This window comes from Psittacula echo (assembly GCF_963264785.1).
Source record: "Psittacula echo genome assembly, chromosome: 23".
Classification (NCBI taxonomy): Eukaryota; Metazoa; Chordata; class Aves; order Psittaciformes; family Psittacidae; genus Psittacula; species Psittacula echo.
In genome coordinates this window covers 5,630,978-5,700,282 of record NC_137748.1, presented here as the reverse complement: position 1 = coordinate 5,700,282, position 69,305 = coordinate 5,630,978, and the positions used below count along the sequence as shown (strand labels likewise).

Here is a 69,305-nt window from a genome sequence, read left to right as displayed (position 1 = left end):
GCTTCATTTCCCATGTCCTACCTTTACCATAAATCAATCCAATTGCCTGGGCACGATGCCACCCACCCCACCCTCTCCCTAAAGATGTGCAGATGCTATTTTGCCATCCCCTTTCGAGGTATATAATGAATAGAACACCTTATGGATGCTCCTCCTGCACATCACCCAGAGCTGCCTCTCCTGTGCATCTCCCGTGGGTCCGGCTGCCTCCTCCGCTTGCTGGTGGGCGACGGCACACGGGGGTAACCTGCCACCAGCCCCGGCTTGCTCCTGGCATTTGATCTAGCCACCTATCGCCGAATAAAACGTAGGGGCCTTTAAGAGGGAGCGGAGAGGGGGAGCCGTCTCCCCGCACATTAATCTCTCATGAGCTAATGTGTTTTTCCCATTTGTTCCTTTGTACATCCCGAGCTGCGCGCTCCCACGCGCATCCCTCCGCGCTCGCTCCCGCTCGCTCGCGCTCCTGCCTCCGTCTCCCATGCTCGCCCGGGCCTGAGCCCCTCTCGGAGAGAAAGGAAAGGAAAAAGCAGGCGAGCAAGCAGAGCAGGAATGGGGAATACACCCTCTCAAGGCATGTCACTCTCACTATGTGCATCCATTCTTAAGTAGCAGGTATTTTTTTTATTCGTGTTGGTTTTTTTGCCTCCTCCCTCCATCTCAACCGGGGCAGCATCGCTGATGCCCAGGGTGGGGGAAAGAATTAGCACTGGAGTTTGCTGGTGGTGAATTGATACCCTGGTGGAAGGGGGTGTGTGAAGGTGGTGATGCTCCGGAGGGGTGTGTGTCGGCATCGGCTGCATTAGGGATGCGGTGCCTTGCCTGGAGGCTCCCCCTGCGCCGCGGACCGATGGGCTGGGGGGATGCTGAGCTGGTGCTGGTGGTGATGCTGCTGCTCGGGGTTGGTTCGTTGTTGGGGCTGCCTGGCTCTGGAGGGATAAAGTAGCTGGAGAGCCACTGTCCTAGAAGCACCGGTGCAGGGAGCTGGAGCGATGGGGTGCTTGGCGGCGGGGGCTCACCGGGGATGCTCGAAGAAACCCATTATTGTGCCGATGGCTGCTCCGGCTCCGTTGTTGCAGCGCTGTGCATTAAACACGATGTTTTGCTGACCGAGCCGGGCTGGATGCTGCCAGGCTCTGTATTTCCTTTCTCTGTGAGCTTGTGGAGACAGATGGGTGAGGAGGAGGGAGGCTGCAGGCGCTCTCCTACCTGCTCTCTCCCTTTTTTTGCTCCTCTCCAGCTGCTGCTGAGACACAAAGGGCAGGGCGAGCCATAGGGCTGCAGGTTGCCCCTTTTTCAGCATCCTTGCAGGAGGAGGGAAAATACCTGGGTTTGGGTGTGGGGGGAGGCACTGGGGAGGGAAACTTAACTCCAAGGCTCCCTGCCCTGTGCCACAGGCGGCTGCTCCCTGCATGGTTGGGGGTAACAGGTCCGCTCCCCCCTGCCTGTGTCACACAGGAGCTGCCCAGCCCCGGTGGGTGACAGGGATGCTGTTGGGGGTCCCTTTGTGTGCTCTCACTGTCAGGAGCGCCCCGCAGCCTCTCCCCTCTTTGTTCTCTCTGTGTTCTTCGCCCTGGCTGTGGTGAGCCAGGCTGGGGAGTGGTGATGCTTCAGCCTCCGCGCCCACCCACCCGCTGCTGCGTGGGTACCAGCACCCAACTCCCAGGGAAGTTGGGTTTGTCTGTGCTTAGCCTTGGGAATGCGCCTGGGGAGTGGAGCCCTTGGGAGCTGCACCCCTTTGTGGGCATCTCGGGGCGGGAAGGGGGTCACAACCAGACACCTCTTGCTTAAGGATGGAAGGGGTCCCTCAGCTTGGCTGGTCCAGGGTGGGTGGGTGTCCCCTACCCCGACACCAGGCAGGGAATTCAGCCCTTTCCCTGTTGCTAAATAGGGAGCCCAAACTTGCTCACGCTCTGCCTGGATCCAGCTGTTGGTGTGGGGGCTGCTGGTTAGGATCCCCCCCTCCTCAGCAAACCCGGCCCGGGGTGCAGGAATGCCCCCCCCAAGCTGCCCGAAGCCCCATGGTAGCTCTTCCCTCATTTTAATGAGGAATACATCACCAATGTGCTAATTACCCCCCACCAGAAGCTGCCAGTGTGGAAATGGTTCCCCCAGGGAGCTGCTGGTGGGCTGTGACCAGCCAGAGGTGGAGGGACCGGGTGGGTGTTTGGGGGGGGTGAGTGAGCACCCACAGGTCCTGGCAGCTCCAGGGCTGGTGCATTTGTATGAAGGGAGCTTTAGTCTTTGTCAGGAGCTGTCCCTCCCCTCCCAGCAGGATGGGCAGGGAGTGGTGCTCACGGTCCAGGCGATGCTCTGGGAGATGCTCATCCTGCTCCTGGGGAGCTGGGCTGGAATGAGGTGGGGGGGAACAAAGGGGGCTGATGCTGAGGACTGGCATGGTGATTGCACTGGACTAGGAGGGAAGCATCAGTGCCAGGCTCAGTCCTGCCTCCCCATGCAGGAAAGCTGCCCAGTTCCCCCAAAATGTGGGTTTTCCCTTCTGGGGAAGGGGGATAAAGGCACCTCTCTGCATGTGTTTTGCCCGGGGTATGGCCCTGCTCCATCCAGGGGGGGGCACCTCCATCACCCCACATCCTCCTCCTCCTCTCTCCTTCCCTTCCCCTGGTGCCCACAGCATCAGCCTCGCAGCAAAGGCCCAGCCTGGTGGGAAACACCCACCCTGCCTGCCTCTGCTTCCTTTTTCCACCAAGAAATTCCCCATACCAAAGTCTCGCTGTGGGATCGGGAGGCCCTGGGTGCCCTTCGCCGCTGCAGGGATCCAAGTGGGTGCTCCCTTGGCCCTGGCTGAGAGCATCGTTTTGCATGGACCACTGCTGTGGGGAGCAGAGCAGGAGGGACACAGCCCAGCAGTGCAGGGTTTAATTATAGGCATTGATTCCTCTGGTTGCCACACATCGATCTCAGCCGGGTGCACAGTGGCTGCCTCTGCATCCCAGGGCCATGCCTGGCACGCATGGATGCATGTGAGCGATGTCCCACAGCGTGGAGCGTGGCCCAGGGCTGCAGGGAGCATCCCCACACCGCCAGGGCTGGGTACCTGGTGGGGGGGTGAGCTGGATGTGGTGGGTTAAAAGAGGAGGTGAAGGGGTATGGGTATCCCCAGGGTGCTGTGTGTGTGGAGAAGTGGTGCTGAGGCTCCTGCTGTTAACATTCTGGGGAGGAAAGAGGGAGGCTGCAGGCATGGAGAGGTGTTTGGGAGAGGCTGGAGGGTGCAGTGGAGTGGGGTTTGAACTGGGCACTGGGAAGCTGCAGTGTGCAAACAGGCAGGAGGAAGGATGCTGTGCCGCAGTCCCCACTCCTGGGGGAAATCACTTCCCCATGATGTTGCTGTGCTCCCAGTGCTGGGACAGCATCCCAGCCTTGCTGCTACTTGTGATTTATGAGGCACAAACTGCTGCTTGCTCCAGCGCTGCAGCTCTTGGCTTGGAGGTGCTGGAGCTCCAGCAAAGCAGTGTGATGGGGACCAGCACCCACAGCCCTGGGGCACCGCTGCCATGGGGCTGGGTGAGGAGCTATGAGAAGGACACGGAACTCCCTTTAGTGCCAGCTCTGTGGTTGTGAAGTTCTTCCATCACCAGTGCTTTGCTCAGTGGGCTCTTTCCCAGCCGTGTCTGGTGACCATAATTATTACTGTTAAAACACCTCTAGGTGGGTGAGGTGAGGGATGCCAGGTCTGAGGTCCCAGCGATGGGGTGTAGAAGCTGCTTGGCCAAGCTCTGCAGAATTACCAGCTTCAAAAAGCAGCCAGCAACCCCGTTAGCATCACCATGGGCAGGTTTGGAGCCTACCATGGGTCCATGCGAGTGGGTCCGGAGCCCATAATGGGTCCATGCAAGTGGGTCTTGCCCATAGGCCAGGCTCCATCTCCAGCAGCCGCAGCAAGGCACGAGGATGCGGGCTGGTCCCAGCTCATCCCCGTGAGCATCTTCAGCTCGAGCTGGGTGCTATTCCCCATCAGCTGTGCTTGCTCCCCATCAAAGGTCCTTGTTAACCCCCCTCCTGGCTGTGCCAAGCTGCAGGTGCACCAAGGCTCAAAGAGGCACCCGGAGCTTCAATGCTTGGTAAAAAACCACTGATTTGCTCCTCGCCGCCCAATGGGGATAATAAAAGTTGGCTGTCAGCTGTTTTTATTTTCTCCCTCCCCCTGCCTGGTTTCCACTTTCAGAATGAATGCAAATGAAGATTTTTTAGGGCTTTTTTTTCCCCTTTTCTTAAATTCAGCTCCAACAGAAGGGCTGATGGAGAGGGCTGGTGGGGGCGGGAGGAAGAGGAAAGGAGGGGGGGATGAGCACTTCTGGTTTGTTTGTTTTCCCCTCACCCCCATGCTGAAATGTTCTGATTGCAAAGGGAGGAGGGCGAAGGCAGATGATGCATTTGGGTTTCTAGCATAACTAATAGCTTTGGGTGGGGGAAACGTAGCGCCTGCGCTCCTGTTCCAACTGGGAACCAGTTTTCCAGCATCTCTGGGAAAGGAGAACCAGGAAACAGCTTCTTTTCCAGTCCCACCCCATAGCCCCTTGCTCAGGTCACCCCATAGTGTCTCAGCCCTTGGAACAGGGCGCCTGAAGGAGGATGGGCCATGGCTGTGGATGGAGGTGAAGGCTTCATCCTCCTCACCCATGGGTGCTCTCTGCCCTCAGCTCCAGCCAAGCCTGTGCGCAGCCTCTTTGGCTGGCATTGTTGGATCTCCTCCACCTCAAGTTTATATATTTCAATTACAGCCTGTTAAAAGCCTCCATGTTTCAAGAGCTGCTCGGATTTATGGCTCCTGTCCTGCAGCCAGCCTGGGCATCTCCTGCCTTTCCCTTGCTCTGGAGCTGCAGCCTCACAGAGCATCATGGCTCAGCCCCCAGCCCGGGTCTTGCTGCCCCACAAGCTCTGCAGCCACTATGATGGGAAACAGCATTAGGCTGCTGATGTCCCTGTTCCCTGGCCTTTTCCCTGTGAGCACCCTGGGGTTATGGGCATCAAAATCTTATGGTCAGTGGCTGCCATTAACGACCTTAATTTCCCATGGGATGCAGGGATACTCAAGGTGGGGAAGGGATGCTGCAGCTCCCAGCCCAGGAGCTTGACACCCAGAGAGATGGATGTGAAAAGTGATTGTAGCATCTGCTCTGGGTTTTGTGGTTTTCTTTTGTAATGGGATATTTGGAGCTGAACTGGGACCCAGTGCGGAAGGACAGGGACAGAGGCTCCGATCTTGTTCCCAGCTGAGCTCAGAGGAAGCTGTTGTGGGAGTGGGAGAGGGATGGAGGGGTGGAGTGGGATTTCTGCCGGATGCATTTCCCAGTGTAGGATCCCCCTGGTCCTCCCTAAGCCCCATGGTGCAATCAGGGAAGGAAGGAGCAAAAGAGATGAAAATGCAGAGAAGAATCCAGTGATGTGCAGGGAGCAAGCGGCTGCACTGGGTTTCCCCTCCAGTTGGATCCAGGCTCAGTGCCACAGCCAAATTCTCATGGAACTGATGTGCATGGAACATGCCTCTTGCAAGCCTATAGTCAGCCTTATGGCACTGCCTTGCCCGCCTCCAGCTTTGCCTGGAAGCTCCTTAGGGATCATGAGTGCAGCGGGATCCTGATGGTTTTGGGTACCTGGTGACAGGGATGCTGTAGAGAGAAATCCCTCCTCCAGCTGCCCAACATCTGGGCCTGGCAACTCCTCTCCCAGCATTACCAAGGGCTTTTGAGGGGTTCTGCCCTTCCCAAGCATTCCCTCAATCCCATCCATCTGTCAGTGGCTCGGAGGCGGCTCGGCCGAGCTGAGTGCTCAGTAATAGGGTGTGAAACAACCACCTGCCAGTTGACTTTCCTCCTTGCTGTAGTGCTTGGCAAGGGCAGAGCTGGAGATGAAGAACCTCTCCTCTCCCCTGTTATTTGGAGGGATGCTGTCACGCCGCTCAGGGGTTTATTTGGCTCGGTGGTTTTATGGTAATGAACCAGCTCTCGCGCTCCGAAAAGAGAGAAGGGAAGAAAGTGTCACTTTGGATCTTCGTGCATGGAAAAATACAGCACCTCCCTCCCGCGATTCCAGTGGGAGCGCTGGGAAAATGAACTGGGAGACAGGCAGGAACGGAGACAGGGGTGTCTGCCTCTATGAGGCAGCATCAGTGGCCATCTCCCGCCCTGCTTTGGCCAACACGTGCCTTTTCTTGGCTTCACCATCCTGTTTGCAGTGCCCTGCTAGAGGCACCCTGGTGGGAAGGCCCAAAAAATCCCATATTTGCTCCTTTTCCAGAATCATGGAATCTCAGACTGGTTTGGGTTAAAGGGACCTCAAAGCTCCTCCAGCTCCAACCCCTGCCACGGGCAGGGACCCCTTCCACTGGAGCAGCTTGCTCCAAGCCCCTGTGTCCAACCTGGCCTCGAACACTGCCAGGGACGAGCCCATCCCATGGATCCATTCACATAGATGAGCCCATCCCAAGCTGTGCTGTCTGTGAGGAGGGCTGGCGGGGCAACACTGGATCCTGGCAGCTCCCAACCATGGAACACTGGGATACTTTAGGAGTGAGGAGGGCAGAGAGGTTTGGGATGAGAGGACCTGCTCCCAGTTGCTATGGGGTTGGCTTTGATCAGTTTTGCTTCCCAGATCTCTTCTTGCTTCCCTGATCATTTTTGCCCCTGTGGAGCATCTCTAGCAGGGAGGAACCTCCAGTGCCTGGCAGCCGTGGGGACCAACAGCCCTGGGGACCAGCAGCCCAGGTCTACAAGGGGCAGTAGGTGCATGGTGGGGCAAGGAGAAGCATGAGCTTGGTGTTGGCCAGATCCAGCTCAAATCAGTGGGTGTCATCAAGGAACATGAAGCAGAGGGGATGCAGTGGGGGAACATGAAGCAGAGGGGATGCAGTGAGGGAACGTGAAGCAGAGGGGATGCAGTGAGGGAACGTGAAGCAGAGGGGATGCAGTGAAGGAACGTGAAACAGAGGGGATGCAGTGAGGGAACGTGAAGCAGAGGGGATGCAGTGAGGGAACGTGAAGCAGAGGGGATGCAGTGAGGGAACGTGAAGCAGAGGGGATGCAGTGAGGGAACGTGAAGCAGAGGGGATGCAGTGAAGGAACGTGAAACAGAGGGGATGCAGTGAGGGAACGTGAAGCAGAGGGGATGCAGTGAAGGAACGTGAAGCAGAGGGGATGCAGTGAGGGAACATGAAGCAGAGGGGATGCAGTGAGGGAACATGAAGCAGAGGGGATGCAGTGAGGGAACGTGAAGCAGAGGGGATGCAGTGAAGGAACGTGAAACAGAGGGGATGCAGTGAGGGAACGTGAAGCAGAGATGCAATGGGAGCTGCAGAGCCGGGGTCCCCCTCCTGCTGACTGTGCCTGCTGCAGATGAGCACTTGTGGCCCAGGGCTCTAGCCAGCCCCACGTTGGGTCCCCTGTAGAAGTGGGGGACAGGGCTATGGGAGTCCCATCTCAATGGCCCTGCTGAAAGCAGCACAGCGGAGGCAGCTCCTGCCTGCTTGCCTGTGCAACAGGCAGCCGCGGCGCTGCCCGCGGGCGGCAGGATCTGTCTCATTTCAGGAGGATTAATGATTCCAGCGTCATTTGAAAAACATTATATGGCTCATTAAAAACACATTGCCCAGACTAAACACAGAGCAGTTGCGTGTTTCCAGCCCTGCCAGCTCACCTCCCCGTGCCAGCCTGTGGCATTGCCCTCTGCCCGCAGGGCTGCAGGGGATGACGGGGAGGATGAAGCCTGTGCTGTATGCTTGTGGACCGTGGGCATCCACCTTCCCTTCCTCCTCCAGCTTCTTCCAGGAGCACCCAGGGGCAGGCAGCCAGCTCGGGAATGCTGTTCCCTTGGGGTTATTTGGTGATGGGTGTGCTTTGGGGAAAGGACACCAGTGCGCGGCTGCTGGGAGCATCCTTTGCCCTCGCCTCCCCTGTGTGCCAAGAGTGGGAGGCTCATAGAGAGCCCGAGTGCCCCCTAAAGGGACCTGATTCCCAGGGAAGGGGACGAGCAGTGCCTCCTTTCCCCCCCCCCCCCCATACCTGCTCTGTTTCTCCCTCCTCCTTTCCCACACTCCTCCTCCTTTCTCTCGCCTTCGCTGCTTCCTTTCAACTCTCTCTGTGGTGGGAATCAAAGAGGAGAGCAGTTTGGGATTGTCAGTCCTTCCTCATCCGCTGCACTGCGTGAAAAGCAAAGCTGCTAAAGGACACTCAAGGACACGGAGATGGCGCCTTCCCCTCTCCTCTCCCTGCCCTCCTCCTCTTCCTCGCCTGCAGAAAGCCCCTGCCCTTCTCAGCCTGCCCCATGGCACAGCCAGGGCTTGGCCAGGCTCCTGGCTCTGTCTGTGCCTCTGGTTTGTTCACTCCATGCGAGCTGCCCGGGCTCTGTGGTTGAAGCAGCATCTTCTCCATGCATGAGGTCCCTCACTAGAGGATGGGGACCTGTGTGGCTCCCTTGAGGCTTGCACAAGAGTGGAGAAGGGCCCTCGGTAATGCTGAGCCCTGTGGAACCAGCACATGTGGTAGCTTGGGGTAGGATCCCTTTGGTCTGGGAGCTTCCAGGGCCAGCTCCATCCCCAGGGTGCAGCAGGACCTTGAGCCAAGGGTTGGCTGTGATTGGCATCTCAACCAGAGGAACTCCAGGGAGGTTGTGCTGCTCCGCAGATAATAATGAGCTCTTCTGAGCTGTCAGCCCCAGCTCTTCACAAAGCGTGTCTGTTATCTCCCTTGTACACGTGGGGAAGCCAAGGGGCAAGTCCTTGGCCCAAGGTAACATAGAGTGAAGCAGAGACCGAAACCGGGAGCTGGGATCTGCTGCTGGGCCTCAGCATGGGATGCTCAGCAGCGCTGAAGACACCCCCAGCCTTTTCCTCCCCCCAACACCAAGAACATCCCGAGGATGAGATTGGAGAGCTCAGTCTTAGTCTATGGAAAAGGTATGAGAGGAATCACATTTGTCCTCCTCCTTTTCCTGATTTCATAGAATCCCAGCCTGGTTTGGGTTGAAGGGACCTTAAAGCTGATCCAGCTCCAACCCCTGCCACGGGCAGGGACCCCTTCCACTAGAGCAGCTTGCTCCAAGCCCCTGTGTCCAACCTGGCCTTGAACACTGCAGGGATGGGGCAGCCACAGCTTCTCTGGGTAACCAGCACCTCATCACCCTGAGCAGGCTGGCGCCTATGGCCCAGCACCCTGCCCTCAGTGAGGTACTGCAGCCGCGACCAGCAGCAGCTTCAATCCGGAATGTTTCCTGGCATATTCCAAAGCATGGCATGGATAATTAAACCTGAACCGCAATTATCAAACAAACGAATAAAGCACATCTAGGAAGGATTTCCCACTTTTCTGCCTTTGTTTCTCTCCTGTTGTGCCTTGAAGGTTATTTACTCTCTCTGGGCGTGAAATCCATTCCTGAGCCACAAGCGTTTGAATCCACACCCTGATCCACAGGGATGCCCCAACAGAAGGGAGGGGGGGAGCGGCACATTCTGAATTCCCCCTGCTTGGATCTGAGGGTGAGATCCCACCGCAAAGCCAGGGATAGCAGGGAGCATCCCAGGAATGGCAGAGCAGAGCTTCAGCAGCGCTGGGAGGGAGGGTTGATGACTCCGTCAGTGCCTTTTATTGTGGGATATTGAGTTAGAAACAGCATTCATCCCCTGCTACCCTCCTCCTTCTCCTCCTCCTTGCTGGGCAAGGGGGGCCCCACAGAGTCCCCTCAAGCTGCCTCATCTCACCCCATGGCTGAGCCCAGAGGGCAGCGATGGAAGAACTGACACCAGAGCAAGAACACGTGGAGCAGAGACAGGCTTGGGACAAGGGGACAAATGTCCCATGGTTGGGATGGATGAGCTGAGCTGCCTCTTGGCCACGGGAGCTGCTCTGCCCGCTTGCCAGCAAAGAAAGAGATCCTTGTGGGTGCTGAGGTCTTGCTGGCTTGGCTGTCCCCTGCCTGCCCCTGCCCTTGTCACCCCGCTCCTCCAGGCACAGGGGCTTGCAAGGGGGGAGCACAAAACCACCCCATGGCCCTAAAAACAAAGGCTCAAAGCAGCTCAGGGCTGTTTTGCTGGGAGCCAGGATGTTCAGGGGGGTCTGAATATGGGGGCCCCTTTGCAGAGCCTCTTCCCCCCTGTATTCACCCATCTCAGTTCTCAGTGTTGTGCTCATGCCTCTCCCCGTGAGTAGGTTGAAGCCCCACGGAGCTGGGGTGAGGAAGGTGCTTTGTGGTGCTGGTGTTGCCCCGGCTGTGCTGCTGCTCGCATCACCTCGAGGTTGTGCAGCTTCACATATGACAGACAGGTCCAACCTGAGTATGTGACAGAAAACACCTCGATAAGCCCATCTTCGCTGATTCCCCCTTGCTCTTCCATGCCCACAACAAGCAGCCTGTGCCTGGGCTTGGCAAGACCCCACAGCAGCAGCAGATCAGGGCATCCTGGGGTTCGTTTGCAGCCTGTGTGCGTGGATGTTTGCCCCCCTCTGCATGGGAGCAACCTCCCTGTGTGCAGACAAGGGGGTGTCTGGCACCATGGCCATGGGGTAGAAGGGGGCTGCTGCTCCTGTTGCCCGCACAGTGAGGCGCATCCCAGCTCCCCATCGCTCCCCGCACCGTGTTTCATTGTCAGATGCTTCCTCCTGCTGCTCTTTTGTTTCACAATTATGATGTGTTTGCTTGCTCTGATTTATTTGTTTATTCCCCTCCATCCCTGGCAAACTTTCCCGCCTGGATCGCGTTCATTCATGAATCTCCTCCTTTCCTGTCCCTAACCAGGGCTCGATCGAATTGCAGGAGGGAAGAAGCCAGGACTCTGTTCCCTTTGTTTAAAGTCTCCAGGTCAGTACCGGGCTGGGGGCCAGCAGCGTGCTCCTCCCCATACCTGCTTGTTTCATGTTTGATGTTTGCTCTTTCCCCACCCTTCTTCCAGCTGCAGGGAATGTGGTGGTGAGAGCAGCACCTTGAGCTCATTTTTGGGTGTTTATAGGAGGTTTCTTGGTTGCATTGATGATTAAGGCATTAGCCCCCATCCCTTTTTGCAGGGGAGGGTTTCTGCAGTTGGAGGCATCAGTGATGCTCCAGGAGGGACCATTTCTCCACCAGATGCTGGAGCTCACAAGGTTTGGGTTTTTCCTGGTTGGGAATATGAAGGGAAAGCTCTCGAAGGGGAATGAGAGGAGGATGCTGGCTCTCTGGGGGTTAGGAGGAGAGGCAGGTGCCTTATTTAGGAGCTGGCTGTGGAAGTGTGACTGGTTCAGAAGAGCTGTGAGAGGGGAAATGTGGTGGAATCTGTTCAGCAGCAACCCCTGCTGGGTCTGTCATAATAATAGATTTGATTTCTGTGGCATCTGCTGGCCTCTAACAGGCTGTTTGCGTTGCCAGAGTGTCTCTGCAGTGATTTCAGCTCTTCTTTTTTGGGAGGCTGAGAAGCGCACCAGAGCCCTGTCAATCAGGGCAGCAGCCCCAGGCTAAATAACCCCAAAAGCAGCAGCAGCAGCACTGGTCAATGCAGGTGATCAGGGAAACATCTCCCTTCACCCAAACCTCCTTGTTCATCAGCAGCATCATTCAGTTGGATGCCCTGGGGAATGGCAATGGGATGGGCTCTTTAGGAGCTGTCCTGAAGACTTTGGTGGCTTCGTGCCCTGGAGCAGGTAGATTTTCTGTGCTGGTTCTAGCTTGAAGGTATGGGGAGAAGCACCAGCCTGCCTTATGGCATGAGTTCCTTAGATACAAACAAGTTCTTTACTGTGAGGGTGGTGAGGCACTGGAACAGGCTGCCCAAAGAAGAAGTAAATGCCCGTTTACCAAACAGGTAAATGATCCATCCCTGGTAGTGCTCCAGGCCAGGTTGGACAGGGTTTGGAGCAACCTGCTCTAGTGAAAGGGAATTGGAACTGACTGATCTTAAGGTCCTTTCCAAGCCTAAACATTCCGTGATTCTCTGTGGCTGTCAGGCAGGGCTGTGCTGGGGAACCCAGGCTGGAGATGGAGGAAATCGAGCTTGTAATAGGTGGGGTGTGCCAGGCCTCCCCAACCCAGAGCCTTCGTGGTGTAAAACCAAGGCAACGGAACAGTGCACTGTGATTTAATTGCCTTGTTGGAATGAACACATTATCCCATGGGATAATGGGAGTGGGGAAGCAGCATGAAGACAGCAGGCCACAGCCAGGTCCTGCATCCATATAGCGGTGTGCCCTGGGGTGCTAAACGCTGTTCTAGCTCATTTGCTGCTCTGGAATTACACATGGAATTGCATTGCTGGCTCCAAATGGTGTGCATGCTTTGCCCCTCAGCTGGAGAGCAGATTGCATGGCTGCTTCCTTGGGAGAAGGCTGGAAGGCTGCTCCTGGCCATGGCTTCTATTGCTCCTCATAGGAGTTTGGAGTTGGCTCTCCAGACTGGAAGCACAGCCAGCCCTGGTAGGTTCGTCACTGGTGCTCATGGGGAGGGCTGCAGGTCCTGCTGGTGTTGAGCCTCAGTGTACTGGGGGAAGAAGTATCCTAATGGTGATGCTTTGCTGGGATTCTGGTTCTTGAATGGAGGTGTTAAAACCAGCGCAACAAGGAGGGCTGAGGGGTGGGGGTGAAGCGTTCGTGGGATTTTCTGCATTCAAGGGATCTTTTTAAGACCCTGTTTCAAGAGAAAAACCCTTCTCATCACCCAGTTTGACCCCAGCTGTGTGACAGAGGCTGTAGAGTCTCCGCTCTAACTCCTGCATGGAGGCGGCAACTTCTGGCTGAGCGGATGTTATCTTTCACCCTGCCTCGGTTCAAAGTGGGAAGTGATGGAGAAGCCGCCCTGCTCCGTGCAGGCTCTCCCTGGTCCTGTTGAACGCATTTCCCTTCTCTGTCTGTGCGTCCGACGCTCCAGCTTCCAGCTATTGGATCCTGTTCCGCCTTTGTCTGAACAAGATTAAAGAGCCCCCGCTCTCAGAAGCTGCATCCTTGCGGAGGTGAATGTATAGACAGTTATAAGGTCATCCTGCAGCCGGGTAATGATGCCACTTAATGAGCTTGTCTCCCATGGAAAGGAGGTGGCTTTGACCCCTTCTGAAAGGCTGCTGGTACCTGCCTAGGTGAACAGGCCCACGGCTTGGTGATGGGAATCAGCTCTGCTCTTTCATCCTGTCTCGTGTTCTGGCAGTGATGTGGTTCAGGGTAAGCCTCGAGGCAGGTAGGGAGGTGTATTAGGTGTCTCTTGTTTCCCCAGTTCTCTTGCAAGCAGACAAGATGCAACAGGGACTCATCAGATGGAGCCAAGCCCCAGGACCGAGTGGGGAGAAACAAGGGATCATCTATGATGGGGCCGAGCTGGGAAGGTCCATGCAGCCTGGATGTTGAGGATGCTCTTATTGTGGCTTTCCCAGGGGAAGGACAGTAGCCCCAGGCAGGAATGATGCTGGCTCATATAGACCAGAGGGCAAGGGGCTCCTGCCTGCCATGGGACAGGGAATGGGGATGTCCCCATCTGTTGCCCAGTGGTTCCCCATCACTTCCCCCCTTGCTGGGGTTCCCCATGTCAGGATGCTAAACCAGCCCATGCTGTCTGAACACTTTTCCCTGTCAAGCAACCCGGGGAGAAATAATTCAGAGTCAATGGCTTTTTAATATCTCTGTGCTTCAAGTCAACTTCCAGTGCAGTCATTTGCCTTTTAATTAAAATCATTGCTTCTCCTCTCACATGCATCTTCCACCCCAGCACGGTCCAGGGCCGTGCAACCCCGTGGGTGATGGAGCTCCCTTTCCAACCAGCACCCAGAGATGGATGGGGCTGGTGATGGTGGGGTGAGCCCCTGGTAACAGGGGGGTCTCAGGAGTGCAGAGAGATCCCCAAAATAGAGCCAGGAGCGGGTGGGAGGGACATGGCCCCCCTGTGCTCCCTGTGGGGTGTCTGCAGTGCTGTGCTGACAGGGAATGACGAGCTCCAGACTTGTCAGTGCCGGTGATGTACCTATAATTACTGTCTGATGTGCCAGAATTAGCCTGGGAGCTGAGGAGTTTGATGCAGACGTGAGTGTCCTTGGCTGCCAGCGAGAGGTTTCACAAGTGCGAGGCTGCAGGCAGAGCAGATCCCAGCCCTCCCCAGGCACAGCTCTTCTCTTCTCTGCTGGGAATGAACTTCTGGGAGGGATGGATGAGGAGCAGGGCACAGCCCCGGACCTGGGGTCTGCACTGAAGGTTGCAGCTGGGGCTGTTGCATTCAACTACTGGTTTCATGGGGTGCTGTGTGAAACCCCAGCTCCCCACTGTCACCCAACCATGGGGCTGACCTTCCTCATCCTCCAAACTGCATCTAAGCACCAACCTCGTCCCAGTGTTCCATCGGTGCAAACCCCTCAGCCCCTTATTCAGAGCCATATAAAGCCCCCAGATGGCTGCACACCCTGTAGCATCCCTCCGCTCAAGGAGCTTGTCTGTCTCCTGTATCACTCGCCTGTTTCTTACCACGGTTTCTGGTTCCTCGGCTCCCATGCGTGGCTGTGGCCGTCTGTCACCAGCAGTGCTGGGTGTAAGTGATGGGTACTCCCAGCCTGCACCAAGGTATTAAAGCCTTTATCGTAGTCCAGGGCCTGTAATTCACAGCACAAGAACCAATAAATGGGAATGATTCACAACCATTTAGCAGCTTCTGCTCAGGAAGAGGGAGACCAGGACCTCAATTAAGCTATTTGTAAATTGTTAATTTAAGCATTTCACTCAGATGCCTTAAATTGTTCCCTCCTGCAGTTTACAAATGGGTAAAGAGCACAGAAATATAAATGGAGCGGTGGGGAAATGCCATTTAGTTCCCAGTTTTTGGCAGTGGTAATAGCACCATAGCTAGCAGTGCTTTGATTTAAATCAGAGTAAACCAGGGCTGCCTTCAAAGTAAGATTGACTGGGAAGCAGTGGCCTTCTGGTAATGGAGACTGGCATAGGGGCATTGAGGGTGTGATGCTCCCATGGGATGAGGAGCTAGGGGTTGCCAAAATGCCTGGCCAGCTCCGGAGTTGCTGATCCCAATGACAGGGATGGGCACTTGAGGCTTTTTTCCATGCCCTGCAAAGTAATTGTTAAAACCCTTCTACCTTTTCTCTGGGTTTAAGCCAGGTGAGTGCTTCCCTTCTGGCATGGATGTCCTGGAGAGCTTTGGCTTTCCAGGTGGGTAAGGAGCAGCATCAGCATCATTGGTTGGTCCAGACAGATGCGGCTCCTAGGGCTTGCTGTGACACCCCCTGATCCATCCCATCCTGCAGGTTTGCCCCCAGGCACTCAAGAAGTTTGGCATTTGCAGAGCTGGTCCATGCCAAGGGGTTTTAAGAGTCATGAGCCTCATCTGTGGCACTTGGGAACTGCTCTCCCAGATAGCGCTGGGGAGGATGGAGCTTGTGGCCCCCCAAAACCCAGCACAGCCCTTGCCAAGGTTTTTCTCTGCAGAGCTAAAATGGAAAGCTCCTTCCAGAGACCTGGACCAGGATCCGATCCTGCACCAAGTGCTGCTGCAGCTGGCCCTGGCGTATGTTCCCTTTGCTATTTTAATGCAGAACAGGGCACTGTCTCCTTTAAACCCCCCCCTCCAGGATGGGACAAGGCTCAGCTCTGAATCCCGTTGTGGGAGTGGGATTTGCTGCATCTGCGCTCAGCAAGTGAGCAAAGGGAGAAGGGTGCTGAAGTACCCTGAGTGTGGAAGGACTTGGTGCTGTGCCACGGCACCGGGTGGGAGCCGGGTGCTGCGGGCGCCAGCCTGGCCCGGGAGGTGTTGGGTGCTGCAGCAGCTCGGGGCCGCGCTGCGCTGCCAGGCATCGCTCGGGTTGTGCCATTTGGGGAGCAAACTCTCGCTTCCCGCTTCTGCAGGCGGGTTTCGGCTTCCTCACCAGCTGGGGAGCAAAGCCCCAGCCCCATGGGCGCACCAAGCGGGTGCCCGCGGGAACAGCTTGGGACGCGAATGGAGCCGAGCCCCGGCGCACGGCAGCACCGGTCCCCGTGGGAGGCTGATGCACCTCCGGGTGCCAAGTTCTCCCTTCGGCTCCACCTGCCACCGCTTGGCACATCCCAGCTTGGATCCGTGATGGGCTCTGCCAGCGCTGCCGGGTGATGCCAGCCTCGGCAGATGTTGCCTGCAGCCTCGGCAGGCGGAGCAGCCATGTGGACCTGGTTTCTCTCCCGCAGATCTGTTCCCTTTGCTCCTCCAAGGAGGGATGAGCCATCTCCCGAGCTGCTTTGACACCTCCGGGTGCTCGCTGGGGTTTAAAAGAGACTTTTTATTGCTTAAGAACTTATCAGCTATCAGTTGGCTGGGTTTAATGAGGAATTATGCTCCCTGGCCCTTCAGCTGTGAAATGCATTGAGTGCATTTCACTGTGTGGTGTCAAAAGGTCTCCAATGGATGTTTTATTTTCCTTTTTCTTTATCTGGCTTCTTCCCCATTTCTGATAGTAGCAGGCATGCATCTGGTATGGTCCAATCATCAGCCTCTGAGGTGGAAAAGGCCTTTCTGTCCACTCAGCTCTAAGCTGCCCTGAGACCAGTGCATCCATGGTGCATGGGTGAGGGTCTTCTTCCCGCTTGTGATACCCTGAGGACTGAGATAAGGTCTGATATAAACTCCATCTCTTTCTCCCCAGCCACCAGGAATGGGGCATGTCCATTCCCACAGGGTGGATCTGGCCCCGGCAGCGCAGCACAGGGCACACAATGACACTGAGCGTGGAGCTGGGGCTCCCAGCATAACAGAGATGTGGAACCTCTGGAGTGAGTCCAGAGGAGGCCATGGGGATGCTGCGAGGGCTGGAGCAGCTCTGCTCTGGAGCCAGGCTGAGAGAGCTGGGCTGGGTCAGCCTGGAGAAGAGAAGGCTCCTGAAGGGGAGACCTTAGAGCAGCTCCAGTGCCTAAAGGGGCTGCAGGAAACCTGGAGAGGGGCTTGGGACAAGGGCCTGTAGGGACAGGCCAAGGGGAATGGCTTGAACCTGCCAGAGGGGAGACTGAGATGGGCTCTTAGGCAGAAGCTCTTCCCTGTGAGGGTGCTGAGGTGCTGGCACAGGGTGCCTAGAGATGTTAGGGTCCATTCCAACCCAAACCAGTCTGGGAATCTATGATCTGCTCCTGGTTAACTCCTCTTTGCCTCTCTGAGCATCCTTGGCTGCCTGGTACAGCAGGTTCCTGCTCCTTCTGCAGCACTGGAACTCAGCATCTCTGCTCTGAGCAGCATCGCCTTGGTCAGTCCTCAATATCTTGTCATTTGGATGATGTACAATGGACCTACTGTGTGCAGCGTGTCAGGGCACCGCATGCATGAATATTGCTGTATAGACTGCATGTGCTGAGCCCAGTTGTGAGCAGACACAAAGCTGTGCTCTGTGTCCCTTCTGTATTCCCACCCCATGACTGTCTTACTGTGCGGATTGAAGTGGTGCCGGGGCAGAGCGAGGCTTCATTGTGCTCGGGGCTGTACACAGGCATTGTGAGATGCAATCGTCTTTCTAAAGAGCTTACAGAGTAAATAGGAGGATGGAGATGGAGGAATTGGCTGATGGAGGGGAGAGGCCAGAGCTGGCACCAGCGGCTGGAGAGCAGCCACAGAGCAGGGCAATGGGCATCCTTCTCCCCTGCGGGCAGGTTTGGTGCTGTTGCTGTCTGAAAACAGCTCCTTGTGTAGCTGCTAAGAGCAAGCCCATGTCTGGTGTTGCAGGTGTAAATGGGGATGTCTCACCCTGGTGTGTCAGCTCCTGTGACCAGCCTCTCCCTGGGAATTGTGTTGCTGGCACACAGCTGGTCCCTGGTGAGGATGAGGTGTCACTGAGCAATGGGCTTTTCACATGTGCAAGTGGCTCGGGTTTGCATTGCAGAGAAGTCGGAGCCTCGGAAACCCCGGAGGGGGAAGATCTCCCTCTGGTTTAAAAGCAATCATTTGCCTCTGTGGCTGAGCAAGTCTGGGTGCAGGGAATGGTGCCTCTTCCCACAGTGATGGCGCAGCAGGCGATACTGGTGGGACCTGGGATGGGAGGTGATGGAAGCACCCTGGGGTAGACCTAAGTGCTCGGTGCTGCCCTCGGCTCTGGCCCCAATCCCATGGCAGCTCAGTTCCCTGTTGGAAATAAGGGATGTGTGGTGGTCTGCCCCGCAGGAGCATGGGGCCCATCCATGTGATGGATGTGAGACAGCAGCAGACCTGCAGGCGGGCCCTTCTGAGTAGCTTTTAACTGATAATAATGCTTATTTACTCCTCATCGCAGAGCAATCAGAATTAAAAGGTCACTCCATCCTCTGGCCCTCCCCGCAGCAGGAGTGAGCCAGGTTTCAGGGATCAGCAGGAAGGACAATTAATCCTGCTGGCAGTAATGGTGTTTGCTTTTCCAGCGTAGCATCCTCCCATCCCCACACACTCTTTGTGCCCCAAACCTCCAGCTTCAGCTCCAGCATCCTGTGGTAGGGAGCACAGGGGAGATGCTGTGGGTCCTGGCATGCAGGAGGGCCCCAGACCTGCTGTTTGCCCTTGGCCATGTCTCCTTGCCTCTCACCTCTGTTGCCTGTATTGACTCAAAGCTCTTTGGAGCAAGTCCTACCCCTTCCCCACGGTGTTGGCTGAGCAGAGCACAGCTGCTGTGCCAATACAAATAACACACGGTACAGATGATAGTTGTGATATCAGTGTAAAGAGAGAGATGCCCTTGGTCCCAAACTAAAGGAGGAAGGGGAATAGGCCGCCTCTATGTGTGTGATGTGCAGGAGCCAGCTCCTTCTGAAGTGCTCAGCAAAGAGGAACATGGTTTTGGGGGGTTGTCAATGCAGAACATGCAGTGAATGCCTGTGCCAGCTGTGACTCACGTCTAAGGCTGTTGGAGAGCCTGGAAGGGCTCCAGCCCTCCCAAGCTTCTCCCTTCTTGTCCTGCCACTGCTGGGCTCTGAGTCACGAGTGCTTCTGACCCCCCCACTCCATGCGTGCCTCAGTTTCCCCATCTGTGAAATGGGGATAAAACCTCCCTATGGATCTTTGGTATGAGGGCTCTACAGCCCTTCCCAGCCACGGCTGTCTGGGCTTGGGTGGCTGTAAGTCCATGGGAGAACCTTCAGGATGTCAGAATGAGCTGGATGAAGGCAGAAACACCGGGAATGGGGGATGGAGGAAAACAGGGGCAGTTTGCAAAGCCACGGTGCAAGTGTCACCCTAAGTGCATATGCAGGTGATTTTAGGGTGCTGCTGGAATTTGCTCTCAATTGCATTGCACCACTGTTTGGGTGCTGCTTGACTATAGGGGATCCTTGCAGGACAGGTCAGGGCTGTGCTGGGGTGTCATGGCCTTGGGTTGGGGTAAGCCTGAGTTTTGGAGTACCTGCGGTGAGGTCAGCATCTTCCTTGGGGGGCGAGGCAGGCAAACACCCACTGGAATGCAGGCACAGCAATGGTCTTCATTAGCTTGGGTGAACCAAGAGGAGCTGCATTGTGCCTCCAGTATCCTTCAGATCATCACTGCCTGTTCATCACTCATTCAGGGTGATTTCATCAGCCCCTGTCAAGGCCAGCCTGGAAATGGGCTCTGCTCTTACCTTGATGCCCTGTACATGTGCATCCTCCAGGGTTGCAGCCAGAGCCAGGGCGGATGCTGGAGCATAGGAAGGGTTCCTTGAGCCGATAGCCCATCACCAGCCCTTGCTTTGGCAGGGCAGGGAGGGGACAGTGGCAGCGCTGGTGGCTGAGCACCAGCTCCTGGCTCCCAGCCCATGTGATGTGTTTGAGGGGGCACGTTGACATTTCCAGAAGAAGAGAAGGGAAAAACACACCCGGAGACCTACAGTGAGCTCTGAGCCACCCGGAGCAGGAGACACAGGCCTCCGAAGAGGAATCAAAGCGGGCAGAGGGGGGAAAGTTGCTGGGATAGGGAAAGGATGTGAGGAAAAGTGCTGGCTGGGAGCCGGGAGGATGCAATGGCGGCTGGCAGAGGAGCTGTGGCACGGACTGTGAGCCATGGAGGCAGCGCCGCCGCGCACCCCTCGCTAGCCTGGGGACAGCAGTGGGGACTGACGGGTGGCAGCAGAGCACCAGCTCCGGAGCTCCTCCAGCCACCCAGCACTGCTCCGGCTCCGCTTCCCGGTGCGGAGGATCCGGCTCTGGATGTAAGGGATCGGTGTCCGCAGGGCTGAGCGCCGCCGGTCGCTGCGTGCAGCTTTCCTCGGGGTCAGCGCCGTGTGATAAGGTCGGTACCACCCCACCTCGCTGCATACGTGTTTAATAACAATCCGATCCTGTGTTTCATTAACACAAGCAGCTCAAGCGGCTCCATCCGTCTCCTTAGATTTAACTTGACGTGTTGCTTTAAATGCCAAGTTATCAGGAAAAGCATCTTTCCCTCGGTTTAAACATATGCGATGAGATGCGTGTGTTTGTCACACAGATTTCGGAGCCCTGCTCCGAGCCGTTTCCTGGTTCCTCTCGGCTGCCTGGGTACCACCATGCTTCCTCGCTGGGCAAAGCATCCCTTTGGAGCTTCCCCTAGAGCCGTGCCAAGGCTGCGGGAGCAGGAGAGACCCGCCGAGCCCGGGGACTACAGGCTGACTCCGTTGCTCGTGGGTATGGACCAGGGGGGTGACGTGATGGGGATGCAGGCACCAGGTGATGCTGGTCCCTCGGGGATGGTCGCAGCACCATGAAGGTGGGCTCTGCCCCCAGGGAGGTGATGGTGTGGGGCTGGGTTGGATGCTCAGTGGGGTGGGAGGAGGCAGCAGGGCTGCAGGCAGATGCTGCTGCCCTCCTTTTGCTTGACTAAACCTCGCTGCCTGGACAGCTTCTGACTGGTGCTGGTGGAAGGGCTGCAGCTCTCCCTGTGATGTGCCCTGGTGTGGGTTAAGAAATGCAAGAGAGAGCAAGAGGGTTTGCTCAGTGCCAGCAGGAGGGGTGGAATCTGCCTCTGGGGATCGTGCACCTCATCCTAGTGTCACGTACAGCATCCCACTCCGAGGTGGGATGTACTGGGGAATGCGGTGCCAGCCAGGCACTGTAGGGACTGTGCACCTCAGTGTCCTCATGCCCTGTGGACAGGGGTGACGTGGCCCAGCAGCATCCCCGTGCCATGTGCGCGCGGGGTCTCTCATCAGGCTGTCAGTGAAGCATTGTCGTATCTCAAGCCATGATTTCAGATTGGGAGAGGCTTTGGATGTGGGTCTGAGCAGGTTGTTTTCAGCATTCCTGATTTTTAAGTAGCTGTGACTAACCATGCTGGCACAGCGGGCTGTGGCCACCCGCCTACATGCTACCTGGGCGCTTATAAATAGGGTCTGTTCTCCACACCCCATCAGGAGCCTTCCTGAGCCCCTCCATAACACCAAACCAGCTTCTTCCAGCCTCTCCCCCGCAGCCACCAGAGCTGGCATCACCCCATCTCCTGGCAGGAATCACTCCAAAAGGCAGCTCCCCCATAATTCCAGCCTGGAGGCTGCGGGAGCAGCACTCAGTGCTGTGGCTGGACCTGCTGAGCTCCGGGCTGTGCATCCAAACACATCACGATGGCAGCAGGAGCCAAGTCTTCGGAAGAGTTGGGTCTTTGCTTGCCAAGGCAGAGATGGGCCAAGTGTTGTGCCGGGCTGAGCAGCCAGTGGTCCCCAATGTGCCAAGCTGGGAAAAATCCCCCTCCTGGGCGCTTTCTCATGGAGCCGAGCTCTGTGGTGGCTCCAGGCTGCAGCACAAGGGCTGGAAAAGCCATGGGTTTGGCTTGGATTCTTCCCTTAGTGATGATGGGGGGGTGGTTCCCTCCCTCAGCCCTGCCATGCTCTGTCAGATGAATTAGCTCCTGATACGGTGCAGCACGTTGAAGCTCCTGTCAGCAGCTCCCGCGGTCAGCATCACTGCGCTGATGGCAGGAGAGGAGAGGTGCTGCTGAGCTGGCTTAGAGAATCGCACCCAGCGCATTTGGCACAAGGGGCAGGAGCATCACCCCTGCATCATTTCCCTGCACAGGAGGCACCTCCCATCCTTTAACCTTCCTCTCCATCCACTTGTTGCATTTTGTCTCTGCCTTCGATCTCAGGCTCTCCGAGGTGAGGCTTTGCCCGTGTTCCCAAGCTGGTGCATCCCCTGAGCAGCAAACGGCCTCCTTGTGCCTGGCTCTTGGCTGTAACTTCACAGTTGCCTGTGGCCATGGGCCAGGCTGGAGGCTCCTGCTGCCAAACCCCTGCTCCTGCTGCCTGACCGCGCTGCCCCTTCCCGTTTCTCCCGTCATGGGAGCGGTTGTGGCAGCCTTGCTGTTTAGTGACTCCCCTCAGTGTCTCATTAGAGGGAACAATGGTCCTGTCAGGAGCTCATTTCTGATCCTGATGTGTGTTCCCTCCTCCTCTCTGCCAGCACCTCCTCACCCCCTGCAGGCTCCACAACCTCCCTGTGCCTCTGCACTCTTGTTCTGCATGCAGAGAGATGAGAGTAAGAAATGAATCCAGAGCTCTGACTGTGAGCCCTGCCTCCATCCCTCCATCCCTCCCTCCGTCCCTCCATCCCTCCATCCCTCCCTCCATCCCTCCATCCCTCCCTCCGTCCCTCCATCCCTCCATCCCTGGAGCTTCATCTTCCCTGCTCTCTGCCACATCAAGAGCTAGTTTTGGGGCCATTTTCTTCCGATTGGACCCAACTTCTGCTTGTAGAGGAAACCCTCATCCCTCCCCCTCTCCCACCTCCCTCCCTCTGCTCTGGGCTAAGAGGAACCATCGATTTGGTGTCTTGAAGTGATGCCTGATAGATTGGAATTGATTTCCAGAGCCATTTGTCTGAGCAGCTCCGGGCGGGAGCACCCAGGACCCGTGCTGTGACTTGGCTTTGCAGGAGCGTGATGGGTACGGCTGTGCCTCTGGGGCTATTCCTGAGCTGTGGCTCTGTGCCTCAGTTTCCCACTCCCATCTGGCTCCAAAGGGGATCCTCAGGCTCAGATCTGGCTGCTTCCACCCCAGCTGCCAGGCTGTGCTGCCTCGAATCACTGCTGCCTCTATGTAGACCAGACCACAATGTGTCTGGCCCCTTCCATCCTCTCCTTTATTTGTGTCCTGCATCCCCAAGCTGCTGCCATGTCCCCAGCCATCCCCACCAAGGGCACACGGGCTCCTTTCTCCTCCCATTCCCAGCAGGGATGCTCTCCATGCACAGAGGATGCTGCTGCCTTCAGCCTCCTGTCAACACTCAGAGAGGAAGCTGATGGCAGGGCAAAGACCTGCCCTGGCTTTCCCATCCTCCCTGTGCCACCTTGCCCTCTGCTCATCTTATTTGCCCTTGCCCAAGCATGGGAAGCTCCTTGGGGATTGATGCTTCCCATTGCTGGGGTGTCCAGGAGGGCCAGGACATGTGGGGAGAAACTTCCACTTGGATGCTGCTCTTACTGCATGGTGATGAGTTCATTCCTGCCCATCGGCTGCCTTCAGAGCATCCCCTGATGCTGTGTACCAGGCCCATGACGCAGGTCAGGTCACATGTGTGCTTGGTGCTGTCCCCTCTGGTCACTGAAGCACTCGGGTGAGGGTAGGGATGGTTCCCAGCTTGGACCTGGCAGGAGATCCCAGGGAGATGCTGAGTCAAGGAGGCAGAGCGAGGAAAAGGAAGGACAGAGGCCGGTTGATGCTTTTCAGCTGCTGTAGTGGGATGCTTGTGCTGTGTACAGGCAGGGGACAGGCAGGGTGGTGGCAGGGGCACCACGACAGGAGCTGCAGGATGAAGTGGACAAGGCTGGAGGAGCTTCTTGGGTGCCAGGTCCCCCTTTTCCTGATGGCAGCATGGGGACCAACCTGGCTCATGTGCCTCCTGTCAAAGGATGTGGGGATAGGGCTCTGATCCTGAGCACAAAGTGAGCAGTCGGGCGTGCTGGTCTTGCTCTTGGCACTGCTGTCCATGGGATTTAGGAAGTGAACTCCTCTCCCATCTCCATGTGCATGTGTGGGTGTCATAACACCCGGCGAGGTGGGAAGTAGCTGCTGCTTTTCACAGGGCTGGCCAGATGGGGTTTCTCCTTCGGTTTGGGCTTTGACAATGACATGGGAATTTATCCGGTCTTTTCCCTGCTTCCAAAGTTAAAGGAGCTGCTTGTCAGGGCAGTGCGGTGGAGAGCTGCCAGCTGGATCATCCCATGCTCCAACTGGGAAGCAACCAGTGGGCACCAACATTGCATGGCTTTGGACCGGCTCCTTGTCAGCAGCATCAGTAGGGCTGGCACTGGTGGGGTGCCGGCAGGGTGCAGGCAGCATCCAGAGCACGTAGAGGCTGGGGACAGGCAGGTCTGCAGGGTCACATCCGGACTGGCACCGTGTCCTGGCTGTGGTGCCGGTGGGATCAGCATGGCCCCGGCTGGGAAGTTCCCAATGAAATGGTCAGCGGGTGGTGCTTTATTTTGCTTGATTCCACTTGAATTTGGGAGTGAAAAGCACGGCGGGGAGCTGCTGAGCCGGGGCTAAGCTGGGAGAGATCCTTTGGGATGGGGAGAGGAGATGGGAGAGCCATAGCCCCCACCTCCCAGAGCATGGGCATGGGGAGCTTTGTCCTGGGATGGATGTTAATGGTCCCTCACGGGTGGCCTTGGTGTTGCCTGGCTTTTCCCAGGCAGTTTGGTGCTGAGTCTCCATCATCCCAGGAGCAAGAGGATGGCAGGGATGCTTCAGCTTTCACTCCTTGTATTGCTCACCCAGCGCTGAGTGAGGGATGAGGAGAGTGTGCAGATGCCTTCACTTCAACACCCACGTGCTGGGATGAGTCCTGGGTCTGTCCCACACCTGCCATTCCCACGGGATAGGGGCATCCATAGGCTCAGCTCAAACCAGGGATGTAGTCCTCTGCAGATTGATTTTAAACAAGATCTGGCTCTGTAAAGCGCTGGTGATGGCTGGGTCCGTTTGGCTCAGGGTGGTGCTGTGTGAGGGTCACTCGTGTACCCTTCCATGTGTCACTGCCCCATTGCTGCTCCTGGGCACAGCTTCCAAAGGGGAGAACACCAGCACATGTGCAGCTCCAGTGCTTTTGGGCTGTGTTTGCTGGTCCCATTGTGGGGGTGAGATGGGAGCTAGGGGCAGACCCTGCAGGGCATTTGACCATCCCCAAATGAGTGCAAACAGATGCTGTGCCAGCATCAGGGATGCCCTGGGCAGCAAATGACTCTGAAGGTCCCTTTACCCTGTCAGGTTCTAGTTTGGGTAAAGGTGTTCGTTTCTGGGGTACCCACCGGGTTAGGCTGAGCAGCACAACAGGAGTTAAGTGTATCCAGAGCCATGGATGCACTTCCTTGTTGTGGCTCCTGTTCCCAGGGCCTGGCAGCAGCACGGCAGGGAAGGGGTTAGTGCTGAGCAGAGCTCTGGGTGCTGGGCAGCCTCCGTGGGTGCTGTGCAGGCAGTGGGCTGGCAGTGCAGCAGCCGCAGCCTCTGGGAGGAAGGCGAGAGAATCCCAGAGCATCGCAGAGCTCTTCCCGCTGCCTTAATGGCCGGGTGCGGGGGAACCGCATCGCTCCGGGGGGCTTCTATTCTTTCACCTCCTTTTCTCTCGGAGCGGGCTCTCTCCTTCCCCTCGCCTCATCCCCTTCCGTACAATTGCTTTCTCGGGCTGTGTTTCATGCTCCGCTAACTGCCGCTGCTTTCACGACCCGCCTGAGCTTCGCTGCCTCATGAAGATTTATGAAACTGCAGTAATAAACTGTGTTTGAAAGATCCTCTTCGTGATAAAGCCCTGCCAAGCTGCTGGGGGGGAACCAGAGAGGACCGTGCCGCCGACCCTGCCGTTGTTCTTGCTCCTGTGGGGCAGCACCCGCAGCACGGGGCAGGGTTTTAGGGATCTTTCCCATCCCCGTCTCCCTTTGAGGGAGCAGGGCGCTGGTGGAAATCTGCTACTTGAGCGGCAAGAGCGTTACCCAAAGCACCTCTGGTGCTGCTGCTTTCCCGGGATGGAGGCGATGGCCGCATCCTGCTAGGAGCCGGGGCTGCGGTCCCGGGAAGGGTGACCCCTCTGCTGGCAGGTAAGGGAGATGGATGAATGAATCGGCAAAGGGAACCGCGCTCCCTCAACCTCCGGCTGCTCGGAGAGGGACTTGCCAGGATTTACCGTGGGATTTTGGTCGCGCTGGGAGCCCTGCGCCCGGCCAAGGAGCCGCCTCCAACCCCTGGAGCGCCGGGGGCTGCCTCCGCCGGGCCATCGAAGCAGTTTTCCAGCCGCCATGGAAGCTGTCCTGCTCCCGCGGGTAAGCGATGGGATGGTCCCTGTGCTGGGGGCACCCCGCTTGGATGGGCTGGGGCAGTGCCGAGGAGGGGACCCTGGGCAGGCTCCGGCCACCGGCTCTCCCACTCCGTTGACCTACTTGGAAGCAGCCTCTGGAAGCACTTTGCAGGGATCCGCTGCTGCTGGCAGCGGGGCAGGCTGTGTGCGGGTACCGCTGCTCCAGCATCCGTGCATGGGATCTACACAGGGGGAAGAGAAACAACTTAGTGGGGGGATTTGTCCTGTCCATGGCAGGGGGTTGGAACTGGATGATTTTAAGGTCCTTTCCAACCCAAACCATCCTGTGATTCTATTCTATGCTTTCTGGTGGCAGGATGCAATTATCCCCTTGAGGTGAAGCCAGGAGGGATTAGGAGGGATGGAACCAGATGATCTTTAAGATCCCTTCCAACCCAAACCATTCTATGACCAATGTCCTTTCCCCATGCACAGTGTCAGGGAAGCACAACCCTGCGAGGTTTAAGGTCCCTTTCCAAAGGATCCCCTATATCCCAGTTGCTTGCTGTTAGCAAGTTGCCTCCTCCCACTCCGGGCTGGGATACCTAAAATGGGAAAAGGTGGCCAACATGAGGACAGGAACACGTGTGTCTGCAGTGGCTTTTCCTCTTCTCAACTTAGTGGGGTTTATGGACCATGGGCTGCCTGATGAGGGATGTGGGAGCGGATGCAGCACAGCCGGGAGTGGAAGAACCCTCAGTGGCTTCCAGCTTTGCTCTGACCCCAGTGCAGATTGTGCAGGGCTTTTCAATTCACCCTTTTAGCAGTCGGCAGAGGCAGGGAGCTGGCGCGCTCCACTCTTGGAGCATGGAATTAGGGAGCAGGGATCTGCATGCTGATGGCTTGGCATTGGGAGCAGGAGGAGAAGGGTGGGAAAGAACTGGGAGTGTGACCTCACCCCAGGGATGTACACCCAGGGCTGGTGGAGGCACTGGGGAGGTGGCTGCGGGGAACCTGTGTTCAAGGCCAGGTTGGGCACAGGGGCTTGGAGCAAGCTGCTCCAGTGGAAGGGGTCCCTGCCCGTGGCAGGGGTTGGAGCTGGAGGAGCTTTAAGGTCCCTTTAACCCACATCAGTCTGGGATTCTATGGTCTTGGGGTGTTTTGCACAGGGCAGATGTGCCACCACGATGTGGTGATGCAGGGACCTGAGCAAAGTGGTGAGGGGACGGGAGCTTCAGTTCTCACTCAGATTCTATCTCCTGGGTAAGGGAGTGATGGTCCCCTGGCTGAGGTCACATTTGGTGATGGAGCTGTGGGGATGGGAGCTGGACCGGTCGTGTTTTAGAGGAGGAAAGGGATGTTCGAGCTTTGGCAAGGGCAAGGATGTCCCCATGGTATTGCTGGGAGCGTGATGTCCCTGCCTGGCTCGCAGCAAACCCCATTGTGTGACCTTGAGCAGAGGAGTTATGTCTGTAGCACACACGGGAGTCTTGTCCTACATTAAAAACACAATCAGTTGATATAAATCTAATATGTGGTGCTGATAAATAATTAAGGGAAAAGGAAAAACCCTCTATGATTTGCTTAACAGGAACTTGGGAATGAAGGTGGGGAGGGGGAGGAGGACAAGAAGAGAGATGAATAATGGATCAAGGTTAAATGGTGAGTGAAAAAGGAAAGCTGTAACGTGGTGAATCCCTGCAGTACACTTGCCGCGGGTTGCCAAACTAGTTCGAAGTGGCAAAGACAGCGTTGGGCACGGTGGCAGCAGCCAGGACCAGCCCAGGGCTGTGTGACACAGCTCCGATGCCATCAGACCCTCACAAGTGGCTTCTTGGGCCAGGCAAGGGGCTATGGGCTGTGGGGTGGCCCTGTCCTGCAGCCAGGCAGGAGGTGCCAGGCGCTGGCAGCGTGCAGGAACTTCCAGGCATCCATCAGTGCTGGCGCTCGGCACAACTTCCCAGGAAACCCACAACGTGCAGCTCATGGATTATTAGCAAAGGGATGAGTCCCTTTCCCTGTGCTGCCTGCACCCTGCCTGCACTCGCTGCCTGCTCTGCTGCTTGGGATGGGGTGAGCTGTCTGAGTGGGATGGGATGGGATGGAGCAGAGGGTCCCGTGGTGCTGCTGGGTTTGGTGCCCATGGGTGCTGCGAGCAGCGGATGCAGGATGGGGTCTGATGCTATGGGGGGGGGTCCAGCAGGACCTGGCAGGTAGGACATGGGGGTCCTGCCTGCTCTCGTGGGCATCAGCACAGTGCAGGATGGGCAGACACCAGCATCTCCTCGCCCTGGCCCCCATTTCATTTTCTTTTTGGTTTGTCCATGTGTCCGTGTCCCTCGTCTGTCTGTGCTCTGGAGCAGTGCTGGCTCCTGTGCCTTGTCTGTGCTGTTTCAATGACCCAACACTGTTTTAGCCACGATTCGGTCTGAACATCGTGGTCTCGGTGACATCCCAGCCCCTCCATCCCTCCTGCTCCTCCCCGCCCCATCCATCTCCTGCCACCATCAGTCCCATGCCCGCTGCCATCACAGGGGCATAAACCCTGCACCCACTGAGGGATGCCCCCGCTCCCATCCAGGCTCTTCTCACTTCTAGCTTAAAACCCTCTCCCCATCCCCAAATCTCAGCACCCCACCTCTGCCCCATAGCAGTGGAGCTGCCCCAGGGCTGGTTCTGACCCCGCTCTGCTCTCCCCCTCCTCGTGCAGATCCCGAGAGGACGAGCACCCACATGATCTCGGCGGATGATGCCGAGTACCCTCGGGAATACCGGACCCTGGGCAACGGCACCCGGCGCTTCTCCAATGTAGGGCTGGTGCACACCTCGGAGCGCCGGCACACCGTCATCGCTGCCCAGAGCCTGGAGGCCCTCACCGGCCTCCAGAAGTCAGAGATGGAGCGCAAGCGGGATGCATTCATGGACCACCTGAAGAACAAGTACCCACAGCATGCACTGGCGCTCCGGGGGCAGCAGGAGCGTATGCGGGACCAGGTACGGGGCGTCTTCTTGGGGGTGGAGGGGATGGGGACCACATCTCTCCCTTTGGGGCTGGCTGGGGGAGAAGAGGGTCAGTGAGGGCTTGGATGGTGCATGAAATGGGTGGCTGCTTGCAGTAGCCTGAGGGGGAGCATCCTCTATCCCTGCGGAGAAGCATCCTCCAGCCCTTTTGGGGAGCATCCCTCAGCCCTATTGGGGAGCACCTCAATCCCTCCCCAGAGATGGAGGGTTCCCAGGCAGATTCATCCAGCCATATGAGTGGATTCAATCCCAGTGGCTGTCAGCAATAGTGGGGAGGAGAGGGATGTTTCTCCGTGCAGAGGGGTGGGGGTGATGGCTGCAGACCCCAAACTCACCTGGAAAGGGGCAGCTGCACCCATGGGCTGGTGTTTGCAAACCCTGCTGCATGCCTGGCTCTCCTCTGCGCTCTGAACCCCCCCAGACTGAAGATACTGGTGCAAAAACATGACGTGAGCAGCGCAAGAGACGGGATGGCTGCTTTCTGAGCTGCGGGGTCAGTGCAGCTCCTGGGGCAGATATCTCCCCCCGGCTGCCCAGCAAGGTGCTGGGGGCTGGTGAGCTCAGGGGACCTATGGGGCAGGATGAGGCAGTGAGGAGCTGCTGCTCTACCCCAGCATGTGCTGCTGTGCAGTGTGGGATGCGGATGGGCGATGCCGCGGTTTGACATCCACATCCTTTGGTTACCAGTTCCCCATGGAGTCAATCCCACCTCAAGGACCTGCTGGTCTTTGGAGCAGGACATGTTTGGACACCCTTGCTGAAAGCAGCAGAGTCCAAGGGTTGAGTGGTCCCCATGGCTGGGGGTGCAACCCTTGGGCCAAGCAGCACCCCAGGAGGCGGGGGAGCCCATCCTGGTCTGGGTACCAGTGATGCTCAGTGGTGCTGTTGGAGCAGTGTTAAATCCCTACCTAAACTGGCACTTCTATAAGGATGCACAGGGGAGGGTGAGCATGGAGCTGCTGGAGGAAGTGCCTGGAAAGAAGTATCTTATATCATCTCCAACTAGACACCTCCCAGTGGGATGCAGGCGCTGAATCTCACAAAGAAACCGGCTTTGTAAGGAAAACCCCAGCATGCCGAGGCATCGGCATCGCTGTCTCCTCTGTGTTGGGGTGCACCGGGGTGGTCCCCACTCTGCAGCCCCTCTCCTTGCCAGAAAGAGATCCACAGCAGCGCAGCATCCCCGTTTTGGTGAAGGGCTGTTGGCTGGTGGTGGCTTGGCGGAGACGGAGCGGTGACATTTCCAACCAGAGTGACATTTCTCAGTAAATAACCAGGAATCTTTCCCCTGTTATTGCAATGATTTAAAGACTATTTTGTGTGGTTTTTAATATCAGCAGCTACAAAGAAAAAACCCAGCTCCTGTTGACTCAGGGTCTGAGCTTTGCGGAGTTCCATCAGGTGAAAGGAAGATGAGTTGGATTCTGGAATGATCTTTTATTCCTGGAGCCCCTTGCTCAGGGCTGTGGTTCCAGGTTGGCTCCATCCCCCTGCCCTGGGCATGATGCTGAGGGCTCAGCTCCATCCATCAGCCCAGCCGCAAGCATCACCTCTTTGCAACTGGTGGGGAAAGAAAACACCCAAATCCCATTCTTCTTCTCTATATTTTTTGTTTCCTTTCCTTTTCCCCTCATTTTCCCTGCGGGTGGTAAATAATAACAGGGAGAAAAATGCAACTAGAAAACACTGGAAACCCCAGGTGCCAACCTTTAAATGACATTGGGATGCAACACTCTGGGCCTTCCTATACTGTTTGAAGCTCGCTTTGCTATTCTAGGGGAGCCTGGCAGGTATTTCCGATGAGGCTTTGCTATTTTGTCGGGGTTTTATGTGTAATTTCAAATGCGTTTGCCAAATCAGAGGTGAAAAGAAGCATTTCATGAATGTCAACATCCCTTTCAGCGCAGCAAAGCCTGCAGCAAAACGCCATCGTTCCCGTGCTGAGGCATTGGGAAGGGAAAGCAATATTAATTTTAATCATATGTATATATAACAGAGCAGGGGGGAAAGAAACACAGGGAAATCGTTGTACCAACACCCAACAGACTGCAAGCAAAGCTGCGGAGAAGTCCAAGGAGGCAGCGAGCTTATTTAAAACCCAGATGGGAGAAGGCGTTAAATGGGAACGTTAACAATAAAGAGGGGAATGGGAATTGAGATGAGGTGGCTGATGGAGCACGTTGGCTCCTGGGCTTTGGGGCTGCTTTGGGGGGGAAATCCTATCCTGGGAAGGGGAAACCTAGAAGGAGAGGGATGGCACGGCTGGGATTCTTATCAGCGTGCTCTGGGATGCACGGTTTGGATGGGGCCACCCTGTGGTACCTGATGCTGAATACACATATACCTATATATCTATATACATGTATACCTATGTATCTATATACCTATATATCTATCCCATATACCTATATATCTATACACCTTTATATCTATCACAAATACCTATATATCTATATACCTTTATATCTATATACCTTTATATCTAACACAAATACCTATATATCTATTTACCTGTATGCCCATATACCCATGTATCTATATATATCTATCCCATATACCTATATATATCCATATATAGGATATATCTCTCTCTCTCTATATATATATATATATATACACACCATATATATATATCCACCCATATACCTGTATACTTATATACCTATGCATCTATATACCTATATCTCTATCTCATTATATTTATATGTAGATATATATAATATCAATAGCATCTAAAAAAATAACTAGATGATGGCTCAAAGGAGTGACCCCATCACCCCTCCCTGCTTCCTACTAATGCCCACATTCCTATTGGATGTGCATTTGGGATGGGGCTCAGAAGGTATGTACCAACCAGGGCAACATGGTTTTAATGCAGATAAGTGATAAATCCCAGAAAAGAAGGGATTACAGCCCCTCCTTTGCCTGTAAGCAGGTAAAACATCATTCAGCCCTGTCTGCTCGGGTGCCCTGCAGCTCCTAAGCTGCAGCATGGGGTTAAATACTGCAGCGGAGCTGGAACAGAAACGTGCCTCATTCAGGGCTACAGAAAAGTACATAAAAGATCGGATTTTAGCTTGTCCAGTTCTGCTGCAGGAACAAAATAATAGGGAAAGGCTGGAGCCGAGCAGGAACGTGTTGGTGGCTGCCTGACAGCAGCGGATCTGCAGCTGCACGGAGCAAATCCGACTTTGGAATCAATAAATACCAAGCAGTGCAGACGGATGTGCCCACAGAGCCAGGCCCTTGCTCTGTCCTGCTTCACCAGCACAGGCAGGGATGCAAGCAGGATGCAGACAGGATGCAATGGGGATGCCGGCAGGATGCAGGCAGGGTGCAACAGGCTGGGGAGATGCTGCATTGCTGCAGCTGGCTCCGTGCCTCAGTTTCCCTGGTTGAAGCGTGTGTCTTGGCTGCTTCCCTGCTCCATAGGAAGGGAGAACTTGCACAGACCTCAGGGTCCCAGGACCCTGAGGGGTTGATGAGGCTCTGCCGGTCGCATTCGGGCACCCTGTGCTACCGAAGTGGTTTATGGGGTGTGTGAATGGATGCACGCACCACGCTGCCTGTTCTCAGGCCTCTAGCACCTACCCCGGCCCATTGCACTCTCAGTTCCCCCCAGCACTTACTTTTGCCTGTGGCACCCCCATTGCACTCCATTACACCCCAGCACCCACCCCTGTCCCATTGCACCCCATCGCACCACCAGCTCCATTGCATCCCCTGTGCCCTAGCACCCACCCCTGCCCCATTGCATCCTTATCGTACCCCATCACACCCCATTGCACCTCCCCATTGCACTCCTGCACTCCATCACCCCCCCCGCCCCACTGCACCCCATTGCACCCCGTCACCCGCCCCAATGCATCCCTATTGTACCCCATCGAGCCCCATTGTACCCCATTGCCCCACTGCACCCCCCCATTGCACCCCATCACCCTGCCCCGCCCCTTTGCCCCTGGGCCCCGCCCCCGTCGGAAACGCGCGCCCCCTCCTGGCGGCCGGGCGCTGCTGCAGGGGGCGGCAGGTGGAGTCGCGGTTGCCATGGTGACCGCGCCCCCTATCAGGGCGGCCGCGCGGGGCCGGCGGCGGCCGCAGCGGCGGGAGGTGGTGGCTCCGCTCGGCACGGCCCGCCCTCTCTTCACCCACCCCCCCCCCCCCGCCCCTCCGCGGCCCGTGCTGCCGATCAGATCCGAGCGGAGCCGATCAGATCCGAGCGGGGCCGAGCGCGCCTCGCCGGCGCTGCGGATCTCACCTGCCGCAGGTACCGGGGCCGGCGGGGCGGGCGCGGCGCATCCCTCCGGTGTCGCGATCCCCTCCTGCATCCTGGGGTCCGCCTCCCCCCGCCCTCCCCTTGCCAAGATACCCTGGGGTCGCTCCCACCCATCCCAGCACCCCCTTCCCAAACGTCCCCTTCCATCTCCCCCGACATCCCGGTGTTCCCCTCTCCCATTCCCATCACCAACCGGTGCTCCCGATCGTGCCCTTCCCTTGGCCGCGGCGCTCAGTCCCCCCGGTTTCTCCAGCCCCTCCGCCCCCCCTCCAGCCGCCCCTTTCCCCCAGTTCACCCCATTTCCGGGGTTCCCCCCACGTCCAAGTCCACAGCAGTTTGTGGGTTCCATCGTCCCTGCATTACCCGTGGGTGCAGCAGCTGGTGAGGGGGGCCTCACCCTGCTCCTCCCAGTGCACATGGAGCCATGCAAAGCCCCCCGTGGTGCCCGTGCCAAGCCCACTGCCCAGTCCCCGTCTTCCCAAGGCACCCCTGCATTGTCACCCATGTCCCTGTCCTTCTGCAGGGGACACCGGTCCCCTCTGCCCTTCTCGGGCTTTGGGGGGGGGCAGACGGAGACGGGCAGATGGTGGCCTGGGCATGCAGCATCCCTGCGCCGTGTGGGATCTTGTCTCACCTCCAGCTCACTTGGCTGAGCATCCTTCCCGTGGGGGGTCCTGCCAGCACCATGAGGACCCACTCGGGTTTGAGCCCACCCTGGCCCTTGGCTTAACAGCATGTCCCTGCAATCCCCATGGCCTTGGTGTGAGGTTGGCATTGTCTTGTTCTCATGGGGTGCCTGACTGGGCTGGGGGTCTCCCCCATAGGCACGGGGGGACCCTCTGCTTTTGCCAAACCAGTGGTGATGGTGGCTTTGAATGGTGCCCAGAGTGAACCGGTTGGTGGGAGCTCACTGGGGCAGTGGGAGCGAGAAGCAGGGCCCTTCGTTGCGCTTCCCAGGGTCTCATCTTGGTCTCCAGAGGTGGAGCTTGTTGTGAACCATCACAAAGTGCTGTAATGGTGGAGGAGAGCGTGTGTGCCTGCCAGGAGTAACATGAAGGAGCGTGTGTGTGTGTGTCCCTGTGAGCAGCCAGAGCTCTCTCTATTTGATTCTCTTATTTCTCCCCTCCTGGGAGTGATTCCGGGCTGATTAAAAGAGACCTGATCCACGGTTTGGCTGGGAATCAGGTTCTCAGGAGCTGGGAGTCAGTCAAAGGTCCAGGGGTCACCCCACTTCCTAAGAAGTGGATAAGAAACACGGCCGTGTTGATGACAGCAACGGCAGCCCTGGGGGGGGAATTCATGAGCCTGTGGTGTAGGCCAGCAGGGACATATCCGGTGGACACCTACCAGGGATCGGATCCGACTCCATCCCGGCAGCAGGTGGGATGCGCCTGGCGCGCTTCCCTGTCTGCACACAGGCTCCCAGCGCTCCCAGTTCTTCTCTGTGGTTCCCAGGAGCACAGCGCTAGTGCTGCTGCCCGTGTGTACTCCGGCCTCTCCGGCACACACGGATGCGGGGATGTGGCCGTGTGCATCCATCCCTGCCCCGCCACTCAGTTTCCTGCTGTTCTTAACCCAAATGTGGCTCCTTCTCCCGAGGATCCGTCCTTCCTTGCTCTTGTTGTGGGGTTTCCAGGGATTTGCGATCAGGGATGAGCTTCCTGGGGTTGGAGGCACCTCAAAGCTCTTGGAAGGGCCCAGACCCTGGTGCTGTCCCTGGCTGAGTGCAGTGGGGAGTGGATGGATGCTCACTGCCTGCTCGCTGCCAGGTTTACCTTGCACGTCCCTATTGTGCTGGTCCACCTACGCCGTGCCGTTGCCATAGCTACTCTGCAATCTGATCTGCCCAACTTCTGCCTGCTTCCCCTCTTTTCCCCCCAAAACCTTTGGCCCTGCACCTTGGCTGTTCTTCCCATGCCCCAGCAGTGGGATGGAGGTTGGAGGGGATCCTGGTCCCTGTGCTGGGGTGCACGGTTGCTTCCTGCTCTGGCTGCTGCAGGATATGGGCAGTGATGGCACAGAGACCTTGACCTTGGAGGCCACAGAAGGGGGATTCTGAACACCCAAACATGGATGATCCTCAGCAGAGCTACTTGGGGATGCACTGCCAGGAGCAGGCAGTGTTGATTTGCTTTGTATTGGCATTGGGAAAGGAAGGGTCAGGAGCATAAATCCATGGACATCCAAAAGTGCTTGTGCTCTAATATCAGCTGGCTGTTGTAGGTCAAGGCCATAGTCACTGCTGAAGAGCTGATGAACCTCTCCTGGAGAGCAGGCTGGGGCGTGTGTGCAGGTGAGGGATGGTGCAGGGTGCCAGGGGTCTGTCGGTGATACCTGCCAGTGGCTCACTGTCACAAGCCATCTGATGCCATCTCTTGGTGGCCATCAGAGCATCTTTGGGCTGGGGACTGGAGAGAGGTGTCATAAACCCCAAGTCTCTGCCTGAACACGCCTGAAAGAGGAGAAGCAAAGCAAGCCTCTTGGTACCCTTTGCATGGTGGGGTCTGGGGTGGGTGACTCCCTGAAGCCCCTCAGGAGCCCAGGGCTGATGGGAGCCATCCCCTGCGCTCCCACGTCCCATCTTGTCTCTCTCCTGTGTGCTGAGATGCTCGGGTTTGAGAGGTCCTCCTGCAACAATTGCGAGGCCTCTGATGACAGTATCTGCAATGCACAGCGCCGGGGTCGCTCTTCACTCTATCAGGTTCCTGTTTGCATTTGACTCTTTATCTTGTCATTTTGCTATTGCCACTTTCATTCCGTTTCTCTTGTGCTGAAAAGCATTGAAAAAAACCCCCAACTTTAATAAGGCGAAAGCAGATTAAATTCCCTTTAGTGCCATTTTTCAAGGAGAGTTTTGTTTGTCAAGACGTTGTGCCTGAGGGGGACTCCATCAGAAACTGCAGCTCCTGAAAATGGGTGAACTAAGAAGCCTCTGTCCCTCCCTTTGGTGGAGCACACTGGAGCTGCTGCTGCTGCCTGGTTTAGAGGGATGCATTCAGTGCTGCCTTGTTAATCACTAACAGATCCGTGTTCTAATTGCTAACCTGGGGAAGTCTGGCTTGGTCAAGGCAGTGACTCACTTGGATTTCCTCCATTTACCTCCTGTCTTCTCCTGGGATAATCTCATAAAGGCTATAAAGGATATGATTGTTAAACTCCACCATGTCCTTCAACACATCCCCCACCTCCGGTTTTCCTCTCCTCTGCAGCACTCATGCAGGTGCATCTCTCCAAGCATTCATGTGTGCACGGGTTCCCTCATGGCCATGGGTTCACAGGAGCATCTCAAGCCCCATTTTGCTCTGGTTCCAGCTGGTAAACGTGTGCCTGTGCACACATGTGCACATCTTTGCTTTTAGGGGGGCCCCAGTCCTCATTAGTCCATCGTTTCGCAGCATCATGGACATGACTTTCATTGCAATTATCATCTCAGCCTTTGTAGTTCTCCATACCTTCTGCACAGCCCTGCTGCAAGCGAGCTGCCTGGTTTATTGCTTGTAACAAGGCTGTCGCTTCAAATCCTCTCTCAGACCATTATCTCCCTTTGATGCTTTTGAAGAGCCAGCGATATGTTAATTCTACCTTGGCCTTCTCCTCTCTGTACAAACCCCCCCTTGCCGGCCTGGCTGGCTGCCAGGGTGCTTGCAGGGGAGCTGGGGCTGTCCCTGCTCTGTCCCCTGCCTTTTGGGTGAGCTGCATTTAAGGCTGGCACTGTCCCCTGTCACTGTACCTGGGGACTGTACCCCACCACTGCTGGGGGAACGTGTCCTCTCTGCTGTGGGAGATTTGGGATGGATGAAGGACGGGCTGGTGCGACAGCAAAGCCTGCAAGGACAGATGGAGGCCTGAAAGGTGGTGTCCATCTCCTGCTTGGCCCTGGTAGACAGCACCAGATTGTAGGTCCTGGACAACCCTGCCTCTTGGCAGGGAACAGGCAGAGCAGGCAGCGCATCCCCTACCCCGCATCCAGCCCATACCCAGCTCCTTTGCTTAGGGGTCCCGCATCGCTCATGGGGATGCCAGCAAAGGGGCTGGATCCTGGGACCTGGAAGAGTGTTTGTGCCAGGGCATCCTGGTGAGTGCTTCAGGTCATGCAAACCAGCCCAAATTGCTTCCAGAATGTTCTTGATTCCTTTCCACAGCACTTGGGGTTCAGACAAGCTCATCACCGGTTTGATGGGGAGTGGTTGTGTGCGATGGGGATGTAATTTATGGACTTTGTGATAAGCCTGTCCAGTCATCCTAAAATAATAAATAAAATACATACCAAGGGCTGGCAGGAGATAGGATCAGTAATATCAGGGTCTGAGGAAAATTACTGAGCCTCTTCAACAGCAAAAGGAAGAGTAGGGAGGGAAAAACCCAAAGTTGCACAAGGACAAAGTCAAGAGCATCATCTCCTAGCACAGACTGAGTTTGGGCCCTCTGGGGGCTGGAACAGACTGGTATTGACCACTTTTCCCAGCAGCACTTGGCCAAAATACGTGTTGAGGTCCATTGCAGCCATTCAAAGCACAGAGGACCTAGGGGGGACGAGCATCCCCTCAGTCCATGCCTGCAGGGACCAGGCACCTCCTTGTTGCTCTTGTGGGTGAGGGGGTTCTCTTGCTTCCCTCCTTGTCTGGGTGTACTGGTGGGGAGAATTGGATGCCAGAGGGGGTGCGTTTGGCAATGGAAGGGGATGAAGGCTTCCCTGCTGGCTGTGATTTATTAAGGGTCTCTCGTGCAGCATTTCCTGGGAGGCAGCATCCAAGCCTGGCCCTGGGGAGTTTGGCTGCGCGCAGCTGAGCAGCAACACAGCTCAAAACTGCTGCCCTGTGCAGCTTAGCTAGAGCTGTTTCCCCATCAAGGCACAGCATGTCAAAGCCTTCAGGAGCTGGTGCAATGCTGCTCACCTCCTCGAGACAGCGAGCTCCGAGGAGGAACGTGCTGAGGGTGTGAGCTTCTACCCGGGGTCGGATGCTTTGGCTTGACACAGGGCAGTGCTGCAGCCCGGGATCTGCTCCTGTGCATGGCCAGGCAGGTACCAGTGCTGCCAGTGGGCCTTGTGTCCTGCATCTCACCTCAGGCTGCAAAGAGCTGCTGGTGCAGCGGGTGTGTTAATTGTAGATGTGATGGATGGAGTCATTTAGGACCAAAAGGCATCCTGGGACAGTTTCTTACTTCCAAGTTCCTGGTGTTTCGGAAGAGCTTTACGTGCCTAGGATAGGCTTGGATCCTGCTGGTTGTTATCTAATGGTGCCTGGTAATCACAGCTCTGGACTTCTATTTCTGGTTCTGCCTCTGAGTCACGATGTGCCCTTGGAAAAGACCTTTGTGCCTTGAGGCTTGTCTGCATGAAAACACTGCAGTTGTTTGACTTCAAACACACTTCAAACAGTTTTGGTTTGGTTGAGGCAGAACTTTGGCTCTACAGATGTCTGGTGGAATATTAACGTGAACTGCACCTTGAATGCAGTTCACACGAATAAGAGCATCCTGCTGATGCTCGAGATGAGCCTAACAAGTGGATCGGTGTTTATATACATAGGCTAGACCTGTATTTACCTTGTCAGCAGAAGGGTTAATTCCCCAGCAGCAAGTCCTTGGATAAATACTCCGTGATGGTCTTGGCAGGCACCAGGGCATTGCTGGGACTGGTGGGGACAGGGAGCTTGGGGGGGGGGGGGGTTTACCTTCCATTTAAGATAATAATCCAAAAGAACAAACCAGGTTTGCAGCCGTAGTGATTGTGGTGGAGAAATAACCGCTGTATAGAAGCGAGGTGATAGGCGGGTGTGAGAGGGGAAGAAAGAGCAGCCGAGAACTTTGATCCCAATCAAAAGAGCGCTGGGACAAAAGCTGCTTTGTCCCCGTTGCTTCCACCCTCCCCATTACCTGCTCATCTCGGTGCTATCAGAAATGCTTCCCCTTCCAGCAAGGTGGATCCTCACCAGGTCGAACTTCCCTCCTGGGGGGTACTCCTCGAGCCCTGTCTTGCGGTGCTGTGGGACCTGGAACTGCTCTGAAGCGCATCCCTGCTTTGCCCGCAGCTCTCCTGTCCCCATCCGGTCCCCGCATTGTCCGCCAGGCTCCATCCTGGTTGTGTGAGCCCAGTGCTGCCCTGGGAGGGGGTCCCCATTCTCTAACTCAGATACGGGTATTGCCGTGAGCCGCAGCTCCGAGCATCCTCAGCACTTAGAATCATAGAATAGGACCAGAGAATCAACTAGGTTGGAAAAGACCTTCAAGATTATCAAGTCCAGCCATCAGATTTGATGATCTTAAAGGTCTTTTCCAACCTACTTGATTCTCTGGTCCTATTCTATCCCCTAACCCACCGGTGGTTATCAGCGGGTGGCTGGGGAGCAGGAAGCTCCCAGGCTCTGCAGCGTGCTGGGCTGTAAGGGATGCCAGCTCCTGTCACTCGCTGTAGCACATTGACTTGACACCAGTGGAAACACCATGAAGAAGCAACAGAGAGAGGTGGCCAGGGCAGGGAAGGGGGATTGGAAGATCCCTTTATAAATGAACATCATCCTGGCTTCCAGCACTGGCTCCCAGGGCAGCAGCCTGACCAGCACTTGGGGTACGGGCACACCAGTGACTCCAGTAGCGATGCTGGGCTGCCTTCCCGCTCCCTGCTTTGCTTTGCTTTGCTTTGCTTCCCTTCCTTTGCACCCCAGCCTGCATTCAGTGCCCGTCACCATCCCTGCCTGCTTGCATGATCCTGCTCCCCCTTCACCAGCCCTTAGCAGCGTGAAACTTAAGGAACCCGTTGGGAGGGGACTTGAAGCAGAAACGAGAGCAGGTTTAATGTCGCGGTTTAAAGTCAACAATTCTCCGAAGGAAACCAAAAGTCAAAGCGGAATCTTAATGTGCTTTTTTTTGTTTTCTTTTGTTTTGTTGTTTGATTTTTCGTTAGCAACCCAACTACTGGAGCTTTAAGGTCAGTATTCCTGATTTTCCATGCTTCTCTTTGAAATGCATGCACTTTGCCATCCTTGCCTCGTCTCTGTCTGTGTAAGGGGGTGGGAGCTCGGGTGTCTTGTTAAGGAATTCTGTGCCAAAGTAGTTTGTCCTCAGCTCAGCAGCAATTTAAGCTCGTGAGATGGATCTTCAGGCTTTTGGGTCAAGTTGGGGTATAGATGCAAACCTGTTCTCTGAGAGGGGTGATGTGTGTCCTGCCCTCCTTCAGACCACTGTCACCCCACGGTCAAATCCTGCTGCTTTGGAGTTATTTGATGGCAGAAGAAACCTTCATGCTGGGAAAAGGACAGGCTGGTGGTGCTGAGAGCTGCGGGAGGGGAAGGGGCAGCTCTGTCCTGTGTTGGCTGTCACATCTCTGTCTCCAGCCTCTGCTCTGTTGTTTGGGTGTTACGGTACCTGCCTGTCAAGAGGCTGCAGGTGAAGCAGAATAGAGAAATCCCAGCCTGAGCTCATCTCAGTCTCCCCTCGGGCTGGTTAAAGCCATTCCCCTTGTCCTGTCCCTATAGGCCCTTGTCCCGTCCCTACAGGCCCTTGTCCCAAGCCCCTCTCCAGGTTCCCTGCAGCCCCTTTAGGCACTGGAGCTGCTCTAAGGTCTCCCCTTCAGGAGCCTTCTCTTCTCCAGGCTGCCCCAGCCCTCAATCATTAGCATTTCCTTTATTGCACTGGCATCTTTGTGCCTAAACCCACCTCTCCCAGGCTACCCAAAGGGGACCATGGCAGGAGCCTCCTGGCAGCAGCAGGGTCTGCTTCCTGCCAGCACCTTGCGAACAGTTACCCCATTGTCTGGCAGGGTGAATGCGCCGTCCTCCCCTTGCCCTTCCTCCCTCCTGCTCGCCCAGGGATGCGGTGGCAACGCTTCAAGGCCAGGCGTGCTGCTGGATGACCTTGGCGCGTTATCCCTGCTGGGTTTGCTTTTCCAGTGTGGAAAAACCAGGCTCTTGGACGGCAGTGGCGAGCGGAGGAGCTGTAAAATGCAGAGTATGTGCACTTGCTCCGAGTTTTCATTCCTGAAGGACTTGCAGTGTCGAAAGGGGGTGAGCAGCAGCTCCCCGAATGTTCAGCTGTCTGAGTTCTCCCTGACCACGTGCTCCCGGCGGCATTCCTGACGCTGGGAATGGGGGAAGGTGCCCAATTCTTAATTTTATTTGATTTTTCTCTTTCTTTTCATAAGGAAGAAGTAAAATGGGGACAAACTTTAGGGGTTCACGCACCCCAGGGGGGTCCTCTTTGGCAGCAGCCCCAGGGGTCTGCAGCCACAGAGACTGGGATCTGTTTTCCCCCCCAAGCTTGGAAGTGCTTTGCATTGCAAGGGGAGCATCCTGCCTGGATGTGTCCGCGGTGGGAATGTTATGGGATAAATCACAGCAGAGGGAGGCTGGCAGCTGCCTGACCCCATAACAAGTGGGGCATGAGGCAGAGGCAGCTGAGGATGCTTGTCATGGGGAGAGCCCTGCGGGGATGCTGAGCCCACAGGCAGGTGCTGGGGGCTTCCTTGAGGCCGCTGCAGCCATCTGCATCCCCTGGGGTCTTGTGGAGCTGCAGGCTTGGCCTTCAGCTGGGAAGCTGCAATCTCAGATAAGAAAGCTCTAGGTTCCCTGTCTGTGCCACCCATCACTGCTGGGGATGCAAACTCAGCCCTTCTCCATGCCCTCTCCAAAGAGGGGGGCTGCAGCCAGAGCCCCAGCTGATGGGGGTGGAGGGGATTGGATGGTGGGAAGGACTGTGCCAAATTCCTAGGGACACCCAGGGATGTGGCTGATGGATTCCCAGGCAGGACCTGCTCCTCCTGCCCTGGCATCCCCATCTGCCTGGGGACAGGCAATAGCAGGTGTTGATGGGGATGTGGGGCTCTTTTGGGGCTCTCCAGGCACGTGATTTGGGGAAGGGGGGCTCTGCACTGCTGTGTTTGTCTGTTGTGGCTGCCTGAGGATGAGCAGATGCTCTTGTGTCGGTGCTGTCGTTGCAGAGGGGGTCCAAGCAACCGCATGGTCCCCAGCCCTTTCTATCCTCTGCATCCCCTCGTGTTAGCAGGTCCTGCCGCAGCCTCTGCCCTGCTCCATCCTCCTGCCCCAGCGCATCCTTAGGGGTTCTGCACTTGCCTCTAGAGGGAGCCAGCCCTGCTCAGCTCATGGATGTCCCTTCCCCTCGCATGGAGCCATTGATCCCGCTGCCCCATGGCCATTGTCACGCTGCTGCTGGTCCCTGAGTCCCCAGGCAGATGCCCGAGTCCCTCGGCCAGGACAACCTGGTACCTACCCACCTTCCCATCTCCTAAACCACATCCCAGCTCGCAGCCCCCATCCCTGCCAATTTGGGGTTGCTCAAAACCATGTTCTGGGTGTCAGCACCTCCAGGGCAGGAGCATCTCAGCCCTGTGGGCTCGGGGGGCTCCAGGGACTCATCCCTGCATCCAGGAATGCAGCAAAGAGAGGCAGTACCAAGGGCTGGGGGCTCTTGCTGTGCTAACACAGGGGTGGGCTGGCTCCTTGCTGTCGCTTATGGGCTGAAGGAGGGATGGGAAGAGCAGAAGGCAGAGTCTTGGAATTGCTGCTTCAGTGCCAGGGATTTAAAAGAACATAAAAGGGACTAAAGCGAAAGGTAGTGGGGAAAAGAATGGCTGGGATGTGGAAAGGGGAAAGCAGGAGGGGGGACACAAGACACCTTTGTGGGGGACCCCCAGTGTGCTGTCCGTGCCCAGCTCCTGCTCCAGCAGCACTCAGGCTGCAGTGGCTTGGCCAGGGCATGGAGCTTCCCAGGAATGCCATGTCTCCTTAGTGGGAAGCCATTTCCATCCCACAGCAGGCTGGGACTCGAGGCGTTTCCCGACCTGGTATTACAGGCAGGCAGTGGTATTTACTTGTAAGAGACAAGCAAATAGCAGGCAGGCTTAGCTCCTGTATCCTGCTGCTCCTGCACCAGCCCTCTTCCCTGTAGCTTGGCATCCACCGTGCTCTGTGGGACTGGCATTTACCGGTTCTATTTTGTTGCTCACAGCAGGAGGGCTTTGGGCTGTAACCTCTGCTTTTGGGGCACTCGCTGGTTTTCTGCCCTGTCCATGGGAGCTGCTCTGGGTTATCTCTTCATCCTGGGTGTTGCCATGGTTCATTATCTCAGCAGGGATGGCAGTAGCATCCTTAGTGTAGGAATGGGAGAGCTGAGGTGCAGTGGTAACAGCCTTGGACACATTCGAGGCCAGGCTGGATGTGGTTCTGAGCAGCCTGATGTAGTTGGGGATGTCCCTGCTCATCGCGGGGGCTTTGGACTGGATGAGCTTTGAAGGCCCCTCCCAACCCAAACCATTCTATGATTCTATGACTCTATGCTCAGGAGAGATGCATCAGAAGGACCTGCAGCCATACCTGGGCTGATGTCCCAGATCTGGGGCTCTTTAACCTCCAGATCAAGTTGTCAGGGGGTTTTTTCCACCTCAAACCAGCCCCTCTAAGCCTTTTCCCCCCACCAGAGGCACCGCATGTGTTAACCACAGCCCGGTCTCCCTGTGTACAGCTGTTAAAGCAAATCATGCCTGGGATGCCAAAGAGCTGAGCCTTGTCACCTGTCACCGCAAAGTCCTTGTCACTAATGCTGCCAGCCCGTGTCCCTGCTGGTTTCCAGCCTGTTCCAGCTCCCATCCCTCGGTGGCTGCATCCCGGCGATCCCCAGCAAGGGCTTGTCCCTTTTTCCTCACTCCCCATCCCTTTTCTGCTGCTTTCCCACACCCGGCTTCGCTTCCTTCCCGCCAGCATCCCTGAAGGATGCAGTAATTTGCTTGTTTTGGAAGATGCTGTCACACAAGGCAGCGTTGCCAGAGAGCAGGGATTGAACGCAGCCGCCGCTGTGAGGAGCGGGATGGCCAGGATGAACATCCAGGGATGGAGGCAGGACTTGCACCTTCACCCCCCTGTCACACAACCCACCTCCTGCAACCACCTCAGCCCCAGGGGATGTGCTGCATCAGGCTTGTTTCTGGTCCCCCCCCGGCCCATTTGTCCAGGGTCTCACACAGGATGCTCTCCGTACGGATGCCAGGCTGGAAATGCCTGTTTGATGCATGGAGAAAACAACTCCAGGAACAACAGCACATCTGCCTTTGCTAGGGGGTTAATGATTACCCATCCCAAGGGAGCCAAGGTTGGACCCTGTGCTGGGAGGTGAGGATGAGTGGGCACAGCGAGTTCCCTCCTCGGGGCTGGTCCCAGCTCCCAGCCCCTCTGCTCCTGATGGATTGGGATGGAGAGGGACCACCACCGTGGCAACCATCAGCCGTCAATATTCATGAGGCTGCAGAGGATCCAGGCTTTGAAATATTCATCAGGCAGGAGGCTGATGGTGCCAGCAGGAAGGGGAAAAACTGCAGAGAGGGGACAAGCAGCCACCCGTGTCCTCCACGGAGCTGGCAGGGGCATGTCTGAGGGCAAAAGGGTGTTTTCTGCTTCGGAATACAACATGCAAGGGTCGGGCTCCAGCTCATCACCTTCAGAGACTCGGGCAGCTCATGTGCTTTGCGACGCAGGATGCTGGTGTCAGGAGGTGCTTGCTGTAGGAGCCCCCTGTTTCACCCACGTCACCTGTACACGGGGCCTATTACAGGGTATTGAGCACCCACCCAGCTCCCGCTCACATCTGGCTGCCGGTAGTGGGCTGTGCACATCTGGTGGGGAAGGCCCCTTGCTTTAGTCAAGGGGTCTGGTTTAAAAAAGCCTAATCCGATTTTAACGCTAATCCTGTTAACATTGAGATCAGGATTAATTCTGGGTTAATCGGGATAATCCTGACAAAATGGTGAGCATTAGACGTGGGATGAATTATTGCTGCCGTGAGCGGGAACGCTTGGAATTCAGTGGCAAGAGGGGTGGGGGGCTGCTGGAGAGGGATGGAGAGGCCACAGCCCCATTGCATGGGAGACACTGGTGGTATGTCCCTTCCTATGATGCTCAGAGCATCACTGACCTCTCCTTTCTTCCACCTTTGCTGCTGCAGCCCCACTCATTTCCAGTTTTTCCTCCTTTTCTTCCCAGCTGAGCATCTCCTGCTTGCTCTGTTTTGGGAAGCAGGAGCTGGAGTGCTGGAGTGTTTCCCTGCATGGAGGTTTTGCTCAAGTTCAGTGCTCCTGGTTGGTGGAGATGGTGTGAAACATTGCACAGGGATGTAGAAGGGTTCATCCTGCTGGGATCAAGCACCAAAGCTGGGATGTGAAGGAGGAGGGAGGCACCTATGGATGTGTGGTACTAGAATAAGCTGGGCTGCCCTCTCTGAAACTGGTTTCAGACTCAAGAGCTGATACCTTGGCTGGTGGTACCCAGTGCTGGGGATGCTGCATCCCAGTCGGGGATGCTCTGTTCTGTCCAGGGATGCTCTGTTCTGTCCAGGGATGCTCTCCAGGAGGGATTTGCAGCCAGACTCGAGGTGAGGAGGTGTCTGCTGAGGAAGTGTCCCATTACCTGGGCTCTGCTCCTTTTACAGAGCAGCCGCCAGCTCCTCGCTGACTCACTCCCTGGGAGCATCAATAATTAAGGATGAGCTGAGTTTGTCAGGAATAAGTGAGTGAATGAATGAATGAATGAAGGAAGGAAGGAAGGAATGAAGGAAGGAAGGAATGAAACAGTTTGTGATGTGCTGGTACCGGGTTGTTTGCAGAGGGGTCAGGTCACTCCTGATGGGATGAGCTGGGCAGGCTGGGAGCCTCACAGGGATTGTCCAGACACCAACTGGGGTCCATTTTGCAGGGAAAAGTTCCAAATTCCAATGAAAATGTTTTCCTTGGGAACATTGGCTCGTTTCTCCAAAGGATAAGGATGGAGGAAGCTCAGATTTGCCTCCAAGCAGCCCAGCGAAGCAGCACTGAGCTGGTGCGGTTGCAGATGGAGGCTACACCTGCAGTGTCCATGGAAAGGCTCTTCCCAGCATGGGGAGGGCCAAGGGATCACAACCACTGTTTTTTCCCTATCCCTTTATTTCTGGGATACATTTATCCAGGGAATGGCGTGGGCTGGGAGCTGCCAGGAGGGATGGTCCCCTCTAGCTCCAGTGTGCCAGAGTCTGGGAATTCAAGGCGGGAGGCCTCGAAGCTCGGCAGGCAGGGGTAGGGATGCAGGTAATGGCTGAGAAATCATAATATCGTAATCATTTGTTATATATATTTATATCATTTTTATAGATAGAGAGGTGGAGAAGAGTGATGGAGAGCAAGGGTCCAAGAAGCATCAGACAGGACCTCACGTGCAGGGTCCTGTTACCCTCTCCCATGGCTCTTCCCAATGCGAGCTCCAAGGAATGCTATGGAGGTGGCACAGGAAGGTGCAGCAGCTCACCCTGGTCCCACAGCAAGAGCCTGGGGTCACTCCCAAAACACCCTTCTCTGCTCCCAGCATTGCTGCTGGAGGCTGGTGGTGTCTCCTCATCCCCAGCACAGCCCGGATCATTGGGATGCTGAGCTCCACCCCGAGAGCTCAGCAAGCCACCAGATGGGATCTGTAGTCAGATGCTGGATTAAATGGTGAGAGGGGGGATTATGAGGAATTAATCCAGATCTGTGTCCAACCAGGAGCTGGAGCCGGGGCTTTATGCACTTGGTAAACAACCGGTTGCATTGCTTTGCCCAGGGCTGACTTTCCCAGCTCCGTGCCAGCTGTTTCCCAAGCTGGCCAGAGTGGATTTGAGGGAGCTCTTCCCTTTATCCCCATCATGTGGCTTGGCAGAGGAGATGCAAACAGGCAACAGCACCCAGTGCTGCAGGACCTTCGCAGGGCTCCCTCCATACCTCCATCCACCCACCCATCCATCCATCCATCCATCCACCCATTCATCCATCCATCCATCCATCCACCCACCCATCCATCCATCCATCCATCCACCCACCCATTCAAGGACGAGGCTCAGCCAGCCTGGATGCATGCCAATGCATCCTCCCTGCCAACGGGACAGGATGGAGCATGAGCTGGGAGGGACCCGGAGCTGCCACCAGTCCCAGCAGTGCCCAGCACAGCCCGAGCTGGTGACAGCCTATGGCGTTAGCACGGCGAGGGCTTATCCATCCCAGCTGTGAGCACAGGTCTGTATCGGGTGCTTGGGGGCTGTTTGGGCTGGGTTCCAGGTCGGAGAGGGGCTGGTTGCTGTGCCAGGACAGGCTGCAGAGCTGGGGATGCGCTGGGCTGGGCACTAGGTTGAGGGCAGAGGAGCTGTGTCCCCTGTGCACATCTCAGCAGGATGCTCGGGGACCCCCCTTCTATTACCCAGGGGGGCTCCTTGTCGCAGGTAAGGTGCTTACCATGGCTGAAACGCCCCAGCACCGGGGGTTGCTGAGTGCGGTGTGTGCTGGGCACCGGGGTCAGGCAGAAGCGGGGCTGAAATGGTGCCTTCCTCCTCAGGTTAAGTCAAACACAGCCCTCGGAGCCTGAGGTGCTGGTGGAGGCTCCACTGCATCCACTGGGACAAAGCCTCCAGCTCCAGGGTCCTTTTGCCTGTCTTAGGAAGCGAGTGGGAATACGAGTGAGCTCCAGTGGCTTTGGGTTTCGCATGGGAATGCCTGCTCCAGTGGGATCACTGCGGTGCCCATCACTGCTGGGTCCAGAGGGATGTCCCCGCTCCTCACCAAGGAAGGACCTTGGGTCCTTCCCTCCCTCCAGCTCTGAGCATTCGGCCCTTGAAGCCGGGGAGGGTTATATTGGAGACGGGTGTGGAAGAAGGGAGGGAGGGATGAGGACAAGAAGAAGGGAGAGGAGATGAGGAGGAGAGGAGCATCCTTATCTAGCCAGGCAGATAGAATGAAGCTGCTTCTGCGCTGACAGGAAAGCGATTGGTGGGAGTTTTAGGAGCTGAAAGAATTGCTTAATTGTAGCTTGTTTTTAGCTCTGGGGAGGTAAAAGACAAAAGCCCCCACGTCTCCTTCCATTCTCCATCCCGTCTCATTCATTTAAGGCTCCCAAGGAGGTGTGGGGGTGCTGGGGATGCTCCTGTTGCCAGCACCGTTGCGGGGATGTTCCCACTGCTTCCCAGGAGGAGTCCAGGGCGGATCTGGGTGCTCTGTGAGTGGGTTTTCCCTGGGAGAATCACCAAAGCAGCACCCGTGGAGCATTCCCAGCGTGCAGAGCTCTAAACCAGGGGCTTTAAACCGCTCCCTGGCAGGTCCCAAGCAGGTTTCTTCCCCAGGGTAGGCTGCAGAGCCCCTGACCTTGGTGCCCATCACCGCAGCGCTGCCCTCCCAAAGCCTTTCCTGCCCTTGGTGCCATGGGAGGAGCTGCCCATGGCCTTGGGAGGTTCTTGTTTTGCTTTCGGGCAGCTGCTTCGCTCCTTCCCGTTGTGCTCTGCCCATGAACCCGCTGCAGTCATCCCCGGAGATGGCTTTAAGCCATCAGGCCAAGGGGAACGGCTTGAACCTGCCAGAGGGGAGACTGAGCTGAGCTCTTAGGCAGAAGCTCTTCCCTGTGAGGGTGCTGAGGCGCTGGCCCAGGGTGCCCAGAGAAGCTGTGGCTGCCCCATCCCTGGCAGTGTTCAAGGCCAGGTTGGACACAGGGGCTTGGAGCAAGCTGCTCCAGTGGAAGGGGTCCCTGCCTCTAGACCCATCACCCCTTGTCCTATCACTGCAGTCCCTGATGAAAAACCATCCTGCATCAGGTTGGAGGCTCAGCCCATGCACATGAGAGCAGGGCCCATCCATCCCATCAGTGTAGACACTGGCACAGACAGGTCCAGACCCAGCAAGGCAGGACTGGGCCCCCACAAAAGCATCTCCAGGAGCCAAGGACCCTGTTTAAACTTCACGGTGATGGATGAAGGTCCTGGCACCATTGGGAAGAGCCACGGCCTTGCTGACTGTGGTCAGGTCTCACCTTGTCCAGGAGGGCTGCGAATGGGGCTGGGGGGTGCCGGGGGGGCTGTGGGGCCACCTCAGCGTGGGCACAGGCAGGATGTGTGGGGCTGAGTTGTCAGGTAACACATTATCTCCTAGGAGGAGAAGCCATTAGCGAGGCAGAGCAATCAAACCCAATTCCCTTGCAGTCAGCTCATTATGGTCTGCTGGAGGCCAAGGACAGGGCAATGCAGCTCCCCGCTGCTGCTGCAGGGACACTGGGGGCACCCAGCTCCCACAGCAAAGCCAGGGTGGCCGAAAGAGCCGCAGGCAAGGAATGGCAGAGACCCCCCCATAGCACTTAAAGGGTCAGCCCTTTCCAGCATCCTGCCTTGGCTGGGGGTACCTGGGGGTCCTGTGCCCCACTGCAGAGGGTCCTGTGCCCATGGAGGTGCCCTGCAGCAGGGGGTAATGGGGAAGGGGGTGCAGCTCTCACCCTGGTGCCAGTGAGGGCTCTGTGGGGCCGCTGGGAGAGCATCAGGGCAGAACAGTCCCTTCCAGGCTGAAAATCCATTGCTTTCCTTTCCTTTCCTTTCCTTTCCTTTCCTTTCCTTTCCTTTCCTTTCCTTTCCTTTCCTTTCCTTTCCTTTCCTTTCCTTTCCTTTCCTTTCCTTTCCTTTCCTTTCCTTTCCTTTCCTTTCCTTTCCTTTCCTTCCCTTCCCTTCCCTTCCCTTCCCTTCCCTTCCTTTCCCTTCCCTTCCCTTCCCTTCCCTTTCCATCTTGCTCTTCTTTGCCTGGTTTCTTTTATTGCCAGGTGCCAGGATTGGCTCCATCAGAGCAGCTTTAATGACTTGAGGTCAGCTGGAGCCCAGGGGAAGGGGCAGGAGCAGGAGGGGTCCGGGCTCACCTGGAGCAGGGCAGCTCCTGCAGGCATCCTGCAGGTATCCCACAGCCTACAGTGACCACCGTGCTTGGCTGTTGTGCTGTAGGGGCTGGAGGGACCCTGGTGTGGTGGGATGTTATGCTCTATGGTCATTGGTGTGTTGGGGTGTTGTTTATAGGGGCTGTAGGGACCATGATGTGTCGGGGCTGTTGTGCTGTAGGGGCTGTCGGCGCGCTGGTACATTGGCATGTGGTGCTATAGGGACTGTGGTGCATTGGGGTGTTGTGCTGTAGAGACCATGGTGCGTTGGGGTGTTGTGCTATAGGGGCTGTGAGGACTTTCGTCATCTGGTGTGAAAGCTCAACAGGTTTCAAAGCCCATTTGAGGTGTGGGCTCTGGCTCGGGGGGGATGTGGGTGGTGGGAGCAGGGAGGGATGGATGGAGATGGAGCAGGGTGAAGGCCTGGAGCAGGGGAAGGAGCAGAGAGAAAAGGGCTGCCAGGAGCACAGAGCATGGGTCACATCCTGGCCACGTACATCCTGACCCATCCCTGCAGCCATAGATCCATCCTGGATCAGGAGCTGGGAGCAGCAGCACAAACCCAACCCAGGACAGATGTTGATGGGGAGCCAGAAGCCCTCCAGGTTCCCCAGGGCTGTGCAAGGATGGGGAGCATCAAAATCCAGCTGCTTTGCCCCAAAGACCTGGGTTAGAGGAGACCAGGTCTCTCCATCACCTCCCGCTCGCTGCAGCTTCCTCACCCACGGATGGTGCTGGTCCAGCCCCACTTCCTTTTCTTGATGTAAGCTTTTAAGCCTCAGCGCTGCCAACGTGCTTTGTGCTGGAGCAACAACAGAGCTAAAGCAGTCGATTTTCCAGCAATTAGCTACATACAGCAAGAACATTTCAAGCCATTGGGAACCCCGCCCCGCCGGCTTCATTAACACCCCCCCATTAATGTCTCATTTAAAGGATGATGGTGATGCCTGTTACCATTTCATGTTGCTGCTTCTTTTCGGTCCTAAAATAGAGCCCTTGTCCCTTCCACGCTGCCTTTTCCACACCCCGGGAGCTGGTTTGATTTTCCAACCGGGAAAATCCAGCCTTTTATTTGGAGGGATCCACGGGCAGCGTTCGCTCCTGTGGCACCTCCCTGTGTGCTTGGAGGTGGTGGTGCAGGAATCCAGCGTGCGGAGCCTGAACTTCCTGTGCTGTTGGATGTACCCTTGGCCGTGCGAAATTGGACTCGTGGCACATTAAATCTTCACTGCTCAAACCCCAAATCCATTACCTTCCCCCGGCGCAGGAAGCCATAAACCTTGCTGCTGCTTTGCTTCCAGAATAAGCCAGGCATTTATGTTTCCCAGGAGCTGGTTCGTTGGTGTAATGGATGTGTAACCTCCTGTAATTGCTAAGGTTATTCCAGCGCTTGCATGCGAGCCTGGCTCTGTCACCAGCTACCTGGCACTGGTTTTATTTCCACTGGGCTGCTGGTGGGAGAACTCCAAGGCGCCTGGAATGGCACTGGGAGGCTTTGAAGTAGGGCATGGAGAGGAAAACGAGAGTGAGCAATTGCAGGAGGCAAGGGGGCTCTAAGTGGTTGTGGATGCTTAGAGGAGATGGAGGGGCCCTTGAGCTGGCGCTGTGTCTGGACCACAGCACTGTGCTGACTCAGCTGGAGAGCCAGGAATGAGCATCCCTGCATCTCCATCACTATGGGAGACGCAGGAGCAGCACCCAGGGGAGCTCAGCCAGGGGCTGGGGTACCCAGCCCAGCTCTCCTCTGACGTCTCCTCTTGCAGACAAGGAGCTCCCGGCACTCCCAGGGCTCCCAGCCTGGCTTGGCCGATCAAGCCAAACTCTCCTTCGCCTCGGCCGAATCCCTGGAAACCATGTCGGAAGCGGAGCTGCCCCTGGGCTTCAACAGGATGAACCGGTTCCGGCAGAGCTTGCCCTTGTCCCGCTCCACCAGCCAGACGAAGCTGCGATCACCAGGTACCATCAGGGCCGTGCTCAGCCACCAGACATCCACCACCAACAACCATCTCTGCCGGCAAGATGCCTGCGTGTGCCTGGTGTGGGATTGGCTTGGGATTGGCATGGGATTGGTTTGTGTCTGCCCAAATAACCCCAGGAGGAACTGGGGGCACTGCAGAGTGACCAAGGGGGATGAGCTGCCCTCGGCCTCACTGCTTTAGGATGAGGTTGGGTGACAGTGGGCAAACCTGCATTGCATGGAGAAGGGATGCGGGCACCTCACCGCTTCCTGCTCCCTCTGCTTCCAGGGGTCCTTTTCCTGCAGTTTGGGGACGAGACGAGGCGCGTCCACATCACCCACGAGATCAGCAGCATGGACACCCTGCACGCCCTCATTGTCCACATGTTCCCCCAGAAGCTCACCATGGGGATGCTGAAGTCTCCCAACACGGCCATCCTCATCAAGGACGAGTCGCGCAATGTCTTCTATGAGCTGGAGGATGTCCGGTGAGGGGGGGGGCTCAGAAATCCACCACAGATTGACTGCTCGTTTCTTTAAGGTTATCCCAAGCAAGGAAATCAGTGGGATGGAAGCACAAGGGTGGGTGTGAGTGCAATCCTGTGTCTGGGACTCGCCAGGGGCTCGGTGGCTGCCTATCTGGGATGCTGATGGCTCTGCCTCTCCTTCCAGTGACATCCAGGACAGAAGTATCATCAAGATCTATCGGAAAGAGCCTCTCTACGCTTCGTTCCCAGCCTCACACATCACCAACGGTGACTTGAGGGTAAGGGAGGGGCAGTTGTCACAGGGTGGGTGCACCCAGTGGGCTGGAACCAGTAAAGAGGGAAAGCGATGGAGACGGGGACTTGGCAATTGCTTGTGTTTGTGGAAGAGGTGATGAGTACGATTCATCTCGCCCGGCTGCAGCACTGTTAAGTGTTACTTTAAGAGAATGGATGTTTGGGGCTTGACAGCAGGGTAATGAACATGGTAATTAGGGGATTCATCAGAATAAATCATCCTGCTGGATGGGAATAAGGGAGATGCCGGCAGGTGAAGATGCAGGAGCTGCAGCTCTCGGTGATGCAGCAAGGCAGGGTCCCAGCCAGGCGGAGCGAGGGCAGGGAGCTGCTCTGCAGGTGCTGACACCCCTGCCCCGTTCCGCAGCGGGAGATGGTGTACACGTCCAGGGAATCCTCTCCCACCCGCCGGCTCAACAACATGTCCCCGGCTTCCCACCTCACCTCGGGCTCCCCTCCGCCGGTGCTCCAGTCCTCATCGCCATCCCGCTCCCGCATGTCCTACAGCGGCGGCCGCCCGCCCTCCTATGCCGGCAGCCCCGTCCATCACAGCGAGCGCCTCTCCAACCTGCCACCGGCCCCGGGCGTCTCACCCAGCCCCAGCGCCATCCTGGAGCGCCGGGATGTGAAACCGGATGAGGACTTAGCCGGGAAGAACGTGGTGCTGATGAAGAACGAGGGGCTGTACGCCGATCCCTACGGCATGGTGCACGAGGGCCGGCTCAGCATCACCTCCACGCAGTCCTTGGCTGGCATGGGAGACCCTTTTGGCTACCCGGGGGGGCTGTACAAGCGTGGCTCCGTGCGTTCCCTCAGCACCTACTCTGCTGCCGCCCTGCAGACGGAGCTGGAGGACAACCTCTACAAGCCCAATGCCCCCATGTACAGCGACACGTACGGACCCGGTCTGGGTTTCCGAATGCCTCCATCCTCCCCGCAGAAGATGGCTGATGGGCGGCTGGTGGACGTGCAGCCGGGGCAGAGCCCGCACAGCCCCTACTCGGGACCCCCCAGCCGCTCCTCTCCTGTCCGTCAGTCCTTCCGCAAGGATTCCTGCTCCTCCGTCTTCATGGAGAGCCCTGTGAACAAGCCACGCAACCCCAGCTCCTCCGGCCCTCCGGAGCTCTTTCCTGGCCCTGGGGATCGCCCGCTGTCGGGGTTTGGCTCCCCTGGACCAGCTAAAGACACGGAAACAAGGTGAGGCGGGACATGGGAATGAGCCTTGCTGCACTGCTGTTGTCTGTCAGTGCGGCTGGGGAGGGAGAGGAAGAGCAGAGGAAGGCTTTGCCCTGTGGTGATGGGATGGGCGATGAAGCACTGAATCGGGGGTCTCTAGAGGCACGAAGGAGTGAAGGGGATGGGTGTAGCTGTGACAGCAGCGCTGCTGCCTCCCCTGTGTCTCTCCTGGGACACGCAGGGACCCAGTGGTGGGTGGCCAGGACAAGGCTGAGGGTGTCCGCGGTGCCCAAGCCACCTCCTCAGCCAGCCCCTCTCCCTTGCCCATGGCAGAGAGCGGATGGAGGCGATGGAGAAGCAGATCGCCAGCCTGACGGGGCTGGTGCAGAGCGCGCTGCTCCGCGGCTCCGAGGCCGAGACCCCCAGGTAAGGAGTTGGACCCCGGGGTCTGCTGTGGGGAGGGGGATGCTGTTTGCTTCCAGGGGACACCAGCCCCCCCTGTGCCCCTATGGCCACCCCTGAGCCGGTGAGGATGGAGGTGCCTGGTCCATGCTCGCTTCCCTCCTCTTTTTCATTGCAGTGAGAAGACAGAAGCCACCAATGGCGGGACCCCCCCATCAGCGTGTAAGTAACTGGGGAGCCAGCCCCATGACTGTGGGGAGTCCTGGGGTGGGCACAGGAGTGAGGGTCTGCAGCCCCCACCATGTGCTGGCAACCAGCAGGACCCCTTGTCCCACTGTGGAGCATCTCCGGGGTGGCATCCATGGATCCAGCATGGTGATGCTGTGGATGGGGTTATTTTGGAGGCCAGCCCGAGCTGCTGGACCCAAGCATGGGTTGGGAAAGAAAGGTCTTTCCTGGGAAAGCAGAGACACGGAGCCTGCAGCCTCCTCCAGGCTGGGATATCTGCGCTCAGCACCCTCTGCTTGCCCTCCCCGCAGCCACCAGCCGCAGCAGCATGGGGACACCGGTGCCTGCACCACCACCGCCCTCCGCTACCAGCACACCCGCGGGGCAGCCCACTGCCATCACCCGCTTGCACATGCAGCTGCACCTCCACGACCTGCAGCAGAACGCCAGCGACCTCCGCAACCAGCTCCAGCAGCTCAAGAAGCTGCAGGTGGGTGTCTGGGGGCTCTTATTGGGGTGGCCCCAGCCCCAGGGCAGGAAAATCCCCCTTTCCCGTGACTTTGCATGGGGCTGAGTGTGGGAGAGTGAGGGGATCCCTTCCCATGCTGAACCCCCCCCCCATTGCTGCTGTGAGGGTGCTGAGAACAGACTGGCCAAAGAAGTGGTAAATGCAGTGCTCAGAGCCAGGTTGGATGGGGCTTGGAGCAATCTGCTCTAGTGGAAGGTGTCCCCATGCAGGGGTTGGAACTGGATGAGCTTTAAGGTCCCTTCCAACCCAAACCTTCCTGTGCTTCTATGATCCTGGTCCCTGCAGCTGCAGAACCAGGAGATGGTGAAGACGATGCTGCGGCGGACGGAGACGGAGATCAGCGTGCGGGTGACGGACACCATGCGCAAGCACGAGGACCCGCTGCAGCGCCAGCGCAGCTTGGTGGAAGAGGAGCGGCTCCGCTACCTCAACGAGGAGGAGCTCATCACCCAGCAGCTCAAGTGAGCCAAGGCTGGGTGTGCAAGTGGGTAGAGGGTCCTTGTGCATTGACCTCCATGGGTGGAAATCAGCAGCTCTGCACGGTGCCAGGCCACATCCCTGACTGCATGTCTAGCATGTCCCCTGTGGCCCACTTGTTCTCACCCCTGTGGCCACCCCCGGGGCTCTGCAGCATCCCGCTGCAGCAGTGACACCCCTGCCCTGTCCGTGTGCTCACAGTGACCTGGAGAAGTCGGTGGAGAAGATCCAGAAGGATTTGACCCACAACCACCGGCTCATCCCTGTGCAGGAGCTGGAGGAGAAGGCAGTGGTGCTCAAGCAGCTGGGGGAGACGCTGACAGACCTGAAGGGTGAGGACCTTGGGTGCTGGAGAGGGACTCTTCACCAGGCACTGTAGCGATAGGACAAGGGGTGATGGGTTTAAACGCTGCCCTTGATTCTGCTGCTCCTGCTGCCTCCTGTTCCCAGGCTGTGCCCATCCTGCCTCTCATAAAGAGATGCTCAGCACCCCAATTGGAAGTGGCAGAGCCAAAGCAGACAACAAATGATGATGTAGCAGCAGTCGCTGAGGTTGCAAGGCAACGGTCCATGGGGTGCTGTGGGGAGCACTATGGAGCACAGGGCCGAGGGAGGAGCTGCTCCCTTTTCCTGCAGCCTTTCCATGTAGTCAGGCGGATGCTGAGCAGCCGGGATGCTGAGCAGAGCACTGGCACCTGCTCCATGCCAGCCTTTGCCACTGAGTCCTGGGTGCCAAGCTCCCAGCTCCAGAGCAGGGTTTGGTCCTCATGGATGTGGAGGGGACACCTTCAGGGGCTAAATTCTGTGCCTGCGGGTGGATGGAGAAAGGATGAAGGACACAGGGAGCAGGAGAGGCACCAGCCCCAGCTCCTCAGGGTCCATCCCGCTCCATCTGGCAGGGTCCCCTTGCCTTGGGCGTGATGACCACGGGGGTTTTGGTGGCACAAAGGGGCTGTGGTGACCCCCACTTCCCCCCCCTCCAGCCCAGTTCCCCAGCCTGCAGAGCAAGATGCGGGTGGTGCTGCGGGTGGAGGTGGAAGCTGTCAAGTTCCTCAAGGAGGAGCCGAACCGCCTCGATGGGCTCCTCAAGCGCTGCAAGACGGTGACGGACACCCTCGCCCAGATCCGTAGGTGAGCATCTCGGAGGACACAAGCGGTCCCTTCCCTTCGCCCTGGGCCCTCTGCATTGTGTGCTGTGTCCTGTCCGCGCTACGGGTGCAGATCCCAAAGGGATGGGGAAAGAAAGCTCATTTTTCTGCTAAGGAACCGAAAACACCCTCGGTCCTTCCCAGGGTGTGTGGGAACCCCTCTTTCTACACTGACTTTTCCTGATCACCTTGGAAAAGCATGGAGGTGTATCCAGATAGAAAAGCAGCCTCAGTGTGATCGGAAACCTCTTTCCTGAGGAGCAGGAAAAGGTTCCGCTGCAGGAAAATCATCTTCCAGATCTGATGATGGTGCTGGGCTGAGCCTACCTGCCTCTTCCCATTATGGGCCCTTCCGGCTGGCTCACAGCTCACAGCCTCAGGCTCTTTGTTAGCCTGGTTTTCTATGGAAATGAGCTTGTATGATCACAGTGTCTGAATCTGCCCTCCCTGTCATTCCCTATCCCTCATAACTCCTAAATCCAAAGGGCAATTTCAGCCAGATCTGACAGAGGATTTGGGAAGATCCATATTCCTACCAGGTTCACGCGAAGGGACAGCCAGGTACAGGAGCTGTATGTCCCCAGGGGGAGGCTGTAGCATCAATACCAACCCCTTCGCAGCCATCCGAGAGCCTCAACCTTCATCCCCGTAGCGCAGAGTTGCAGGAGGGCGAGTGCTTTGGTGCTGTGCCATGGAGGGGCTGCAGTGAAACCCCCGTACCTGGTGCCATCGCTCTGTCCCTTGCAGGCAAGTGGATGAGGGCGTGTGGACGTCCCCCAGCAACCTCAGCCAGTCCCTCAAGAAGGTGGCCCCCGAGACGGACTTCAGCAAGGGGCTGGATTTGGAGGTGCCCACCAGCCCCCCCGTCAGCCTCCACCATCTGACGGCGGCCACTGAGACCCTGGGCATGCCTGGCTTTGGGCACAGCCCCCCCCAACCCCAAAGCCATCCCTCCAAGGGTAACAACCCTTCCCGAGCGCCGGAGATGGTGCCAGCCAAGACCCAGACGGGCCCTGAGACCCCCAGCAAGAAGAGCGCGGACAAAGCTGTATCCGTGGAGGTGAGAGCCTGGGATGAGCTGGGGCTTGAAGGGGGGCTCTTCCAGAGGGTTTATCCCTATGGAATGCGCATCAAAAGGAGAGCGAGCGGCAGGTCGAAGGAGGTGATCCCACCCCTCTGCTCTTGTGAGACCCTGCTTGCAGCACTGTGTGAAGCTCTGGGGTTCTCAGCATAAGGAGGACATGGAGCTGTTGGAGCAGGTCCAGAGGAGGCCATGAGGATGCGCAGGGGCTGGAGCAGCTCCCGTATGGGGCCAGACTGAGAGCATTGGGGCTGTTCAGCCTGGAGAGGAGAAGCTGCGTGGAGACCTCAGAGCAGCTTCCAGTGTCTGAAGGGGGCTACAGGGATGCTGGGGAGGGGCTTTTCATCAGGGACTGAAGTCATAGAACAAGGTGTGATTGGGTTCAAACTGAAACAGGGAAAGCTCAGGTTGGAGATAAGGAAGAAGTTCTTTACTGTGAGGGTGCTGAGGCGCTGGCACAGGGTGCCCAGAGAAGTGGTGAATGCTCCATCCCTGGCAATGTTCAAGGCCAGGTTGGACAGAGCCTTGGGTGACATGGTCTAGCGTGAGGTATCCGTGTCCATGGCAGGGGTTTGGAAGTAGCTGACCTTAAGGTCCTTTCCAACCCAAACCAGTCTATGATCCTATGATCCTATGATTCTATGATTCTACGATTCTATTCCCAGCTGGAGCTGTGAACAGGAATTTGGTTCGTCCTCCTTCTCCTTGCTGGGTTTGCAGCCAACATGAAAATGGGGAGCCCCCGGTAATGCAGCTTTGGGAGCACCCCCCAATTGCACACTGTGGGGGGGATGCAGCTTGGGGATGGGCTCAGCTCTGTGTCCCCCCCATTCCTTCTGGGCTCAGCATCAGTTTAGGGGGCGGCAGGAGGGTTGTGGGTCACATCCTGCCTGCAAGGGCAGGAGATGCTGCCGTGCGTGGGGCTGCAGTGGGTTCTTCCTGCAGGCTGCCGAGCGGGACTGGGAGGAGAAGCGCGCGGCGCTGACCCAGTACAGCGCCAAGGACATCAACCGCCTCCTGGAGGAGACCCAAGCCGAGCTGATGAAGGCCATTCCCGACCTGGAATTCGCTGCCAAGCACAAGCAAGCCGCAGGCAGCGGCAGCACCGCATCCACCCCCGAGCACAAACCCTCCAAGCCGCAGCACGCACCGAAATCGGGGGGCAAAGGAGACCCCAACGGCCGCAGGGGCTCAGGTATGGTGTGGGGAGGTCATGGGTCCACCTCCATAGCCCAGGGATGGGGCGTCGCGGCTGTGCCATCCCCAGTGGGTCTCCCTGGGCTGAGCCGTGCTGCCCTGAAAGGGAGGTTTGTGCCTTGGGTGTTGGATGAGAGGGGCAGGGACAGGTCTCGTGCCCTCACAGCACCGTTTGTGCCCAGACGAGCTGATGGTGCCGCGGTACCGGACCGAGAAACCTTCCAAATCACCACCGCCTCCCCCTCCACGCCGGAGCTTCCCCTCGTCCCACGGGCTGACCACAACCCGCAGTGGCGAAGTCATCGTCACCAGCAAGAAAGAGCCCGGGTTTATAAAGGTAGCGAGCGGGGGGCTATGGGGAGGTGCTTGGGCTGCATTGAGTGGGTCACCATCGGCGATACCCCCCTCACCGCCCCGCTCCCCGCTTGCAGAAGGCCGAATCGGAGGAGCTGGAGACGCAGAAGCCGCAGGTGAAGCTGAGGCGGACGGTGTCGGAGGTGGTGAGGCCCGCGTCCACCCCTCCCATCATCGCCTCTGCCATCAAAGACGACGACGACGAGGACCGCATCATTGCGGAGCTGGAGGTGAGCGCGGGAGGGGCTGCGGGGTGCCCCAGCTTAACCCGCACCGGAGGCGATGCCACCCTGTGCCCCGCTCCCGGGAATGCGATGGGATGCAGGGAATGACATCCCACAGGCTGCCCCCTCCTCGCCTGTCTCCCAGCGGGAGCATGGGGACATGGGGATGGGCAGCATGGAGCTGTTGCACCCAGCCAGACCCCTCGCTGCCTGGTTCATGGTCTCTCTTCAGCACTTCCACCCCGTCATGGGCTTTAAGACAAACTCACTTGGTTTCATGCAGCTTCATCTGGAGGGGTTTGCGTGCAGGGCGTTGCAGAGATCCCACCCAACACACTGTCCCCAGGCTCTGAACTCCCCGAGGCTGGCTCTGCCCCACATCCTTGCCCCGTTTGCTACAGCTGAGGTGCCCAAGTGGGTAGTGGATGGCTTTTCCATGGCTGGTTTTCCCCCAGGAGGCCGGGGGACCGGCGATGCTGCAGGACGGGGCTGCATCCACATCCCTGGTTCTGGTGTGACCACCACAAGCATCCCTGCAGCCACGGGCTGCATTGATACCCTCCAGCCTCCCTCCTCCAATGGCCCGTGTTTGACTCCCCAGGTCTTTCAGAGAAGCTCTGCCTCCCCTTTCCTCCCCAAGCTCCGATACGATGCTGCCATCTCCCCTGGGCACGCAGACTTGTGGCCCAACGGAGCCTCCTTTGAAGGATGGAAGGTAACAGCGGGCGATCCCTCCTCCTGCTGACGGGCTGCACTTTAACCACCTCCTCTCCCGCCTCTTTTTAACTCACTTCTGCTTCTTTCTCTGGTTTAACAAACTAACGGCTTCTCTCCACTCCCTCCCTCACCACCACTGCGTGTACGGCACTGACCTGGCACAGGACCCAGCACTAACCCCTGCATCAGCGGCACGGCGCTGCTGCAGCTCCTGCAGCCACATGGATGGGAGGATGGAAGGGGACACCCCGGCATCACACAGGGATGGGCACAGGGAGGGCTTGTTGACCTCGTGCCATACTGGGTGCCCAGGGAGGGTGTCACTGGAAGGGGGCCATGGTGGGTGATGCATGTCTGCGCAGGGAGAGCCTGATCCATGTGCATGATGCAGGTGAAGGGCTGGACCAGAGGCTGGTGGCTGCTGGGACCCAGTCGGGTTTGTCTCTATCGCCCCTTCAGGCCCCCCCTGCCCTCCATCCTGTCCTGGGCTCCAGGGTGGAGGGAGCAGGAGGAAAACGCCTGGAGAGTGGATGGGATGGAGAAGGGGATGCCCAGGGTGGGGGAACAAAGGGGACCAGGACAGAGGGTATCACTGAAAGCATCTGATGAGAGGAGCTCTGCCTCATCCAGGGCAGCTCGGGTGCTGGTGGGGTCTGGGTATGTTGCAGGGATCCGTCTCCTGGGACACCCAGCACCAGGGCTGAATCTGCCGTCTCCTGTCCCTGAGGACAAGGACCCCTCTCCCCAGAGGTCAGACGGGTCCAGCTCTGGACCCAGAGCTCCGCAGCCACCCCAGAACTCGTGTCTCCTTGCCTCTATGTCCTGGGTGCTACTCAGGGCTCTGCTCTTGCACCAGTGCTGTGCCAGTTTACACCAGCATGGGAGAGCTGAGTAGTTGCAGTTGAGTTTCCAAAGGCATTCAGTGCAGCGACACCAACTCAGTTTTGCTGATGTCCAAGCAATGTGCTGCCAAAATCTCCCAGAAACACGTTGAAAACACTGCCTGTCTGCTGTGGGTACCAATGGGACATCAGGGCTGGGCAGGAGGGAGCTGAGCATCTCCCTCCTTGGTCGAACACCTCCCTGCAGCACTACGATGCCCGGAGGCGATAGAAATAGGGTTTCCAAGTGGTGTGTGCAGACCTTTAGTGCTCCCCAGCACCTCCTGCTCTTAACGTGTCTGAATTCTCTACCTAGGAGCCGGGGAGCAGGCCCTTCTCCCTCCCGCAGATCGTGCTCACCCAGTGGGTGTCAGAACCATCATCCCCTGAAGCCGAAGCAGAGGTTCGGGTGGCAAAGGGCAGCTCGGAGAACGGGGACCTGGCTGGCCCCATAGGAGCAGGAGGGGTGGGAAGGAAATGCCATGAGTCCCCTGGCATCTCCGGTCCTCGGGACCCTCCAGGCTCAGCCCCACAGCCCCTGAGCAGCCCATCCAAGTCCAGCCAAGCCTATCCCGTGGGCTGTGCCCGTGGAGCAGGAGAGACTTGGGGGTTCCCTCTAGCAGCCAGCAAGGTCCTGCCTTTCTCGAGGCATAAAATGAGCTGCCCCGTGGTGGGAGAAGGAGGAGATGCTGCTCTGAATGCCTCCAGCAAGCAAGAAGGCAGCAGCAAGACTTCCCACCGAGGTTCCTTGGCTGCACATCCCCAGCGAGAAGCAATGGGTCCTGGAGCTGGAGAAGCAGAGCCCACCTCCACCAGTGCAGGCAGCAGAAGGCCTGGTGCTGTCCCCCAACATCCCAATGATGGGGACCCCCAAGTTGGAGCTGGGCAGAGCAAACAGGGGATCTCAGTCCCACCTGAAGACTCTGCATGGAGGGAGGACAGCTCACCAGCCCCAGCCTGCTCAGTGCCACATCCTGGAGCTTCCCCAAGCAGGGATCCAGCGCCATGGGGAAGTGGACAGTCCCGGGCTGAGCTGTCTCATGTCACAGCATCACCGTGCCGGGGTGGCACAGAGGATGCTGGGGCCGGGAGGAAGGCAGCAGAGGGGGTCTGCAGAGGGCAGTTGTCCCCTCGCTGCTCCATGACTCCGTGCAGCAAGGAGATCTGTGAAGGCACGTACCAGAGACTGGATAGCCTGGAAGAAACCATCCGTGAGCTGGAGATAACCATCAGTGAGATCAGCAGCCACCCCGCGGTTGAATCCGTATTCCCTAAAGAACTGCTCAGACCAGCGGGATCCAGGGATGCCGGTGAGGAGACCAGGGAAGGTCTGGGGGATCTCAAACACAGTGGCTGTGATGATGGGACTATCCTGGACCTCAGCCAGGCCAGAGGTGATGCTCCCGAGAGCCTGTCTCCAAGCAAGACCAAGCCACCTCTGCTACCCAAGCCACAGGTGTATTTTCCATTATCCCTCTTGCTGTGCTCTGCCCTGGACTCACTCTGATGTCTCTCTTCCTCCACCTCTACCTGCTCCCTCTCTGTGACTCCACCTCCAGGCAGAGCCAAGGTGGAAAACAAATCTCCTTCCTTCCCTGTCACTTGAAGGGGTTTGGGAAGTGCAGGAAAGCAGGAGGGAGACTGCAGGCAGCGTGAAGACGGGTGATGCTGCATCCTGCCCCTCACTGGTGCTGATGCTGCCTGCACTGAATTAGACCCTTGCTAAGCTGGTATCTTCTGCCCAAGCAGGTTTTGGGCCTGGTGATGAGCATCCCATGGGGCCAGCGTGGTGACAAAGCAGCATCCCTCCTTTATAAGTCCTTGTCTCGGGAAGTGCAGTTGGAACGTGGCAGATGTTTCTCCTAATTACATCCCAGGGCAGGCTGCCCGGAGCCGTCCAAACTGCTTTCTGCTGGAATCTGTGGCTCGGCTGGCTGGATAAGCGGGGAAAAGAGGGTGGAAAATGCCCTCAGCCACTTCTGCTCCCTTATTAACAGTCAGTGCTGGGGAATAAGTCTCCTTCTCCCTGTGCAGCAATGATCTGAGCCCTGGTTCCTGGTGCCACCGAGGGTGGCCCTCAGGGGGATGTAGCTGCAGTTTCTCCTGGTGTCACCTCCCCAATGGAACCCAGATGTGGGGATGGATTCGTGGCTGTGTACGTGCAGGGGTAGGCACAAAGCAAAGCTCAGCTCAGGCTCTGGCAGCAGGAGCTGGCTTAGACCCAGAAGCAGAGCAGGAGAGCGCAGGGCTTGTGCCACCTTTCAAGGATGCAGCGAGTTGGATGTGAAGGCTGAGATCCGGTGTGTGCTCGTGCCAGGGATGCTGTGGCACTGGGCACTGGGGTTCCCTGTGCTGGGGGGTGCAGGAATCCCAGTGTCTCATCCATGGATCACAGAGCAGGGCAGGAGGACACGCTGTGCTAACCTGCTGTCCCTCTCCCAGTGGAGGTGCAATCTGGGCAGCAATTGCACATCTTTGGGGCAGCATCTTCGGTCCAGACTCAGCTTGGGGCAGGCAGGAGGCAGTGGAAGGGGATCTGGGATGCCCCGCTTTAGGGACCTGCAGTACCAGCTTCTCCCGCTGCTGCTCTTCCATCTGTACGCAGCCAGGGAATAAAAACCTCTGCATTCCCACTGCTGTCGTTTCCACCTGGAATCTCCCATCGCCTCCTTTCCTTTCTCTTGGCTATGCAGCCCTGCCCTGGCAGGGATGTTCTCCTCCTGCCCTCCGTCTCCTGGTGTTTGCCGTGCCTGCCCCTAACTCCCTCTTTGCATTGCAGTGGTGGCTGTTGGTAAGTCCTGCCTGGTTCCTGAGCTCACTGATGCTGTGGTGACCTTGTCCTTGCCTGAGCTTGCCTCTATGGGCCGTCCAGACACGGTGGTTGCCACAGGAGCTGGGCACAGCTCCATGCATCCGATGTTCCAGCTGCCCATGGTGCTGGTGTGAGCTTTCATCTGCCGGTTTTAACCCCCTTCCCCAAATCCTCTGTCCCAGCAGAGCGGCGGTGTCTCGATCCCGGCCATGAAGGTGGTGAACCCGGCATCCCGGCTGAAGCAGAGCCAGCAGGGCAGCCCCGACAAAAGCAAGCACATAAAGCAGCGGATGGAGTACATGCGGATCCAGGGCCAGCAGCAGGTAGCTATCACCTCCAGCACCATCCTGACCAGCTCTCCTGGCACCAGGGAGAGCCACAGGCTGCCCATAGCCCCAGCATCTCGGGTGCTGCTTTCAGGGACTGGCTCTCTTGGTCCATTCCTTCACCTTGGCTGAGCCCAGTGGGGTTGGGGGCACAGGGACATGACTCTTAGGGTGCAGAAGGGGCTCTTACCCTGGTCTGTGCCCAGCATGGTGGTTTCCATAGCTGGCTGCTGGGAATGGGGACATGGCTTCGTACTGGGAGTGACAAACTCATTAACCAGTGTGGTGTGAGGCTGAAGCCAGAGTCATTTGTCCCCCAGCTCAGTGATGGACAGGGCTGAGCCCCAGGGTTGGTCCCCTCATGCTGAGGGGACCCCAAAGCCTCCTTCCAGGACATCTTGGCCATGGTGATGGGCTGCAGAGCTGCGTGCGTGGCACAGGGGCTCCAAGAGCTGGGAAGGGAAGGGATGCGCAGCCCATCCCAGGAGGTTTTGGAGAGCCAGGACCCACCGTGTCTGCAGAAGCAGCTTGTCCCGGGACGGGGTGTCACAGACAGAGGGGTGGAACCTGGGCAGTGTGGGGACAGCTTGGGGGGGCCACAGCAGCTGGAAGAGGAGTGCTTTGGGGTGGTGTGCGTGTGTCCCAGCCCAGCACCCACCCCACTCCCATCCCCTGCCATGGTGCTGGGACTCGGTCCCCACTGTTCTTGCTGACACCCCAGCGCTGGCAGTGGCTTCTCCAGCTTGCTCAGGCCACAGGCAAGGTAACCACAGCCAGCACATTGCCCTCCATCGCTCCTCACTCCTCTTCTCTCCATCCCAGCCCTCCCCTCCTGCCCCCAGCGGGCAGCAGGACCACGAGTGGATTCACCCCGTCCTCTCCTCCCCACTGCCTGCTCTGTGTCTCAATCCCCTTTCCCTGGGCCTGGCATTAAACCACCCCAAATGAACCCGGTTTTGCTCATTCTGTTGGATCCATAAACCCTGTTGGATAAACCAAAGGTTGTTCCCAGCTGTTTAAGCTGGGCTGGGACACATCATGCAATTTGGGCGGTTGTTGCATGAGCAAAACAGGCACCTTGTGTCCCTCCCAGCTCCAGCAAGAGGATTCAGCTCCTGTATTCCCCCTCGGCTGCTCCATTGCTGGATCAGAGCCACTCAGGTCCTTTTTGTCATGACCACAACTGAGATGGTCCCAGGTCGTGGTGAGACACCCTCAGGAAGGGTCCATCCTTGATGTTGTGGTCTTCCTGCCAGTCACCCCCAGCACCAGGGAATGGCAGGGCTCCTGTCCAGGGCTGCCCCACGGGCTGGGGAGGAGAGTAACGCTGGTCAAAAGGGCTATTCCAGGAGCTCTGAGGGGTTGGGAAGCATCGACCTGTCCTGGGCACAAAGTCCCCTTCCCTGGAGCACGCACAGCAGCACAGTCCCGGCTGTCCAGTGTCACCGTGCCCCAACTTCAGGGCACCCCTTGGCACTCACCCGGTCCCTAGCACCCACCTATGCCCTCACTGGGGTGGCTGGACCAGTTTTCCATGGCACTTTCATCTTGGATGCCCTCCCTGTACAGGATTTGGCTGCGTGTCCCTGTGCCCAGCATCCCACCCCAACACAGCAGGGGCGACCTGGGGCTTGCAGGAGCCCTCTCCCCATTCATAGAATCACAGAGTGGTTTGGGCTAGTTCTATTCCAGGAGGGATTACAAACATCATTCCTGGTGCCCTGGCTCCCTTTGGATCACACTGGAGTAGGGTTGGGTCATGACAGTGCTGGTGCCCATCACACCAGTGTGATGGGCGCAAGGGTACAGGGTGGGCACCGTCACCTCTCAGAGGAGCTGGGGCTGCCATGGGGCTGCTGAGGCTCTGCCCTGCTCGGTTGAGGGTTGATGCCCACCCAGACCTTGGTGGCATCCCCGGCACCAGCTGGTGGAGCTGGGTGCTGCACTGTGCCCACCTCGTCTAACATCTAACACTGTCCTTCTTGTCCCCCCCCACCTTTCTCCCCTTCACCCGCCTCTGTGCCTGCCTGCCTGTCCTTGTGTCTGTCCGTCTGTCCGTGTCTCTCTTGTCTCTCTCCTCCTCCTCCTCCTCTCGGGGACGTCCCTTTCCCATCCAGTAACGCGTGGGACCAGCCTCATCTCGTGCTCTGTTTGTGGTGGACCTTTTCCAGCTGCTTGACCTCAGGCCTAACTCAATGCTGCTTCTGAACAAACTCCTGTTTGGTTCTTGGCTGTGTTGGTTTTCGGTTGTTTTCCTTTATTTTGTCTTTTTTCTCCCTTTCTTTTGTCTTTTTTCCTGTAAGAAACTGTTGGACTTTCCACCCCTTTCTCCTCCTCCTCCTCCTCCTTGAATCTTGCTTTTCTTTCTAGGCCGCTAGACCATCTAAAGAGGCTAGTGAGACTTCCCCCACGGTCTCAGAAAAACCCGCAGCTGGCAGAACATCCATCCCCGTATTGACTTCCTTTGGGGCAAGGAACTCCTCCATCTCTTTCTGAGCATCCTTGCCAGCTCAACCCAACTGCTCTCCTGCTCCTGGGGCCGGGCTTCTCTCTTCCTTGGGCTCCTCCTCCCTGGGACTTGTCTTCTTGAGGCACCTGGAGGGATTCACCACCCGTCCCTCCTCTTTCTGTTTTATATCAATGTCTTTGCTCCAATGTGGCCGATCTCGTGTCTCGCCTCTGCTCCGCCTCGGCCCAACTTGTGTCTCGCCTCTGCTCCGCCACGGCCCGACTTCTGTCTCCCATCTCGCTCCGCAATGGCCAACCAGCCACTTTCTGTTTCTCTCTCTCTTTCTCCTCCCTTTTCCTTTCCTTTCCCCTTTTCCTTTCGGTTCCTTTGGGTTGCTGTTGGTTTGGTTTTTCTCTGCCCTCCCCTCCCTTCCCACCCCACCGTTTTCTATTTATTTAAGAGCTCTCAGAGCTTCACTCCACCAGTTTCACCAGCTTCAAGCAAGGAGGACACCGGGCAGCACCCAACCCCGCTGCCCATGCGAGCAGCACCCATTCCACCCCGGAAAGGTGGGAAACAGCTGCCGAAGACACCCCTCGATCCGACCGCTCGCTCCCGGCCATCACCGAGCATCCCGGCCACCGCGACGCCGAGCCAGCGCGATGGGAGGATGCTCGGAGCTCCGGCCAGGTCTTGGCGATGGGTGGCGGGTGCCGCGGCGGCCGCGCCGTGTCCTTCACCGGTGCCATCCCGAGGGGGTGTCGGTGCCACCGGTTGCCCCCCGGCCACCAGCCCCGGCTCTCCCCGGGGAGGGGGGGTGGGAAGAGGGCTGGGGAAGGAGCCGGGAGCAGCCCCAAGGGGTGCCCGGACGTGCCGGAGAGGCCGGAGGCTGAGGATGTGAAACGGGGAAGGGGCAGGAATGGGTCCAGCCGAGCTGCCATCGCCTTCGGGTCGCAACGTAGCACTTTAAATGGTCACTTGGGTGGGCACAATGTGATGCTCGGGGGGCTCAGAAACCCCACTGTCCCCTCCCTGAGCACCAAATACCCTTGGGGATAAGCAGGTCCCCAATGCCCCCTCCATGGGGATCCCACATGGTCCTTCCCTGGGGAGCAGTCCCATCCCCAAGCCTGGGGGAACACGGAGGGGGTCCCCTTGCCCGTGTTCCCCCCCATTAGCACAGTGAGCTGGGTGTGCACTGGGTGTGCAACACGAGATCGAATCACTGCTTTCGTTGGCCAGTTTGTCCTTGGGTTGGTTTCTTTTATTACTATTATTTATTAGTATTATGACTTCTTTCCCCCCCCCTCTTTTTTTTGTATATCGATCATTTTTGTACAGAACGAGCCTTTTTTGAATAACAAAGAGAAGAAAAAGACAAAAAAAGAGACAAAAAAAAAGAGAAAAAAAAGAATCATGATGCAATTTCTTTGGATTGCAAAAAGCAACTCTTTACATTTAAGTGAAGTGTCTTAACATTTTATATTGTTTTAAGAAATATATTTACATATTATATATATATAATATACGTAATATAAATAGAAATATATAAATATTTAAAGAAAAAAAAAAAGAGAAAAGAAAAGAAATAAATCTCGTCCCGTCTGGTATCTTAGGGGGTGGATTTGCTTCCCTGTTAGCCTATAGCTCCTTGTGATTTTGAGAGGGTCAGTTCCTAGCGGCTTGTGAGCCCTCGTGCTGAGTCCTCATTCTCCATCCAGCACCTTCCTTGTCCTGTCCCCATCCCCATCCCTTGCCGGAGCAGGGGGTGGAAGGGGCTGGGTGCCCCCGGGGACGCTGGCACCCATGGGTGATGGCCCCGGGGACGCTGGCACCCACCTCCCTGCAGCAATAGCAGTCACTTGATGTGTGTTATTTCCTTTTTGATGATTTTTTCTTGGTACCAAAGTGAAATACTGTAGCAAAGCCGCAGCTTCTTATGGCCAGGATGGGGTCCTCCCACTCTTCTTCCCCAGCCCTATCCCACCCTGACCTACACCCATCCCAGTGCTCCCGTGGGTCCATCCTGCCAGCATCCAAGGAGGGGGACTCCTGGGCAGCGCCCTGTGTCCTGGAACCTCCTGTCCCTATTTGTCCTGGGGGGAACAAGTGCCACCAGCCCCCCAGTGATACGGACATGTGGGTGCAAAGTGTAGTTAGTGCAGCCCCATCCCAGTAGCACCCATGGGAGTTCCATCACCCTTCCTACTTGGAGCAAGCTCCAGCTGTTGGGATGGGGGGGTCTATTCCCTTTGCTGCACCCCGGCTTTGTCCAGGGACCACCCCCCTCCCAGGCATCACCATTGGTGGACTCCGGCCTGCATCAAGATCACCTTGCGATGGGTGATGGAGTGCACGGTGATGGGTGATGCGATGCACAGCGATGGATGACGGGGGCACTGGGTGATGGGGTGCACCCATTTCTTCCCCCCCCCAACCCTCCCCACTGCCCATCAGGCTGGTTTCTCTGTGAGCGTATGTGTCTC

General features: G+C 57.2%; 1 protein-coding gene across 1 annotated transcript; it reads left to right on the top strand.

Moving 5' to 3' along the window:
• Window positions 1-28,824: 28,824 nt before the first annotated feature.
• Window positions 28,825-67,073, top strand: SRCIN1 (SRC kinase signaling inhibitor 1). Its single transcript, XM_080633352.1, has 18 exons — window positions 28,825-29,100; window positions 40,305-40,328; window positions 51,843-52,035; window positions 52,326-52,524; window positions 52,709-52,802; window positions 53,186-54,015; window positions 54,328-54,420; window positions 54,575-54,618; window positions 54,936-55,114; window positions 55,439-55,614; window positions 55,832-55,962; window positions 56,614-56,761; window positions 57,526-57,838; window positions 58,805-59,054; window positions 59,239-59,393; window positions 59,488-59,640; window positions 64,230-64,367; window positions 66,741-67,073. The coding sequence occupies exons 1-18, from the start codon at window positions 28,840-28,842 to the stop codon at window positions 66,864-66,866; spliced, it is 3,507 nt and encodes a 1,168-aa protein (XP_080489478.1). The 5' UTR covers window positions 28,825-28,839; the 3' UTR covers window positions 66,867-67,073.
• The last annotated feature ends 2,232 nt before the right edge of the window (window positions 67,074-69,305 follow it).

Excerpts from the sequence above, each read along its gene's own strand:
- SRCIN1 (XM_080633352.1), top strand. The coding sequence starts at position 28,840 with ATGATCTCGGCGGATGATGCCGAGTACCCTCGGGAATACCGGACCCTG. Across the intron at positions 55,963-56,613 it reads GACGCTGACAGACCTGAAGG|CCCAGTTCCCCAGCCTGCAG; the intron begins GTGAGGACCTTG and ends CCCCCCCTCCAG. Across the intron at positions 56,762-57,525 it reads ACCCTCGCCCAGATCCGTAG|GCAAGTGGATGAGGGCGTGT; the intron begins GTGAGCATCTCG and ends TGTCCCTTGCAG.